The following is a 61,158-nucleotide window of genomic DNA, read 5'->3' as shown; positions in this document are numbered from 1 at the left end:
AGAAGGTGTCTTTTCATGTAAGACATAGAATGTCTTATTTTTTTTTTTTTTAAGATTTTATTTATTTATTTGACAGAGAGAGAGACAGCCAGCAAGAGAGGGAACACAAGCAGGGGAAGTGGGAGAGGAAGAATCAGGCTCCCAGTGGAGGAGCCTGATGTGGGACTCGATCCCAGAACGCCGGGATCACGCCCTGAGCCGAAGGCAGGCGCTTAAAGACTGAGCCACCCAGGCGCCCCATAGAATGTCTTATTTTTGAAATTCATTTTTCTTTCATGGACACTGCAATTATTCCACTTAATGTCCCCAAAAGGAAATAAGAAGGCTGAAAAATTCTAGCACTTTTTCATATACCCTTTGGTTGGTTTATGGCCAGGTCTCCTTCTTTGGAGACTTCCTGTCGTACTGTATTGCTCCAAATTTTTACTTTTTCTCCAGCTTCCCTCATCTTACAGACATGTCATTTTACTTCAGTGACCATCTGTAAACGAGAAGGGCTTTTAAAAATATGCATCTATAGCCATCATGCCACTGTCACACCTACAAGAATTAACAATAACTTCTTTTGTGACACTTTTTAAAAAGAGGAGATGGAGATCAGGCATGAAGTTCTGTCCTTGTGTCTTTTGGTCCTGATGTCTCTCTGGACCCTTCTTTCACCCACCCACAGCTCTCTTCATTTACTTACCCTTCTCTCCCTCCTTTCATTTTTGGCTCTTCTCAGCTCCTCCCCCAGATTTTTACATGTACTAGTGTTCTTTGGACACGTACTTAGGCATATAAACAGGTGCATGCCTGCATGCGCACGCGCGTACACGCTCCCAGATGACCCCAACTTTCAGGGCATCAGGCCTCATTCCTGCTCAGCTACTCTTGGCTCAGTTCTCACAGCTTCTGTTTTAAATCCTGAGAGCAACCTGAATCCTACCATGAGTTGAAGACTGAGGGCTCTGGGGTCCTTGCTTTCCTGAGATATCTTGATTTCTCTTCCCAACATCTCAAAATACCTCTGTATCTTTGCACTTCTTTTCCACCTTCCCACCTCATGAACCAGGTGACTCTGCCCTGTCAAATGTTATATTAAGGCTTCCTATCCCAAAAAACTGTTGTGAGCATTCAAGGAAGCAATGCCCGTGGAGCCCTCAGCTTCTAGCAAGTGTTCAGTAGATGTTGGCTCTGAGGATATGCTCCTGTCATTTTCCACTTCCCCTCATTCATCATCCAGGCAGCGTCCAGTGAACACTTACCAAGTGCCTCCATGTACCATGTAGGACGTTCAGCTAGCCACTGGCAATGCAGATAAAACTCATGGGGCCCCTGACTCAAGGGGGTCACGTCTGGGGCAGTGATGAGGGAGGACCCCAGAAGCCCTCCACTCCTCCCCCACTTCCCTCAGCGCTGTCCCTCCACTGAAGCCAGCGTGCGCTCGTGGCCTCCCTCGACTGACCCCCCGCCACAACCCCTCCCGCCTCAGGACTCACTTCTTCCCTGAACTCCCCATGCTGATGTCCTGAGCCAGCTTGGCAGTCACCCCTCACACTCTCCAGGGTGCTGGTCTGGGCTCCTTCGTTAGCAGCAAAGATCCTCAGTGAAGGGACTGTTCCTTCTCCCTCCATTACCTCGGCCCCGTCCCCAGAACAGTGCCTGACACATCACAGAAACGTGGTAATACGTGTCGGAAGAGTGAATAAATGCTCCCTCAGAAATGATGATGAAGTATTTCAGGTCATTGCATTTTGTTCTATGGTCCGTATTATTAAGCTCCCTGTGGCTTGTGCTACCCCAAATAATACTTTGGATCATATTAACATGATTCTCGTGGCTTCAGGTTTTCTCTTTTTGCTTTGGGCGATGGGTTTTGCAACTTGCTTTCAACATTCTGATTTTGAGACCTGAACAGTCTCACCTATGTTCATGATTTTTTCCCATTACTTATACAGTAAAGGAGATGATACGTATGTGACACTTTCTACCAGTTCCTGGCTTACCGTATGAGCCCTCTTGTGTTCCACTCCCCCCCAAACCCCCACATCAAATCCACTCTTTCCCCTAATTTGCCCCTAAGTCTCTTTTCTGTATTTCTGATGAATATTACATGACACAGATCCATTTAAAAACACTTTTCTCAGATCTTACCCTGTCATTGTGTGAAATACCACCACAATTTGACTTCCTTACTCTTTCCAAAATCCTCTTCTCTCCCCTCTAATTTCCTCCTTCTGTTCTCCACAATGTATTTCCCTCACTGTTGGCAGGGTCTTCTTCCCACAGATTTTATGCCATTCACCTGCTTAAAAAGCTCTTTTGTGTCCCTTTGCATCTGAAAGAAATTTAAATCCCTTACTTGTCACAGTAGGTCTTTACAACTGAGCCACCAACTACCTCCTTGGTCATTTCTCCATCTCCCCCCAGACACCCTAGGGTTTTGCTGTACTGAGTTTTTCCTTCTTCCTGGAATGTGCCATGCCTTTCTCTCCTCTCAGCCTTGGCACAGGCTGTTCTCTGGACTGCTTTACAGCCATTCTTTACTGGGAAAATTCCTCTTCACCCTTCAGGGCACAGAGTTCTCATGCGATGCCTGAAGCCTGACTCCCCTTCGGGAAAGTTTTACGCTTATTTTCTGGGCTCGCATAGCACTTAGTTCATATTTCTGTTACAATAGTTAGAGAACACACTGGGAGTTGTAGGATCTTTCTTAAATTATGAAAACAATAGGCTAGTTACAAAATACACAATACTGAAATGTGCACAGTCATAAAGAGAATACATACAATTTTGTGACCTTTGTTTTTTTCATTCAACAACGCATGATGGGCATCCTTCATGTCAGTTTCTATATATCTCTTTTATTCTCCTTAATGGGTATATAATATTTAATAATATGGATACGNGGCTAGTTACAAAATACACAATACTGAAATGTGCACAGTCATAAAGAGAATACATACAATTTTGTGACCTTTTTTTTTTCATTCAACAGCGCATGATGGGCATCCTTCATGTCAGTTTCTATATATCTCTTTTATTCTCCTTAATGGGAATATAATATTTTATAATATGGATGCACCATGGTTTATTTATTCCCTTTTCAATAGAGACCTACTTCTTTCCAATTTTTATTTATTATTTTACATTATTTACATATACATAATAAACATCTCTGCAAATAGATCATTTTGCATGTCACTGAATTTCAGTGGAATAGATTCTTAGAAGTAAAATTGCTGACTCAATGGGTATCTTCAATTTTGATAAATACTACCCAATTGCCCTCCAAAGACATTGTAAAAGTGGACTCTCCCCCCAGTGGTATATGAGACTATATTCTTGTCCTTTAATAAAGTTTCATATCAGCCTTGATATGAACTTTAATAAAGTTTCATATCAGCCTTGAGAGAAACTTACTATTGGATAGGTGTCAGGGGCCAATTTGGAAGACATTCATATTGAAATTATAGTTCATCATTTCATGTTCCTACTTTACTTATATGTGTGTACGCCTGCCACACATTTTTTTAACCCTTTCCCCCCAGTTTATCTCTAATATGCTCCAAAAGGGTAGAACTGATGCTGATTGGTTAAGTCACCAGGGTAGCAGTAAGCTTGAGAATTTTGTAATGAGAGTGGTCTGATTTGGACTTTTTATTTCTACCAGAAGAGAAAAAAAGTAACTGGCCTGTTGAAACCTGAAATCTCCTTCGGCAAACTTAAATAGTAATGTTTTCTCATATACAGAAGAATAAATTCTATTGCCTATGCATGAAGTTGAATCAATGCCTCAGTAAAGCCCTCTGGTGTCATCTCACTGAATGGTTTCAAATAGGAATACAAAGCCCAGATGAAACTGAGATGAGATCGTAGAAATTGTGACAGGGCTATTTTTGAAATGATGCTCTTAGGAAAAGCTGCTGATTGAAATCAATACCTCAAGACCCGGAATTTGAAAAGACCATTTCTGAGACCTGAGAGGGTCACTGAATAGAAGTGTCAGTTGATGGTATTCAGACCATGCAATTGCTTTCACCAAGGTGCCTCCGTGTTTACTTAAGTGACTTGTGGTAGCCGGTGGCTGAGCATACATTGAGAGAGTATCCCTCTATTCAGGCTCAGGGGAGCAGGAGACTAGAGAGGACATTGTCTGTGGTTTAAGTGACAAAGTCCTAGTGTGCTATATTGGAGGAAATGAATTGAACCGGATTTTCTTTTTCATTTATCCCCTGGAAAAAAGAATCTGCAGAGGATATAAAGAATATAACCCTTTTTAGTATTAAGAAAAATTAGTGTACCCCAAACTCTACAATATTCATTTCAGACCAAGTACTATTTAATAAGTTACCATTGATCTGAAAAAATTCATTTGCTCAGATCTCTGCTAATGTTTCCAATTTTCCACAAGGCACATAGAATCATTTTCTTTTTGTTAAGTGTGAGATTTTATGGGTGGCAATGTTCTGGGGTGTGGGGTAGCACAGAGGCTGTACATGCAACTTCAAAGTGCCTTATATAGAAGTTGCCAGATCACTTAATTGCACGAAGATTTGAGAAAATTTTGGGGGGGATAAATGTAACTTTTAATGAGGCTATTAACCTTTTAGTTTTTGTGGGGTTTTTTTTTACTGCATTTGATTTTAAAATTAAAATTATAGGGAAATTTAGTTCATTTTTTTATGCCAAAGTGAGTAAATCACATTTTAGTGTCCCTAGCACATGTGTATCTTAACTATTAATTGTTTTCATTATGTTTAGGATTGTTCATTTGAACCAAATTGAATACTTTTATTTCAAGTACTGAGAACCATTTCTCCACTTTACCATTAAACAGTGGCATTGTTCCAGATTCACATGCATGTCACAGGTATAGGTGACCATCACAGATACACGAGAAACAATCCCCACCCCCACCCCCAGAGTCTGTCACATGTTGCTGGTCTGCACATGCTCTTCAGGACCATAAACTTGGCCAAGATGGATGCAAATGAAGCTTTGGAAATTAAAGCAAAATTTTAAAATGTCAGAAGAACATCCCCATCAGTTATGATCATGTTTCAAGGGGGGGGGAGGAGAGGGGAGGGACCCTGTTGTTGCTGCCAGTGTTTTGAGAAACTCCGACAGCGGGGAAGCTGTGAACACAGCGGCAGGGTGTGCAGTAAGACAGGGTTGGGTTGTCAGAAGCATTAGGAGGAAAACAAGCTGAGTCTTATAGGTCATCCAGTTGTGTCCTGGGTACCAACACATCGGATCTTGAATAGGAGCCTGATTCTTGGACATTTACATTACATGATTACCGTAGCCCCAGAGACTCTGCCTGCAAGACCCAATAGTGTAAGTTTGCTTTCTAGGTCTTTTACGTGTATGCATGCAGGCAAAAAAAAAAAAAAAAAAAAAAAAAAAAATTGATGAGTTGGGCTGAAAGCCTAGCTGGAGAAATCCTCCGCCATCTCCACTCCTAGCTTTTTTGGAATCTGAGGACTCGTAAAAACAAGCAGTTTAATTAATGACCTTGAAGCCAAGTCTTGCTAATTACACTCTATCACACCAACAATGTGACCTTGAGCAAAGTACTTGACCTCCAAGTCTCAGTGTCCTCAACCATAAAATGGGGAAAAGAAGAGTCCTAACAATAAATAATTGATAAAAGAACTAAAAAGTAATATCTTCAAAGCATGGAAACACTGGGTACTTATGGCATAATTAGCTCAGTACTCAATCAATATTATTTATTATGATTAGTGCTATGATTATTATGATCATTACTATTTTGATATTGTTCTTTGAGCTAAATTCTGTAATTTGTATTTCTAGGATTAAACTGAAGTTAGAATTAATATTGATGGATATTTTTAGTTCAGGGGTTTTAAAGGACATTGCATCACATCAAAAGCATTCTTCATAAAAAGAAAAAAAATGTTGGAATGTATGTGATAGTTTTATTTTTATTGTAGTTCTTTAGTGGAATTCCAATATTATTCAGCATGTTTTATGTTTACAGAATTATTTAGGGTATAATCAAAAATGCCATAATACTGTCTTCATAAATGGGCACTGTTTTAAAAACTAGGCATAATTAGCAGGAAGATATTCATAGTGTAGATCTGACATTATTATGACTGCAATATAAATTCCACGAGGTGGAGAAGGCCCAGAGAAAGAAGGCTACAGATTTATCATAGTATGATGCATTTGCAATATGGATTGTACTTATCTTTTTATTTGCCACAGACAATGTAAATTAGGAACATCTGAACGAAGATTCAAATAATTTAGCATCTGCAGCCCGCTATAAACTATGCTGCTCTGATGCCTAGAGTGGAAACAGAAATTTACTGTTTTCTACCTCTAATGATACAATTTGACTTGGGGTCCCAGAGGTAGCCTGCCACCAAAGATGGACCGGGAGCCATGCTGAAGGAAAAGGGGAGGGAATGGCCATGGATCACTTACCATTGTCTCCTCCTCTTCCCTCTTTAGTGCTCTAAAGAGCATATTGTTCTTTGGTCAAGATGTCAACAACAAACAAAGAACCCTTTGAGGGAATGAAGTTTGGGGTAATGATGTCATCAATCCATTTGTCACCTTCATGTTATTTGTTCCTCTGTTGCTGAAATTAAAAACTTTAAGAAATGTAAATACAAGTGAACACTTAAGTTCATATAAATACGAGCGATTTGGGGGGGGTGTCCTTCACGTTCTAAACACTTCTGGTTGGATAACTGTCCCAGCATGTAAGAACTCCTGTGCTCAGAGCACTTTGGGAATGACCACAGTGATAGAAGGAAGAGGAACCACAGCAAGCCTGGAAACCGGTCATAGATCTTCATGTTTGCTCTCCCCTCAACATGGTTATCCTCATTTGAATATGAGAAGCTGAGGCTCCGAGAGTTTTCAGTGACTTGCTCTAGGTCACTTCCCATTCTGTAACAGAGACGAAATACCACAATTGGATTACTGATAGAGCTGTGGACATGTATCAGGGTGGCGAGCCTCTGCCCCTCGAGGGCGCTGAGAGCAGCTGTGATCCCAGAAGCCCAGGAGCTGTGAAGCTGCCAGGAAGAGAATATCAGGTTGGGGGTGTGAGGTGTGTGGCCAGACAGTGGTAAGGGTGAGAATGGAGATGGGAGAAAGAATAGGAAGAGCTTGTGTCTCATCATGGAACTTACTGTGTGCATAGCTTTCAGCCGTGGAGGCAAGAAGACCAATGGAGGACAGCACTTTTTTCATTCACTCTGAGAGTCTGGGTACATTTCTGAAGTGGTTTTCCAAGGTTTCTCATTACACAGCAATTGGGACAGTTCGAGTAAGAGCTGCAGACTCTCTACAGCCTGAGAGACTGTCTCACTCTTGTTTCATCTGTGTCTGAGCCATTTTTCTCACCGGGGGCAAGAGGGGCTTCTCCTTGCTGCACCCATGTAGCAACAAACAACAGCTGGTTAGTTTTGATCCAATTATAGCTACTAATTTGCAAGCGGCTCTAAGCGGACCTGAGATATCCCATGACTTTTTCGTAGTTGTGTGTCTTAAGTTCAGAAAGTGGAAACATGATGTCCCTCTGGCCTCCCAGGCTACTATGAGAGACTCGGCTTAATGCGGAACTGATTTCTTTCTTTGAGCTATAATAGCAAAGCAAGCACTTCAAAAAGACCAATCCATCTCCTCTCCATAAAAGGTTAATACCCTTCAATGTACAAAAAATAAAAAGGAACAAGCTTTCACTCTTTTCATGGCAAGCACCAACTGAGAAAAGCAATAAGGACCAAGAACGATTGAATATCCTCGTTTGCAATCCATCCATTACCCATTGAACCGGTACCGCAAGAGCGGGAGAATGTGCATCCTCCCTGTGGCTTGCCTGTAAGCTTGAGCTTTGCGTACACTCGGGGTGTCAGGAGTGGTGAGGAGGGACAGCATCCTCTGTGAAGCAGACCCCCCCCACCAGCCCTCTCCAGGAGGTCACTGTGTGGGACTCTTGCTCCTGGGTGCTTTCTGTGCAACTTCGCATCAGAGCCAACGCCCCCCATGGGAATTAGGATCAGGGATCTGGGAGAGGAGATGCTGTTTTCAAGATGCATGTGAACATGAACTTCGGAAGAGCCTTTGGTACCGTCATCCTCTCCTGCCCAGTCCCAGTTTGGGAGATTACACCCCTGGGTTATTAGTTTCTCTTTGCCCTCACCAACTTTCACACTGTTCAGTTAGTCCGATGCTCGGAGCATGCAGTCACTTTAAGAGGGAGGTGCCTCTGGTGAGGAGAGGGGGCAGGAAATAACTAGTAAACAAGTAACTTAGTCTCATCACTCTTTTTCCTTTGTTCAGGACTAGAGACCAACCGTTGGCTTGGAATACCAACTGGTAACTTTTCAACACAGAAGTGGCATGAAAAATATTTAACACATTGCCTTGACTATCAGTTTCAGAGTCGGTCCCCCCCTGGTTGTTAAGGACTGGTAGCAGTTAACAACTTGGACCCTGGACCAAGGCTCCCTATTCAAATTCCACATTTGTCCCAAACCAGCTCCAGGACCTTAAGGGAATTTGCTTAACTTCTCTTGGTCTCCATTTTCCCATCTGTACAATGAAGGTAATAATAGAGCCTACCTCGCAGGATCTCGAATACTGTCTGGCATGTAGTAAACACTCAGGATGTGTTAGCTGGTATTTTCTTATCATAAGGTATTAGGAAGCTTAATTGAACTTTATTTCATGATACCATTTTATCAATATTATATAGGTGGCTTATTCTTCTTGCTGGAAAACGATTGAAACAAATTCTCTTAGACTCAAAAAGTAAAATTTTCTACAAAAACCAACTTGTGCTGTTTTTTGGGTGAAAATTGTCCCCCATTGATAACTATTGCTTCTATAAAATAAACATAATTCCTGACACATTTCTGAGTTAACTCTCATAGGGTATCACCAGGGAAGAAACAATTTGCTAGTGTATTTCGATAGCCTGACAGACACAAGTCATCTTTATTTTTTTTATTTATTTTTTATTTTATTTTATTATATTATGTTAATCACCATACAGTACATCTCCAGATTCCGATGTAAAGTTTGATGCTTCATTAGTTGCGTATAACACCCAGTGCACCATGCAATACGTGCCCTCCTTACTACCCATCACCAGTCTATCCCATTCCCCCACCCCCTCCCCTCTGAAGTCTTCAGTTTGTTTCTCATAGTCCATAGTCTCTCATGTTTCATTCCCCCTTCTGATTACCCCCCTTTTCTTTATCCCTTTCTTCCCCTACCGATCATCCTAGTTCTTATGTTCCATAGATGAGAGAAATCATATGATAATTGTCTTTCTCTGCTTGACTTATTTCACTTAGCATTATCTCCTCCAGTGCCGTCCATGTTGCAGCAAATGTTGAGAATTCGTTCTTTCTGATAGCTGAGTAATATTCCATTGTATATATGGACCACAGCTTCTTAATCCAGTCATCTGTTGAAGGGCATCTCGGCTCCTTCCATGATTTGGCTATTGTGGACAATGCAGCTATGAACATTGGGGTGCATATGGCCCTTCTCTTTACTACGTCTGTATCTTTGGGGTAAACACCCAGTAGTGCAATGGCTGGGTCATAGGGTAGTTCAATTTTTAACTTTTTAAGGGACCTCCACACTGTTTTCCAGAGTGGCTGTACCAACTTGCATTCCCACCAACAATGTAGGAGGGATCCCCTTTCTCCACATCCTCTCCAACAATTGTTGTTTCTTGCCTTGTCTATCTTTGCCATTCTAACTGGCGTAAGGTGGTATCTCAGTGTGGTTTTGATTTGAATTTCCCTGATGGCTAATGATTTTGAACATTTTTTCATGTGTCTGTTAGCCATTTGTATGTCTTCATTGGAAAAGTGTCTGTTCATATCTTCTGCCCATTTTATGATTTGTTTATTTGTTTCTCGTGTATTGAGTTTGAGAAGTTCTTTGTAGATCTTGGATACCAGTCCTTTATCTGTGGTGTCCTTTGCAAATATATTCTCCCATTCCGTGGGCTGTCTCTTAGTTTTTTTGACTGTTTCCTTGGCTGTGCAGAAGCTCTTTATCCTGATAAAGTCCCATAAGTTCATTTTATCTTTTATTTCTCTTGCCTTTGGAGATGTGTCGTGAAAAAGGTTGCTCTGGCCGATGTCATAGAAGTTGTTGCCTATGTTCTCCTCTAGAATTTTGATGGATTCCTGTCTCACATTGAGGTCTTTCATCCATTTGGAGTTTATTTTTGTGTATGGTGTGAGAGAGTGGTCAAGTTTCATTCTTTTGCATGTAGCTGTCCAATTTTCCCAGCACCATTTATTGACAAGTCATCTTTAGATTTAAATCACATAATATTTTCTTCTTTATAGGTTCGTGTTTTGTGAATGTTAGCTGGTATAAGCTTATTACTCTTTCAAATGACACTCCCGGGGCGCCTGGGTGGCTCAGTTGGTTGAGCCTCTGACTCTTGATTTTGGCTCAGGTTACGATCTCAGGGTCGTAAGATCGAGCCCTGTGTCTGGTTCTGTGCTGGGTGTGGAGCCTGCTTAAGATTCTCTTCCTCTCCTTCTGCCCTGCCCGTGGCATGCTCTCTCTCTCTCTCTAAAATAAATAAATAAATCTTTAAAAAAATAAATAACATGATACTTCCAACTTAATTGGTTCTCAGGACCTTCTGCAAAATAGGTAAAATTCTAGATCATTTTTAAATGAGAGCTAGGAGATAAATTGTGAAGATATGCTCTTAATTGATAACACAATGGTGTTATCAGGTTACATAAAATATCTTTACACCATTACTCTTTTCCATTTTCAATACTCTCAACAAAATTTTAAAAGAAGCTGAGATGAGGTCTAGGAGAAATAAGTAGCAGGATTACTAGAAAATATAGAACTTAATGTTGCTCTGGGACTTTGATTTCATCTTCTTACTGTGAAGGATAGTCTGTTTTTCTCTGAGTCCAATAAAGGGAGGATGTGAAATACATACACAGGTTTTGAAAGATCTGTGGAAAGAATATTTTAGGATCTCACACAGGATATTTGGTATATAATGTGCCCAAGATTTGTAAATTCTTATACAATAATTAATAAAATAGCTAAGACTTATTGAGCACCTATCTTGGGTCAAGCCAATTTATATACATATAAAGGTATATATACATGCAACATACAGCATATATAAATACCATTACCTTGAAAGACTATGAAGCATGAGAGACTATGGACTCTGAGAAAGGGCCTCAGAGGGGAGGGGGGTGGGGGAATGGGATAGACTGGTGATGGGTAGTAAGGAGGGCACGTATTGCATGGCACTGGGTGTTATATGCAACTAATGAATCATCAAACTTTACATCAGAAACCAGGGATGTACTGTATGGTGGCTAACATAATATAATAAAAAATATTAAAAAAAAAGACTGTGAAGACAATGCTTTCTCTTTTCATCTTTACATCTCAGGTAACTCCCTTATAAATGCCCTTTGTATCAAGGATAACTAGTATGAATAAGGATGTCTCATTGCTGCAGAACCACGTTCTCCTTTCCTCTGATCATGCTGCTAGCGTCCATCTTCTAACCTTTTTGCATCTAAGTGGGGCCATACGATTAAATGCTGGTCAATAAGAAGTGGTGAAAGTGATATACAGGCTACTTCTAGGCCTGGCCCCCAAATCTCCTGCACTTACCCCAGCACTCTTTCTGCAGGCTAGGATTCAGTTTTGGACTCCAAGGCCATAGACTTTCTAGAAGCTACTAGATAGGAAGAGTCTAAGTCCCACACTGGTGAGCAGAATTACCCCCACACCTTATCCTGTGATGTGAATGAAAAACATTTCTGTTGTGTTAAGCTCACTGAAATTTTGGAGTTGTTTGTTATACCAGCTAACATTGCTTACCCTGACTAAAGCAGCTAGTATAAACTCTTCTTTACCAACATAGAAATGCTTCAAAATAATAAATGTAGCTAACATCTATTGAATATTAATTAAATGCAAGGACTGAAGCTTAGAGAGGGTAAGTTACTAGACTAAGGTCACAAGATAATGAGCGATAGAACTATGAAAGCTGGGTACAATGATTTTGAAACTCATCCATTGAATCATTTTATTTAAATATTGTCTATGAAATGTTCATTTATTATAATTATTTTCGCATTATAGGGGTAAATCATGGGGTGGAATGAGGTTCAAATAATTTTTGCCCTCATCATAACAAATATTGTGATAAGTAGCTACAAGTAACTATAATTTTCATAGCTGAAAAATCTCAGTCCTTAGGTCACTGGTACCTGTTTCAGCACTTCTAACAATGTAAATAGATATGCACCATCTTTATAAGTTTTTTCCCCCACTTGGGCCAGGATACCTCAACTGAGTGAGACATTACATAATAGAATCCACCCACTTTTCTCTTTATGATTTGGCGAGATTACTTTTTATTCCCATTAGTTCTACATCTCCCATGTGACTATTTGCACCCTAGTTGGCAAGGGAGTATAGCCTCTGAATCCCAATGGCCAAGGTCCTAGTCATGATGATGGAGGTAGTCTCTGCAACTTTGGGTGGGTCGGGCCAGGAGAAATGCCAGATGAGGGGCAAGATGGCTCTGGGTAGCTCTGCTATTTTTGCTCCATGAGAATCCATTCTTTGTACTTGTCTGTTAAGCCTCCTGAAGATCATTATTTATCTCCTAAGTAAAATGTATAAACTCGAACTCCATTGACCTTAAGGAATTTTAAGTATGATTGTATGTGGTCTTTTCAGAAAAAAAACAAAACAAAACAACACCTTTAAAGTGTTAAAAAAAAAGTTGTTCTTTTTTTAAGTTAAATTAGAAACAAAAAGATCTGAAAACTCTGGAGCCTATACATATAGAAACAGTTTTTTGGGGGCCATATGTTCCTCTTTGTAATACAAACGTGTCGAAAGAGCAAATATCTGCAAAAAACAACTACAAAGAATACCATGCGAGTTAATGCATATCGAGCCATTCAGTCACGAAAAAAATTTGGAGTAACCAGCAGTGGGTCTGTCCAGACTCACTCTTCTGCAGTGGTGATAAAATCCCAGATGCTGTGCCAGCCATGTGTGTGAAGGCTCAGGTCGGAGGCACCCTTGGGATGTGTGTGCTTGGGGAGAGGACAAGACCAGCTCAGCCCTGCCATTTGAAAGCTTTGAACACCCTGTTTGGAATGCTAATGGGTTATACTTTCTGCTTGTAGGGACGGATGATTTTTGTGCAAAGCATTAAATCATTCCCTTCCCTCCCGCCCTCACGCCCCTCCCCACCCAGGTCTTTCCAGTAGTAGTTTTATCAAATTCTATCGAACGATTCTTTCTGGACTGATTTTTACATTCACATTTGGAGAATATATGCCACAATCCACAGGGACGGAAGGCATAATAAGGAAAGCAGGCAAATTCAAAAGAGTAACATGGGAAAGTACTGAAAAGGTTCATGGGGGAAGAGACAGGGGGAGAGGGCCAAGAGAAGGAGGGAGCCGTGGAGCCAGTAAAGTCAATGTTATCTGTGCTAGACTGAAGCACAGAGTTCCCGGGCTTGTAGTGGACCTTCACCCATGACCATGGCAATGTCAATATTAGCTGTGGGTTCGACTCCAGTTATAAGATATTAATTTATATATAGAACACATATTGCAAACAGAGAAAGCTCTGTGTGTGTGTGTGTGTGTGTGTGTGTGTGTGTGTGTGTGTTTATCTGACAGACCTTCAGAGGGAATCGTGTTAACTAGCAATTTCACACATCTTCAGCTGAATGATAAATAGTGTTAAATGATGTGCCTGGAGCAGAATGAGATTCTCAACGGCCTCCCACACCCTTAAAGGAGAAAGAAGTTTATCTCATTTAATGCAGGGAGTGTAGTGTTTTTGCAGTCCTATCTTTGGAAACTGATAATACACAGATAGCATATGTCGATGATAACCAGGGTATTTTCTACCCAGGACTTTCATTTCTAACTAGGCTGTGAATAGTTTATACTCAAGGAGCTCTGAGTTTCTCGAACTCGCATTTCTTCTCATCTTGAAGTGGAGCTTTTCGGGGTACTTAGTCGCGTTCCCTGGGGTCGATGTCGAGGCTCCTTTGCTGAGGACCAGAGAGGAAACGTGCATTCTCGGACTTGCCGCGGTGCGTTCTTGTCCGTCTTGCACCAGTCAGGCTCTCCTCGTCCGGAGCCGGGGCTAATCATACCCAGGCTTCTGCTCTCAGCCCAGGCTGCCGCTGTGTCGTCCTAGGAACACTCCTTGAATTTGTTACCAGCCCTAGTTTCTCTTAATCTTTCAACGTTTGTTCTTCCATCCCAGCTGTTGAACCTTTTGTTGCCTTGGCAGTTCCATAAACAGAGCTGTGTAGTTAAGAGCAGTCACCTCTTTGAAAACCAGTGTGCTAATTGCCAGCATATGTGCTCTTGGAAAGCCACGCAAGGCCATCCACACGAGAGTGCGCCCACGGCACCTGGCAGTGTGTCCACGGACTGCGGCAATGACCAGGAGAAACAAGGCAGAGGGGAGCCTTACCGGTACCACTTCGTCACGACTTGAACTTGTCTCCCTTCCAGCTAAAGCTAGATGGAAACTGATACTCAAGTACCTAGCATCTTCGGCATGCTAAGGCTGGTCCGGCAGCAGACCCGACTGGCGTACGCAACCATTATCTGCCAGATGCCCCCGGTTTGGGAAAGCTCTGGATTCGACTGTGTCTATCAGACCCGGCACCAAGCTGCTATCACACAACTGAAACATTTTATTTTTCATGACAATTTTATATCACTTCCAGACTTGCAAACTTTTTTCCATTTTATTGAGAATTCTTGGTTTACTTGTTGGCAGATCAAACGCTGTTCTTAAGTGCACATATTTTAAAATTAACTGTCCTTTGACTCCAGTGAACGAACCTGGTGGGGAAGCTTTTTACCCCCAACACAAACTCTTTTAATTCTTCCTCAACTCTTATGAGTAAGGAAAAGCCTAATTCCCAGGACCCGAGGGTTGAGTGTCTCTCTACATGTGGTGTACAGGGTGTGTGCCTGACTGCTTTCGGAAGCAATAATTTTTCAAGTCTTGTGTTGTCAGTGAATTTGTATGTTTCCTAGACTTTGTTAGTGCACAGCTTTAAACTGCAGTTTTAAGTTGGAAGATATTTACTTTACCTCGTGGGAAAGGTGGGTGATACTTGATTACGTCGAGGAGGCACTTGGTCATATGTGACTGCTGCTCAGGGCGACATCAGTTTTCTCCCGGACTCTGGATTGGACAGACTGATTACTCTCAGGGCTCCACTGTGATTCCTTAGGCTGAAAACCTAGCTAGCTGTGTGACCTTTGAAAATTTACTTAACCTTTTTAAGCCTCAGCTTCATAGTTTGCAAAGTGGAGATGAAACTAGGACTTAATTGTGGGGTTGTCAAGATTATAAATTGAGTTATTACAGCCAAAAAAACCTAGAACATTGTCTCAGAAAATGTTAGCAATTATTAAGGGGACCATATCTGAAAGATAATCTTCAAAGCATTTTTTCTTATTAAAAATTAGTTCATCTAGTCAGACAAGAGGGGAAGAAGTCTCTCATTGCATCTTCTTCTCCGAAGTGAGATTATGATATTCTACAAACCACCGCAATTCTGCTCCATTAATTTGCACCTTAGGCCTTTCCATTATTAGTGTTAGTAATGGCATTTGACAATCTTCCTACATCTGTGGGACTGTATGGTCTGTCTGTTTTTTCAAGACACAATGTTAACTCCTTAACCCCTGTGCTCCCTATGGCTCCTTAGGAACTATCTCTCAGCTCCACAGGGTGGGCCCTTGGAGGTCATATTTATATGCCCTTACCTAACTCTTTAGCCAATGCTGTCAGGACACCCGAGCTAAAATGGACCAATCACATTCTTTCTCCCAAAAATTTGGCTTTGGGACTAAGACTTTTAGTCACTGCATGTGGCTGGTACTGTAACATGTAAACCTGGGAGCCATGGGGCCGCCATATTGGGACATTGGTGCATAGAAGTAGAGAAAGCTTGTCTGGAGAGAGAGGAAAGAATGGAGCAGACAAAAGAAGCCAAGATGTGAATAAGAGAGATTTGAAGAGAACTGACCTACAGAATTTCTGGTGGCTTGGCAGTTCCAGCTGTATTCTTGCCCCTCAGTTTTATGAAGCCTTCTCTGTCTATATAATTAATTCTTTTTTTTTACTTAAGGTAGCAATTTGAGTAGCAATCAAATACCTTAAAGGTTCTGGGTTCTGATTGGTGATGATTTCAGATCAAGTTCACAAGTCCATTGCCATCAACCCACAGGCCTCTACCAATCACCTGTGACCTCTGTCATTCTATTGCATTTATTTATTTATTTATTTATTTATTTATTTATTTATTTATTTATTATTTTTGGTGCAGTGGTACTTGATTTCCACATGTGCTTCAAACGTTTGTTTGTTTGTTTGTTTGTTTGTTTGTTTTAACACTTGGGACATCTGATCTGGTTTAGTTATACAAATTTGGAATTAGTCTAATTTTATAATTGAGCTAAGAGTGTAAGAAATGATGATTGATTATATTCATTTATTTCTAACTCAGTGTTTGAGAGGTGCCTCAAATTCTGTAAAGAATATTTGTAATAGTGCTAATTCATGTTTAAGAAAGAAACCTTGTCACATTTCTGGTATCAACTAAAGTCGAATCTCAGAGCAGAGAGGAATCCTCACTTTGGGCAGCCCAGAAACCCAGACCAGAGGATGGCTATAGCCGAATTTCCCAAAGTATATTCCTTAGGACCCTTGTTTTCAGATATTCATGAATGTAATGAATAAAAGAGGTCCATGTTCAAATATTCTGTGAAATACTGAATTTAAACACAGTTCAGGTCTTTTCTTTATTGAAGCGTTTTAAAGACTTTAGACAATGATACACACTGTGATTCTCCATTTGGTGTAGAGTTGTGGTCCTTCCTGAAGAAATTGACCACGGAATCCTTTTTCTGTAGAGAACATTTTTCAGGACAAGCGTTCCATGGGACATATTCTGGGTGTATTGTCGTAAGGGAAGTACTTGGGTAACGTTGGCATTTCCTGGGGTGGCTTGGCTTGTCCTGCTCTCTTATCGCTTACACATGGCTCTTTCATTTATGAATGCTGCCAAAATCCCTTTGGAATCACAGGTATTTTTTATCGGTACCAGCTTTTAGTGACACTGGCAATAATGAAGCAGTATTCCTAAAGGCACGTCTGGGGACACGCAGATGACCCATACTCGATTACAAAGTCCTTGCAGTGTGTCATTCATTCTCGGATCTCTATGACAGGGCCTGTTGATACCTATCATATAAGGTGAGCTGAATTATTAATTTGCCAAAGATCTAGAATTAAATATTGTTCATTCTTTCAACAATTAGGGAACTGCATTTCTTTTTCCAACAACAACTCCTTTTAAACATTAATTTTGATGTTACAAAGCTGTAGCGAAACCGGCTACCTCAAGCGGCACCGTTTTAATTCTCGGAGAGAGACTGTCAGAAAGTGCGTTATTTTTATTTATTTATTTTTACAAATGTCTTTCAAATTTAGTGAAATATCTGTTCTGCCTTTGCTAAAGGAACGAACTGGAAATCTTTGTGAGTCAGAGAAATCAAAATTTTGTTTTGGCACTACTAAGAGGGCCTTAAGTAACAGACCATCAATATGATAATTTAATAAAATTGTAAGAGAACGTGATGCAGGACAGCTCCCTGTAAGACCCTGTTGTTCTTATATCATTAGTGGAATGGAGTCTGGCAGTATGAAAACAAGCTGGGCGAAGTTAAGATGCTTTAGATAACATAAGTATTCATACTTATAATGCATATAACATATGCCCTGGATTTTAATTTATGGGCTTAAGGGATCAGTGATTAAGTAGGAGAGAGAAGAGCTTTCTAAACACCTTCTGGGGAGTGATTTCTATTCTTTGCTGTCACATCTCCAATTATTCTTTCTCTTCAAATACTTATTCTCATTCTTTGAGTTTTCCTGGTACAGGTGGCTGCCATTTGTAGAGCCATCAATTTTTCTGCCCCCTTTTAAGACGGCTATTATTTATGCCAGTTCCTGCTTATCCTTCTTTTGATTCGTTTGGAAAAGAACAGCTACAAAACATTTTAAACAGCTTCAAAAAAAAAAAGGTTAACTTTAAGGATCACATGTTATGATGCGTAGCCTCCAAATGAAATGTGTGGCTCCAGCACACCTCTCAAGGATTGTGGCTTTAACATGCTTTTAATTTGAGCCACCCTTCTAGATGCCCACAGTGCGGGGACCCGGGGACCTGGGGACCCGGTGCGGCCACGCGGGGCCACGCCAGCAAGGCTGTCCGGCCGAGGGGCCGCCAACCTGCGCTCTGGTGGGGGGGAGGTTGTTTCCGTCTTCGAGACAAAGTGGGACTCGTGTCACTTGGAAGAATGGCTTTCCTTCTGTGAATCGCCGCTGCACATTCTATTCTGCCCGATCTCTCGGTTTTAAGTTTGTTATTCAGAATTAATGTCAGGTTTCGTAGTCTGTTAAACCATAAATTACCACTCCTTGTCTTGGTACTGAAAGAGATTACTTAGCCATTCACAATTTTCCATGGGATGTTCTCCAGATGTGTGCTATCTAAGGTCTCCTGACTCCTCTCTCCAGTGGGCGACGCCGGCCTCTTGTTGAAGAAACAAAGAACTGGGAAATATATACATCAACGTTAAAGCACGCAGGTCCTCCGACGACATTAAGATGCCTTCGCACTCTCACCGAACCCATCTGTGTTGGCGAACAATGCCCCTACTGTGCTGACAGGTACCACTGCTGTACTCGCCCCCCGCCTCGACGGATAATTTTATGCTAATCCCCGAATTGTTCGAGGAGCCTTTAACAGTCAGCTGCCTTTCTCTGTCTTTTGAGGTACCAACTGATGTTACAACTTGGAAAGCCCATAGAAGCAGGCAATGGTGTCTTTAAACAAGTCGGCACATCAGGCTTTCTAATATGCTCAGGACAAGGTTCTCTGAGGTCCGCCCTGAAATAGGGCGGCGGATTCTTGATTTCAAAGTGGCCCAGAGGAGATAGCCATTAAGACGACGTTACCTCTAATCCAATTTCCCATAATCTCAAACCCTGGGCGAAGGCAAACGTTGAACCTGTAGCCGAGCCCGGTCTTTTGAATACCAACCCGAGACCCGTCATGTATTATCTTCACTGTTTTGGGCAGAGGCCGATTGTTTGCAAAATATCTTTGGGTTGCCATTAGTTGGGGTTTAATCCTGTAGAAATATTCAGAGCTCAGGCCTATTCAGGCACACCGGCCGGCTCCTCGCAGCAGCTCGGCTCGACCGGCGCCCAGGCTTGTGTACTCAGGCCCCACTGATTTTGTTCAGGTTCACGATCAGGCGAGACAGCGCTGTCAATTCAAAAAGACATTCTTTTTTCAAACTATTGATCTCCGTTGCTCTTGCAAATCCTTTCGTATTGGCTCTCAGGATTACTATAATGCTATAATCATTCAGTTAAAGATTCAGATTTGTGGTGGGCTAAGAAATGGGAACATCAAAAGGACTGAAATGCCCTTGAAGCAATCAATTTTTGTTCATCAAATACAAATGCTGAGAGGCCGCTTTCGGCTAATAATTTATAACTGAATTAATGACACATGGCTTCCTTCAGTCTTTTTTTCCTTGAGTTGTTTTCCCCCTCCTCTTCGATGATCTGATTTTATATTCCAGGAAGTGAATTTGAATCGCTTTGTGTTCTAAACAAAAGGAATGCTTTGGGGAGTGAAAAAGCTCCTTTCGCTTGCTTTCAAACTTCTAAGGCAGTACAAATCTTTCGTCCTCCTTTGGGCTCTACGAGAAGGTGAATCCCAACACGGTATCTGCTCCACTTCCTCTGGGAACAAAAAAAATGCCCTTGTGGTTATGGTGTGGGTCACTTCCTGACAGAAGCCTCCACCAGCAAAACAATTTCGGTTAAAATCACAAGTGGCCTTGCTGTGTCTCTAACACTTTTACATGAAACAGTTCCAACAAACACAAGTTTATTAATCATAAGATGATGATGTTATAGGACAGGACCTTCTTTGGTGTTAATTAACACAATTTGTAGGTCTCTGTGAACACCATGATTAAAACTACTAAACGTTTAAAAAGCCCCAAAGGCTCCAAGTTATTTTCAGTTGCATTTCTCACTCATCATCTTCTGTTTTCTAAGTGAGAATGTCTATGTTTATAACTGCGACTGTGAGGAAATCTTCCAATGGGAGCACTGAATGTCTGTACGCCTCTTATGTCCAGGAAGCTTCACAGTTAATCATAAACATAACTATGAAGAGAGTTCTAAACGTGACATGAGCAGGGTGTAAAGAGCCACAGAAGCCCAACAAAACATGTGGAGTTGGTTTGGTCTCTACCTATATGGAAACTGTGATTACTTAGGTAGAAACAGTTGAAATTTTTTTTACTCAGTCAGTTATAAGACTATGTAAGTTAATAATGTGAATAAAATGGCGGACAAGTAAAGTAGTTGAGAAAAAAATGGCTTCTAAATATTTTAAGAGCATTTGTATACATGTGAAAATGGAGTTCCTAATTGTGTGCAATACCTGTTTAGTTTTGGTAACAGTTAACGGTTACTTTTGTTAGCTCAATCTGAGTTACTATCATATTTGAAAATAATAGATTCTTTTTTTAAAAAAAGTAGTCTGCAATGAAGAACTTTACTAATTCACAATAACTCTTAACCCCGTTTCATTCCTATTTCGGTTCAAATAATTGGCAACAGATACTTATTGAATGCCTCCTATACCATCTTTGAATTTCCGGTGCCTGGCATCAAGCCTGGTACATGGTAGGCATTCAGAAAAAATTTTCCTGAAAGAATGAAAGACATGCTTTGTGTAGATTTTTGATGTCAATCAAAACATTGCAAGATTTTGAGTCAAATTAATACTTTAGATTTCCTGATTGCACAGATTAAAAAAGAAAACCATCTCTCAAAGTCTGAAAATGTTGGTCTCCCTTTTCTTGCAAGAGTAGACAAAAATTCATAGAAATACAGCTATGTCATCTTTGTCTTTTGGCAACAGGAAACATGGAATCTGAAGACTGCCCTCCAGAAGAGCATGCACTCCAAGTTATGGTTTTGGGACTCCAATAAAAGTTATTTTGCATGTTGGGGCACCTGGGTGGCTCAGTCGGTTAAGCATCCGACTCTTGGTTTCGGCTCAGGTTATGATTTCAGGGTCTTCGGATCGAGCTCCACATTGAGCCCCACGTTAGGCTCCACACTTGGCGTGGAGTCAGCTTGAGGATTTTCTCTGCCCCTCCCCCCACTCATCCACGCTCTCTCTCTTTCCCTCTCAAATAAATAAATGAAATCTTTCTTTAAAAAGTCATTTTCCATGTGGATAGTATTTTTCACGTCTCAAAGTTTGTGACTCTATATTAATTTTTATTCTTCCAACATCCTGTGAGAGAGGTAGAGTAGATATGACCTATGAGTCTTATGTATTTATTTTTTTATTTATTTTTTAAACAGAGGAGAGGGTTCTGCCTCAGAGACATCAAAAACTTTGCCTATGGTCATTTTGAGGCAAAACTGGAACTGACTCCCAACCTTGGATTTTCCCCTTTTAACTTGTGGTCCCCTAATCTGACAATCTTAGCCCTCCAGAAAATGTATTCTTACTTTTTTCATTTCATTATGCATTTGCATTCCACTCAGTATTGTGCATTCCTGGTGCTAACAGAAATTGTGGATATACTTTAGTAAGAATGGAAATTTTGGTAAGAATGGATTTTCATGGTTACACTATGATGGTTATTTTGGGGATTCCCACGTTAAAATAGACATGTTTCTGCTTAAATAATAGCTGTCAAGTTCTCCTTTTCTTTCTTTCTTTCCTTTTTTTTTTTTTTTTTTTTTACATTCCAGTTGAAAGTCATCCTGGAGAAATAACAGTATAATTTTCACAGAAGTGTAAATAATGCTTTCCTTAGAGATGTAGGCCTGTTAATTTGAGACAAGCTGTAAGTCATAGAAATGAGGCTGTGATGGAGGAATTTTATTTAGCAGCAAACAAGAGAGGTCCTTTTAGCTAGCAATGCCCTGAAAGCTTACCAGCCCCGAGCCTGCTGCTGCAAATTTCACGTCCTTTTAAAGACTGGTCTCAGTGGCCCAGTGCCAAAATCCGCTTCTCATTGTCTGAGTCAAAATCCACTTCCAGAGGTGTTTAAACACTCATAGCTACACTATTATTTTCTGCAAGTTATTTTTACAAAGCTTTTGACATCTGCTTTTCTTCCCCCCAAATTTCCCACTGCTTTTCACACTGTTGGGAGGAAGTCACATCTTAAGTTCTTTGCTTGCCTGAGTTTCTCAGTGTTGTCTGCCTTAATCTCTGTAAACTCAGATCTATCGGAGGCCATGGTAGAATGTTTGTTATCCTTCATGTCATGTGATATTTATCTAGCTGCAGCAGTAATACTGTTGGTATTTGGAAAGAAATACCAGGCCACTTGTTTTAAATACCCCTGGCACTTTTATGCAGGTGTTGAGGGTATGGGAGAGCTTCCTATCTTGGAATAACTGAGTTATCATCCTTTAAACAGAAACTGTGTTTGCTACTAGTGGCTCTTAGGAGCTTACTACATGCAGGTGTGAGTAGGGGCAGGGGAGAAGGAGACACTCTGCCTGCTGTTGTGGGGTCACTAAGTGGCAACAACATTTATAGATTAATAACCTGTTAGAAACTGGCACCGATGAGGAGAGATGTTTTTCTTCCTTTAAAACAAGAACTACACTTCCTGATTCATTATTCACACACTCCATGCAACCAGCTGGAACAGAAGAAAAACATGCACATGGGTCATACACATTTTAGCTGCAAGGCAGTCTAGACCCTACTTACTTGTTTATTTATATTTATTTATATATTTCCCTGCAGGGGCAGCAAAGCATTGAGGGTGACTTTAACATAAAACATGGTTTCACAAAGTAGGAGCTGACTCGCTCATTCTAACACAACTTCAGAGAGTGGGTTGCCCTGGAAAAGTAACATACACCCTATAAGCCACAGGGTATCAAGCCACACTTGCCAGGTGTACTTGAACTTAGTACCCAGCCCCAGATCCTGGCACACTTCAGGCTCTGTCTAGACTCAGTGCATTTAGCAGCATTGTGGTATAATTATAAAAATAAATAAAATGTGATATGTTTTAAAGAAAATCAAAAGTTGCCTAAATAGAACTGCCCAATCCGTTACATTGCACAGATGTCATGTACTTGGTCCATTTCTGGCAAACACTGAGTTGGTCACTTTATTTGTTTCACAGATATTTGAATTAGGGTGGGGAAGAGAGCGGAAACTGAAAGCACTTCCTCTTTCCTGGTTTGAAGGTTTTTCTCTCCTTCAAGAGAACAAAACAGAATTTTGTTCAGGAAGATAAAACCATTTCCTCCCAATACGGAAACATTGGATATTTATTATTGTGACTAGCTCTTTTTCAATTATAAAAGATTGGATTTTTCTGATGAATCCAGAGAAAGTTGAGTACCACTTCATAAAATCAGGGTGTTGGCTTTTTCAAGTTGTAAGGAACAATAACATGTTCTGGGACCTTCGCTGGCAGAGTTGACCCAGCGAATCCGTGGGAAAAGGCAGAAGGCTGGGAAGCTGCCTCCGAATTAAAGAGCCGGACCTCACTGAGGACTGGGACATTTTCTACAACAAGATGACAACTCCATCAGGTGGACTTCCCGTGACTTGGCCTTTCCCCATTACTTTTCTATCTGTTCTCCCTTCCTGTTTCGCCAAGAACTCCCCTCACAGTCTATCTCCTGGGGTCATAGCCAGTCGGTGAGGGGCCATCCAGCATGGTGCCTGACTGAGCATTGTTCTTTCTGTCAGGTATTTGCTGGGCTGGGGATCTGAGCCGGGCTGGCCAATGTGGCAGGGTCACAGGGGACGAAGCAAGCAATACAGCTCCCACCATGGAGGAACGGATATGTAAGTGTGGCCCTGGGTATAAATCTCTTCAGATAGATTATGTACTAATACCTACTTGTTATGGATTACATAATGTGTATCTTCTACTAAAACGTATGTTCTCGAATATAGTCTCCTAATTGTGTCGGGCCCACATAAGCTTTCAGTACGTGTTGCTGTAATGTGCAAAGAAATCTGACCTTCTGCTTCTCATGCTCACAGCTCTGTAAGAGCAAAGAATGTCTCATATGCGATTGAGGTAATAATAACAGAATAATACAATTCTAGCCCTGGAGAATTGTTATAAGACTCAAATCAGTCATTCTTGTGAAAAATGGTTTAGAAAGTATGAGCTAGTGCTATAGATATCTAAAGAATTGTTCTTAGGTGTTCAAAGCCGGATTTAGCAAAATTGTAAAAGAGGAAAAAATCAGACTTTGGAAAATTTTTGTCCATGCTTTTGAGAATTTGTGCTTAAGTTTTGGAAGACGTGTGTTCTGCAGGTACCTGACGGTGTAAATAGCATCTCATGGTATTCAACTCTATCAGCATGTTGCTTCTCTCAACAGCTCAGAATAAGTAATGTATGGGTTTCCTTTCAATGAAAATTCTTCATCCAAGCAGGAATAGAAAAGGACTAAATCTTGTGCGCACAAGAAAGAGAGAGAACTCTGTAAGGATAAAAGGCGGGGTGAGTAAAGAGGAGTGAAAAAGAAAGCTGAGTGTTTGAGGGCAGGTGCAGGGAGGACAGTGGGATGGAATCAGAGAGTTTGTGGGGAGCAGGTGGCTTCCTGTATGGAGTCCATGGAGAACGGCAGAGATGGGAAGAGGGGGTTTTGAAGTTGTTTTATTGCACAACATTGTCTCTTCCACCTCCCCACCTGTCCCGCGTAGCTTCTGAAGATCCCAAATGAAAATGATGCTTTTAAAAATGCAGTGGGCTCCAGGGTCATCCGTATTTTTTGGAAAGTCCCTTCAAAATGATTATTTGTTGAAAAAAATATTTCTTGATCACCTACAGTATTCCACGAGTTTTGTTTGATCCTTTCACATTATCTTGTAGAACTCAAACAGCAACATAGCAGAAAGGAGCATTATCTCCGTGTTATAATGAGTAGATTGAGGCCCAGAAAGAAGAACCGCCTACATCAGGTGTTCTCAGACGTCACCCCATCAGAATCACCCGGAGAACTTGTCAAAACTCAGGTGGCTGGGCCCCAGCTCCAGAAGCTGCTGATTGAGTAGGTCTGGGTTGGAGTCTGAGAATTCGCATTTCTCACGTGTTTGCGGGGTATACCGGACGACCACGCTTTAAGCATCAGGGGTGTAATGCCATTTCTTTGTGAAGCACAGCAGTCAGGATTTGAGCGAGGTCCACGCGACCACAGAACCCGCTTCGTTCCCACCGATCCTCGCAGCCTCTACAGGCTCGTGCCTCTGCGCGTGAGAACCACTGGAGGCAACTCCGGAGGCCCAGGCCCCACCTCGGGAGTTCGTAAAACTTCCCGGGTGTTTCCAATGGGCAGCTAAGGTTGACACTCCCTGTTATAAGAAAGCATTGAATAGGGCTTCCATGTTCCTTGGGTTCTAGAGCCTCCGTTTGCGCATGGCTGTGCAGACACGTACATGCGTGTAGAAAGGGCACGAGATGCATGCATCCGCTCTAGCCCAAAGCCTGAAGCAGTTGTTTCCTTATTTGGTTCTTCTCCAGTGATCCAGACAGGAAATAAGCCAGGGCTTTGGACTCCGACCCCCCTGGGGATAAACGCTCTTTAGGCTGCTTTGTAGCTGTGTAACCCAAGGCGAGTTCTTTATTAGTGCGGTTCTGTTGTTCATGTGGCATAAGATGCTAGCATAGTAGGGCCCGAACTGTGCTCCTCTGAGAGTGACTGGTTTGGCAGCTGTTATCCGCAACCAGCCTTTCCCAACGTGTGGGTGTCTATCTGCTGGGGGCAGAGAGATGATGTTTGAGTCCCAACATGGCATTAAATAAAACTGAATCATTGTAAGAGGAAATTGGTCCCTTTTCAATTTTTTCTGGCTAAGTTAGAGTAAAGGGAAAGTTTCAACCTGGTGTACCATCCCTTTGCAGCAACTCTAACCTTGCTAATGATCCTTTTTAATAAAATGGAGATTGGGCCTTCAGCTCAGAGCCTTGACGGATTACGGCATCTAGCTAGAATTTACTGACATTAAACATTTTTAGTTGTATTTATTTTTATGGACGCTTTCTGTTTATTGTACTGGTTTTCATTTTTATAACGCCACATAGAGTTTTCCTTAAATAAATATTTTCTTTGAAAATGCATAGTTTTCTTTAAAATAAGTGTGTTTAAGTTTTAAAAAGTGAGTTTCATACTATTATAAAAAAACAATAACATCTGTGGTATGTGGTTTTCTGAGTTTTGGAAAAAGCATCGTGAACCATGGAGTGTAAGGTATCTGATGGATTGGTTTCCACTGATTGTGCAGACTTCCAGAAGACAAAGTCCCCATCACAGCTGGTGGTAAATTTAGCTAGTTATACCTCTTGTTTTCCATCCCAGAACTCACACTGCCCTCTGGCTTCTCAATCCCCACTCTGGTGGTGGTGGCGGTGGGGTACCTGTGGTACCAGTCCAAGAACCTTTGGTATCCCAGGGTTGTCATCCATTGAGGGAATGGAGGGCGTGGCTTACTGTAAGTGTGGAGCCACACCCATTCCGAGGGGACTCATTTTGCAATCCAGTTTGCAACCCTCTGGTCTTGGTGGAATTTGGTATGGCAGGCTTAATAATAGCCCCCCCCAAAGATGTCTGTGTTGTAGTCCCTGGAACCTGTGACTATGTTACCTTACGTGGCAAAAGGGACATGTTTTTCCCCTGATGCTATTAAATTAAAGATGAAATGAGAAGATTGTCCTGGATTGGCTGAGCAGGCCCAATAAAGCCATGAGGGTCCTCGTAAGAGGGAGGCGGGAGGATGAAAGACCAGGCAACGTAAAGACTAAACCAGAAGTTGCAGTGGCGCCCTTTGAAGATGGGGGTGGGGGGGGCCACAAGCCAAGGAATAGAGGGTGCCTGTAGCAAAGGCAAAGGGGTGGATTTCCCCCTGAAGCCTCTAGAAGGAGCTCAGCCCTGTCAAGACATTTTAGACTTATGATCTCCAGAATTATCAGTTAATAAATGTCTGTTGTTTCGAGCCACGAAGTTTGTGGTAATTTGCCATGGTAACAATAGGAAACTAAAATGTGGCCCATGGGAGGGGCTTGGTGACAGATGGTGTCTGAGGCTCCAGGGGGAGCCCCTGCTGAAAGATTAGGCAGAACAGCCAGAGGGTCTGGACCCTGCATCAAATCTGCCTGGTGCTGCTATTCCACGATGCATGATTTGCCATGTTCGTGCTTGGTGGATCCAACACCCAGCCAGGCCCGAGAAAAGAGGAGATCCTATAAGCCTGGGGGAAGGAGGTTGGGTTTGGGGGCAATCAGAAGCTACATCCGAAGCAGACAGCTTTGGTTACCAACCTGACTTCTGTGATCCCTTTCTCCCACCTAAGCAGAAACTTAATTTTGTTCTAATTTCCTCTCCCCAATCGAGTGATGTTCTCCTGGGGAAGCTGGCTCCATCAGCAAGTTCCAGTGAGAATCGATTACTAAGCCATTTCAGCACGTGGCATTTCCTGATGGCTGTTATTGGTCCAGAAAAGAACACATGACCCAAGAAGCCCAGTAGGACTGAAGCAAAGGTCCTCTCTACACATGGAGAACAGCTTTACTCTCTCGTGTGAATCTGAAGGGATAGCTCTGTCATTGTCGCAGCCATCTTTTGACCACAAAGGGAAACCAATTTTAGGAGAAGCTGTTGCTGAGGACAGAATAGCAGATGGACAGAAAGAAGCTGAGTCCTTGAGAACATAATAGACAAAATAGCTGATAATAGCATCCTATGTGAAGTACATTATTATTTAAAGCCAGTTTGAATTGGCATTATGTACAGCAAGAATAATTCTATCAAAGCACTTTCTCATGTCTGAGTCCTCATCTCTCACACCTTCCTTGGTGGATGGTAAATGTGGTTTTCACTAAAAGAAACTTATATCTGCTGATAACACTTAGTAGCTAAAAAATAATGTCACTTTTCCTGTCTATTTTCTTCTGTCAAATTAAGTTTGTGATCTAAGTGGTAGGAAATAGGTATTTTTCTTCAAGAGACCCAATAAATGTTAATATGAATAAAGACAAAAGCCACATGGATTATGAAATAACTTTATTTTTTCCCCAACTAGAGTGTAAGCTCTTACAAGTACCTTGCCCACATCTGGTACTCAAATGTGTTTGGTTTTAATAGGCACTTTCTGAAAACATTACTTTATCCCAGGGATGGTAAATAGGTTTCATCTGGTGTGTCCTCTCCTACTGATTGTTGTGGATTTCTGAAAATCTGCACTGAGAAGGATTCCAAGGCCCGCTGGACCCAGGGTGTGAGGGTGCTGTGGCGACCAGCAATGTCTGTCACAGGCACGGAACGGGGGTTGCTGAAACTACTGCCACTGTTCAGCATCCTCATCTTAACCCAAGAACATATCTCCTGAATGAAGGGAGTTCTAAGCTCCCTGGAGGCTGGTTACGTTTCCATATGAAGGTGAGTGGCTTCTTTGCTTATGGGCGAGTCAACCCTGCAAGGAAACCTTTCTTGTTATTTGTTGGTTTGCTTTCGCGCATGCGTGCACACACGTGTGTGTGTTGTTGTTGTTATTTTTCAGACAACAGTTTCAGGAAATACAGTGGACACATGCAGGGTTAGGTTTAATCTCTGTAGAAATCATCTCTTTATCAAAGACGGTCGTAGGCAGAATTCTGAGACCGCCTCAAGGTGCTCACACTGGTGCACCTGTGCACGGAGTGATGCGGGAGCTGTGAATACGATGGGATATCACTCTGGTGATTCTGTCGCATTTTCACAAGGGTGAAGGGATTCTGCAGATGTCATTAAAGACCCAAATCAGTTGATTGAGTTAATCCAAAGGGAGATTGTCTGAGTGGGCCCAATTTATTTTAAAAACCTACTGGATCCTTCCTAAAGAGAGATATTCTCTCTCTCTCTCTCTTTTTTTCCCTCTCTCTCTCTCCTTTTAAGATTTTGTTTATTTAATTGAGACAGCATGAGGGGAGAGGAGGAGCAGAGGGAGAGGGAGAAGCATACTCCCGCCAAGCAGGGAGTCCCACATGGGACTCAATCTCAGGACCCTGGTACCATGACCTGAGCCAAAGGCAGACACTTAACAGACTGAGCCACCAGGCACCCAATAGATATTACCTTGTTGACCTTGAAGAAGTAGGTAAGCCACTGTGTTGTGAGAGGGCCCTGTGACATGGAACTGAAGCAGCCCCGAGGAGCCACAAGAGACCCCAAATGAAGTCAGCGAGGAAGTAGGGACCTTGATCCTACAATTTCAAGGAAATGAATTCTGACAACAGTCACATGAGCTTGGAAGAGGAGCCTAAGCTCCAGAAAAGAACACAGATACTTAGTGTATCCTATAAATATTTAATTGAAAGATGGCTTGGAAAACATATGGGAGATATGAGGGTTACTTGTGGTCAACATCAAACTTAGTTAATCGAAAAGACTTAATGAGGAACATGGGACTTATGTTGAAGGTGACAGATGGTCATAAGTGTCTTTTGTTTTAAACTAGTACATTTGTGATAATTTGTAATGCAGCAAAAGAAAACTAATATAATTACCATTGAATCATAAATGATAGAGGGAAGAATGGATGAAAAAGCTTGTGACAAATAAACTAGTATGGACATTAGACCATGAAAAGAAAAGGCTGGCTCACATTCCATTCATGGGTGAATGTACACAAACTATCCTGAACACCACTGGACACATTGGTTTGTCCCTTTCCCAGCTGTACGAGCAGCATGGAGTCCACAGAACAGCTTATGATGCTTTTAAGACACCTAGAAGGCACTTCTGGGCCTTCTAGCATTTACTTGTTACTTTTTCTATGAACAGGGTAACATAAATGGAAATAAGTAAACAGCATCCCCTGATATCATTATTCCTACAAATATAACTGTTTATTTCCACACAGTTCCCTTCACTTGTTGTCTACCTATAAACAAAATATTTTAGATATTTAATGCATATAGACACAATTTCGTATTCTTTAACATTACATGATATGCACTTTTCATGTTCTTTCATGATCTTCAGTTATTTTTAATGGTTGAGTATCTTACTGAATTGATGTGCTAAAATTTCTTTAATCATTTTCCTGTTTTTAGGAATTTAGATGATTCCTTTTTAAAATTTTTACTTCTGCTACTGTAAATAACATGGATTTTTCCTACCAAAGTTTACCATTTCCTACATATGGATTTTTTTGATGATTACATAATTTTTGGGGGGTTAAAGGTACAAACATTTCTTTGGACCTAATTGTTTCCCCCAAATTTTGCTGATGTACATCTTGACCAGCAGTGTGAGTTGTGCTTATCTATTCATTTCAGGGTCTTCTTGCCAGCTTTAGAAATTCCTTTTTTAAATATTGGCCATTTATTTTTTTAAGCATAAGCTTCACTGAGGTGTAATTATACCTAATAAAACACACCTGTGTACAACTCAATAGATCTTGGCGATTGCAGACATCCATGTAACCACCACCAAAATCAAGCTATAAAACATTTCCATTGCTCCTCAGAATTTTCTGGTGCCTGGTAGCAGCCAGCGTACCTCCCATCCTGTAACCATGCAACCACTGCTCTGCTTTCAGTAAATCAGTTTTGCTAATTTTACCAGAATTTCGTATAAATGGAATAATCTGGTCTGAACTTTTTTTTTGCCTGCCTTATTTGTTCAGCATAATATATTTGAGGTTTATGCTTGTTGTGTATATTGGTAGTTTGGTTTTTTTTTTTTATTACTAAGTACGATTCCATTGTATGGATATACCACAATTTGTTTATTAATTGACTTACCCATTGGTGAACATGTGGGTTGATTTTAATTTTTTGGTGTTATGAATAAAGCTGATGGAAACATTTGCATACAGTCTTTCAATGGACATACATTTTCGTTTCTCTTGGGTAAATACCTAGGAGTAGGATTTTTGGGTCATATGAAAGGCAAATATTTAACTTTTAGAAAATTGCCAGACTATTTTCCCAAGTGGTTTTATCAGTTTACACTCTCACTAGCCAGGGATGGGAGTTCCAATTGCTCCATATCTTTGCCAACACTTGGTATAATCAGTCTTTTTAATTTTAACTATTCTAGCAGGTGTGAATTGGCAGGTCATTGTGGTTGGTCATTTAATTTTGATATGATTGTTATATACAGTTTTTGGGTAAAAACCAGGCTGTAAAATTTAATTTCTAATATTATATCAATGATAAGAGTAAATGGGAGAGGTACTAGAAATTTAATTTCTATTTTTGTAATGAAAATAAGAGGAAATTAAAGATGCTGAAAAGAACCCATACTTTGCACAGGAAATGAAAATGCATTAAATAGACTTTATCATGTAAGATGATTTCCCAAAGTATGGCTACTTTGATTTGTTTGAAATGAAGAGACTGCCAACCATCATGAGATGGGGCCGTGGAGGCCGCGTTAGTTTCGTGGGCAGCTTGGGAAAGCTTGAGACAGGCAGGGTGCCTGCAGGTAGACTGGAGAAGCGGGCAAACATTCCTGAGGCAGTGCACTGAGGCCGAATGATTGCTTTTCTCATTGTGCTGATAGAGGTTGCATTATTAAATACAGAATGCCGCTTCCCAGGTTGACTCTCTCTTTTGCCTCCTAAACCCAGGGACCAAGGGGATGGAATTGAATATTTACCATTGTCGGACAATGATCTCGCGTTCAATTTCTGCTCAACTTTGGTGTGTTGGGATAACATTTGGATTAGGTCTGTGGGAGTAAAAGGACAACGCCAGTCTATTGGCTAACCTGAACAGGGGTCAAGGAAAAGACAATACTCCTGAATCAGCGGTAATCATGCCTCAAACCCTCAGTCCCCGATGTGCTTCATGGATGGTCGGGGGCTTATTTCCGAGTCTAAAATCTTTGTGCAGCTAGTCCCCTATACTATGAAAATTAAACTTATCGCTTTATGCAGAACTTGGTAACATGTGGAGAGACATGAAGGGGATGTAATTTCAATCGGGTGATCTTTAAAAGATAAGCACAAGATGATAAAAATGACGACATTCAATTTAGAAATTCTCACAAAACCAGTTGTACTCTGTTCTCTGAAACATCACTGATGTTTATGTGTGTGCTGACATATTTTATCCTAATGGGATATCAGAAAGCTCACAACCTAAGAGAGATTGCCAAAGAATAGCGATTTTTGAGCAGCTTATCATCTGTGATGGGGGACAAAGGTCAACCAGTAACAGCCAGTGTGGATGAAATTGCTGTTTGGAATTATTTGAAACCACATCACCCTCACTACCCACTAATGTATCTTTTTCATTAACATTTTTTTATATCTTTAGCAAAAAGGAATTTGAGGGGCAAATTCTATATCTTGGTCTATGTGAGAGCCATAATCAAAACACACAGATTTAACCCCAACCCATCTTCTGTTCCTATTGAGACCAGATCTTCAAAATTCAATCAAATGAATAATGACTTACACTCTAATCCTTAGTTTTCTGAGATATGTCTTTTTCCAAATCATCTAAATAAAGACAAGACCACTTTGTTTATTTGTTTATTTATTTTTGCCCCAAGTTTTGGTTTTTAAATTTCAATGCTGGGCTTGTAATACCAGAAACTAATAATATTTTTAAAAATATAGTAAGTGTGAAGTAATTGTGAGGTTACTCTTGCCCCCAAATATATAACTTGAAACTTATGCCTCCAAGCAATGAGTACTTCAGAGAAGACTCCTGAGAGAATTAGACCCAGAATTCTCTTCTGGAGCTTTGATACATTTCAAACACTACAAATGAAAAGAAATAGCTTATTGAAAATGGAGATCATATGTATGGTGTAGCTTTTCTGCAGAAATTCCTTAAAATAGAAAAAAAAAATTGGCAATAAAGTGCTATTCCTTCAAGCTGAGAAATGGTGCCACGAAGCATCAATAGGGACCTGGGTTAAATCCAACATGGTCCATCCTTCGTAAAGAATACTATTCAGCTGTTGAAAAGAAAGAGGTAGACTTACACATATTGGCTTGGCAAGATCTCTAAGACATATTTTTAAGTAAAAAAATGTATGGAACTATAATATTGTATAATCCCATTTATACAAAAAAGGCATGAAGTATAATTGTGATATGAACACACATGTATGTAAATGCAAGGCATGCATACCAAACTCTCGACAGAAGTTACTTCTGGGAGCGGAGTAGGCGACTTTGTGTAAGCATGTGCATGTGTGTATGGATGTGTTTGTGTGTTTGACAGATGGCATGAGAGGCAGTGAAACGGAAACTAACATGTTTGGTACCATATGATTCTCTTTGTTTGAATATTTTGCAAGACGAATTTAGGTAGATAACAACTACCCCCAAACAGGAAAGAAAAGGTTTAATTAGATATATCTTCAGTAAACCCAAGGTTATAATATAACACTGGTATACACCCAAATCTTTAACATTTTCTTCTTTCTTCTTTTTTTTTTAAGATTTTATTTATTTATTTGACAGAGAGATAGCACAAGCAGAGGGAGCAGCAGGCAGGGAGAGAGGGAGAAGCAGGCTCCCAACAGAGCAGGGAGCCGGATGCTGGGCTCAATCCCATGACCCTGGGATCATGACCCGAGTGGAAGGCAGTTGCTTAACCAACTGAGCCACCCAGGAGCTCCAACATTTTCATTAATAGCAAAATGGAATACTGTTCTGGAATCAGTTGTTCGGTGCCAATTCATTGAAGAGAGAAATAAATACAGACACGGTCCAATGATGAGTGGTAAACTCCATAGGTGCCTTGCTCTCTACCCTATCCCTCATGCCTAGCACGGGTCCCAACATTAAACAGGGATTCAATAAATACTAGTTGAATAAATGTTTTCGGTGTGTTGGAAGCATATTATTTTTATGACTGACAATGCAAATATGAAACAAATGCTATTATTTAGCATGTTCGAGACACAGTATGAATTTTACTACCTGAATTAATTCAGTTTCCTCAACAAAGATAATCACATCGAGAGCACTAGCAGCCAAGTGCTTTGTGAAACAGAAGACTGCCAGAAACTAACGTGGCATCCAGCTCCACACCAAATGGAAATTCTCTGGTATGACAGTCGTGCCCAACCTTCACTAGATGTCACATCTGGCTTCTTGAGCCCTTCCTTCAGCATCATCCACCAGCCGTACTTAACGTGAAACGCAAAGTAGGATCACCCACAACGTGCTCCTGGAACTCAGCCAGGCTGCCTACCCTGTGGCAAAGCCGTCTGCAACACAAGACCTTTGGGGAGGACATGTGTGGAGAATGGACGGCAATGCAGGCTGTGCACTGAGCTGAAACGGGATCGCCGCGAGCAGGGTGGGCAGAAGCAACACTGGGATTTAATAGCAAATGATAGGCTATGGAGGTGGACTGCTGGGCAATCAGACGCAATGGAGAAATTCCTTTCAGGCCAAGAGTCTTGTTGTGGGGAAGGGAAAGAGGATAAAGAATAAAAGAAAAAAAATTTTTTTGAAGCTTTAGCTTTGATTGAAGGGATATTAGTGAATGGGTGGGATATCAAATAATCTGCCCACCAATGGCTATCGCAGTATGGCCATCACCAACAGTTCTATTAGCTTTAGGCACACAGGGATTGTGTACAGTTAATAGAAAATATGTCTATAGATGTTACATTTATAAGGAAAAAGTGTTTTCACAGTCATGGGGTTTACCTAGGTTTGAGATTTGCAAACATGTCACATTTTAAAACTTTGGAAAATGATTCTATGTTCATAATTTCCAATGTAAAATGAAAACACAGACCATCTGGAAATTATCAAAATGCTATGTAAAGGCAATGATGCCATTTACTGTATAGAATCAATTTAGCACACCAATAAAAACACACACACGTATAAACCTCGAAAAAGGAGGCTATTTTTTTCCATAGAACTTTTCATTTAAATTCTGTTGCCATTGTTGTGCAGTAAATTATGTTGTCACACAGCTATGGCTAAAGTGCTTTTTATTTGATGTAATCCTACTGCGTCATTAAAATATCAGTATTTTTTATGTTTTGCAAATATTTGTGGACACCATTAAGCAGCACGAAGCATAGTGCAGTAACAAATGTCCATTTTATGGCCACTGTCAGACTATATATTGTATAATGCCCCAATATTATCAGCAATCTAGACCTAAATTATCACAACCCTAAGTCCATGAAACACAAGACACATATATAATCTCCTTTAGTCCATGTATTGAAATGCTAGAATTAAAAGGTTGGGCTATCAATTCAGGCAGAAAATGTCATTTTCCAGGGGAATTTTTCACTCAGGACAAAAAAGGAGAAAGGCAAAGGAATGAAGCTAAGGGCTGATTTTTGACAACTTTAAACTGGAAAGATTTTTTATGTTCCTGAGGAGGAAACACAGGTGAGAGGGGAAGTAATTGTGCAAGTGGGAAAGTTGTTTGTTTTTGGTCACTGTGCTTTATAATTATTATTTTAATTAACAAAGACATCAGGTTATCAGTAGGCAATGTTGGTTTATGGTGTTGGAGATTTTTCTCTCAATTCACAATTCTACTCGAAAGAAGCCAAGGAGATTGATGTTTTGAAACGATGATGACAAATTACCCACAACATATGGTTGATTGTAAATACTGAGCCAATAGTCTCTAAGTTCCTGTAGAATGTGACCAGCCCAGGGGCAGCAGGGAATCTGCACGAGATTGGATCAAAATTGGAAATATTTTGTCACATAACTAAGCAGAGTGAGTGTGGGACTTGTAAAACACCCGGTGATTCAACTTGCCTTACGACAGAGCCCCCTAACTTACTGTTAAATATTTCCTTTCCTCTGCTGGATTTATCACTTCCGTAAATTATAATAGACAAATCCGCTCCCCACCCCACCCCCCATACATCCCCTGGTCTTCTTTTTGTACAGCTTTGAAGGTGATGAAAGAATCGATCTCATTGACTACAAATGACAATATTAATCATAAGAGGTTGTCAGGACTCATCATGATGAATGTGTCTAGAGGAGTCAAGTTGGTAAAATAATTTGGCCCATTGTAGTTTCCTTTTCATTGTGGCCCCCCTTGGTGGCAGCAGTCGAGGGATGAGTGAGAGGTGCTGGATCTGGCTACCAAAGCGACAAGGAGGGGGAGAAAAAGTTAGCGCATCCAAAAGCAAGTGTTCTGACTTTCAAATGCCCTTGTATTCCAACAGCAAGGGCATTTTGATGGAAGGCAAGCCGTTACTAATTATGAAGGAGATTTCAAAATCTCTTTCTGAACTCTGCAGACCAAATGCACGTGTAATCTGCTTCCCAAACATACTCTGCATGCAGTGTTTTTATTTTTAATTGTCTGTTTATTATAAACTTCAAAGGCTCTCTTCCAATGGAAGAGTTGTATCTTCCCCTGACAGAAGTTGCCTTTTCTATAGACGATCAATGTGAATTACAGCTTCTGCCCCAGGCGATTCTTAACAGGAGTGCCAATTTAGAAGTTGGATTTTCACTCTCTCATGAGTCATGTTACTGATATTGGCAAGATTTGCTAGTGTTAGGAGATGCCTTGATCGATAATTCTGAAATAATAAAAAAAAATCACAGATTTACTTGGAGAGTATTTTTTCTCATATGAGATAAATTGTGCTGTCAAAGAAGTAAATGAGAATTATATGATTTCTATTCCTAATTAAAAATGAATTTTTTGATAGATAAAAATTCGATTTCAGGTCAGAATATGTTGAAATGAAGGAATTGTTTCTTATTCATGTAAATGAACAGAATTGGGATTTTTTAAAAGAACTTAAAAATAAGGAACAGGACCATGAATTATTTTAATTAAAAATGTTAAAATATGTCTAAATGTAGTAGGCAACTGTTAAAGTTTCAATTTGATGAGATTTCAAAACAAATTGAAATACTGAGACTTTTTAACAAATCTAAATGGGAGTTTTGGCTAGAGAGTTTTGCTTATTTTTACGTATGATAAAAAATAAATGTGTATTTTAGAATATCATTTTTAAAATATTTGCATTTCTTACTTAATTTCTCTCTTTCTATGTTCAGTCTAAGCAGTGGTAATTAAAATTCAGTTTTCCAGATTGCTTTAAGTAGTGGTTTATAAAAGAAATTTAAAATCATACAATCAGCATAGGTTTTTCTTATAACTTGTTTCTCTTTTAAAGTTTTTATTTTTTAAAAAATATAAGTATTTGAAGTTTTTGTTGTTGTTGCTCCATTCTCCTTTGAACCGGTGTTGAATTATGTGGATAATTCTCCCTATCACTTTTAGTGGAGATTTGGACTGCTGCCTGTTATGAGTCACTAGGATTAGTGACAGGGACTTGAGACAGCATGAAACAAAGCACAAACAATTGATGAATTTATTTCAGAATCATGCTTCTTACAAAATGTAGCGAAGTAATCATAAAGAAAATGTTCCCGTTTTTCTACACCGGTATTCTCTAATGCATAGAGTGGAATAGTTATTGCATTTGTGATGAAATGGAAGAACATTATACATTTGCTTGTGCAATGGTAGGTGAGTATTCATAAGTGTGAGTACAAATGTAAACACGCATTTCTGGATGGATGTATCAGAAAGTTTTAAAAAATTTTAGGCAAAGTCCAGGGTAGCGGGGGTTGAGGGAGGAGGGAGATGTTTACTTTTAATTTTGTTTCCCTTCTCAATAGTTGGAATTTTTAAACTATGTGTGTTCTGCTCTTATTTTTTAAAGTCATTGATTAAAATAAATATACTAGTTGGAATTACGTATGATTTTCTTTATAATTTCCTGAGTTAAATTTTTTTTTGGCTAGTAATTTTTTCCCAATACAGGAGATTAAAGTATGTTTTTAAAAAGCTTAAAATCTGGCCACCTTGTTACTTGGCTTTTAGGAACAAGCCAAAGAGATCTTACACAGGGTCAAAAATATCTTTTAAGTTGATTTTGTCACTTGCTTTTGTGCTCCTTCTTGCAATACAGTTTCATAGTTGGATATTTATGATGTCGAGCTTTGCTCGACTTAGTTGTTTTTCTGTTGACTTTCTTTAGAAAAAAAATTAAGATTGAGAGCTTTCAGTGACATTGACTAGATACCACTCACGAGTTCAAGAACTCACTGCCAAGCAGAAGCGCAATGTCGTGTGTAAGTCTATAGGAATTGCCTGTATTTGGTTCCCTTAAAGAAATAGGATTTTCTCCATCAACTTTGTTTCATTTGGAATGTTATGTTTGCTTGGCATATCACTCTGGTCTGACTTTGGATATAATACGATAGGTCTGCAGTGGACATTATAAAGTGTCTTTTGGTTCTAAACATCCATTTGGATGTCATTAAATAATGTCTACTATTATTTCTCGCTTTCTTCATTTCATCGTTATACATTTAGTGTCTGGAAGGAATATTGTTTAATTTTGCCACACGCTAAAATAGGATGTTTAAAATGAAAAACAATACCAAATTTCAAAGATAATACTCATCAACCCCTATCTCTAGAACTACACACGTGTGAGGTAATAATTCATTTACTTCCAAGATATACCTGCTGCTGGCAAAAGAAGACAGAATTATGTAGCGCTAGCTTGTGTCTAAAAGATGCCAAAGCAATAAGTTTGGTAACAAAATTGTTTGAAACAACTGCCAGAAAATTTTTAGCCAAAACAGCTGGCCAGTTGAATATTTCAATTTTTAAGGAGTTTTTCTGGTATTGCATTGAAGCAATAATAAAATAAGTAAATAATAAAACATGTTTCTATATTAAATCTATACTATAAAATAAATGAAAATAAGATAATTATTAGTAAGTTTATTTCTGTCTCAATCAGAATGCAGAAAATAATTGGTGAAAGAATTTCATATCATAATGAGAGTGTGGTAAAACTGTTACTTAGATTTTAAGGCAGAGATTTGTTTTTAAGTTTGTAGATATGCAGATTTCCAAGGTTAAGGTTAAATATATATTTTGCTTTCAACTTTTTGTATTGTCGTAAAAGGCCCTGTGGGAAATAATAAACAGATCCCATTTAAGTTCAGGTTCATTTTGCTACGCATTTTTGTTGGAAATACTTTCTGCTTCCTTCAGAACCATACGTTACTGTGTTCTTTATATATCTAACAGATAATATTATGACAGAGATTCAAAAGTCTTATCACCAAAAGTGAAAATTGAAGGCCATTTACCATTAAGAAGACACTATATCACCAAGATTTTTTTTTTACTATTATGTAATCCCTACTCCTAAATGAAGTCTAGTTGTTCAGTTGCTGGAAATGGTTATAGGACTATGGTCTATGAAAATTTAATTCAATATAAAGACGCAGAGATTTGTATTAAGTGCAGGAGGAAAAAGGCATTTATGATTCTGAGTTTAGAAAGTTATTTTATTTGTATATCATTTTAATCAAACTCCCTGTGAATTAATTTTTAAAGTAAAAGAATGCTTTTTATTCTTAAAAAGGAGTTAAACTCTTGGAGCAGCATTTTTAGCCTGATCTTAATTTTAAATCAATTTGGGGTTTTATACTTTCCAAAACTTTGATATCACACTATTGAGAAAGCAACTAATTGACTCAAATGTTTGAAAACACAAAAGTCAAAAACTTACAGTCAATTTACCTTCATCTTTTTTTTTAACATAAGAATTTTCGAGACCTTTTATAGTTTGCTTTGCATAATTCCTGTTAACAGTGATTCAACGCTTTTTATACAGATATCTCTCTAAGTTACACATTAAAAGCAATGATAGTTTGGTTGGAGATTTTTCAGGAAATAATGCATCAACAGAATGATTTTTTTTTTTTTGCCTCATAGCTACAACTTTCTGTCATAAAAAATTTTTAGACTAGCTCCATTTTGTAAACAGACATTTATCTAAATTACCACTACTACTGTTGCTATTATTACTACCAGTAGATATTATCAAACACTTAATTTTTCCAGTCACTTTGCTTAATGCATCATAGGTATGATCCCATTTAATCCTTCCGAGAACTGTCTGAGACAGAAACACTTACCGCATTTTACAGATGCAGAGGCGAAGGCACAGAAGAGTTAAATAACTTGGCAATTGTTTCGTAGCTAATGGCTAATAGCTGGCTGATGATAGAGCTGGAATTTGGGACCCAGGCAGTCTGACGCCAGAGCCCAGGCTTTACCTTCTATAGATATGGGATTCCAATCTATTTGGGAGTTCGAATTTCCATTTTTTGCTTTATACGATAACCACCTTTATGAGCAAAAAATTGTAAAATTCTGAAAAACGATTTTAGTTTCTTAATATTTTTCCTATCTAGAGATAGGCTTTACATTTACGGAAAAAATAAATTGCGTGTTCTCTTTAGATTCAAGAAAGAAGCTGCAGGTAGCTAACTGGGGCAAGTTGAACAAATGGAGATGAATACTTTTTTCATTTATTAGTTGCTGGCTTTGTGCGATCCACTGATATTTAGAAGAAAAGGTCACACTGCCTGCTCTCCATTCTTTGTAGTCTAGTTGGGGAATCAGTTGAGTAAATAGATAATTAGAGGCAGTACAAGCATGACTAGATCAAAGGCAAATGGCAATTCACAGAAAGGATCACCTACCTTTCCTAGTTTTAGGGCCAGTGGAAAGGCTCCCTGGAGGAGGTGATCCTTGAGCTGCATACATTTTGAAGGATGTGTAAGAGTTTTTCAGGAAGAGAAGGGGTGGGATGGGGTTCTTGGGGGCAGAGGATCAGCTCATTCAGAAGTACAGGGACACGTAACAGGGTGTGATTTGGAAACTTCCTAGCTACAGCATGAGATGTAGAGCGTAGAGGGTGAAGCTAGAGAAATAGCCCTAGCCTGTAAAATCAGCTGCCTTGGATACTGTTCTAAGGGCCTAGGATTTTATCTTGAAGGTCATAGAGAACCACTTAAGGATTTTAAGTGATGGAGAAAATATAATTAGATTTGTATTTTGAAAGATTGCTTCAGACAAGTTCTGAAGGTTTTGATGCAGTGGGACAACATGAGTTAAAAGATGATTGTACTTTATAATAACCCTGGTGAGCTATAATTAGAACGTGAATTAAAGCAATGGAAATGGGAATGGAGAAGACAGGATAGATTTAAAAGTTACTTAGGAGATGACAAAATGATGAGTTAGATCTAGCCCAAAAGTAAAAACTATTCTGATATTTGTACTGTAGGTTAGTTTTAGTTGTTTTTGAATTTTATATAAAATCATGCAGTACTTTTCGGGGGGGCTGGCTTTTACTCACCATTTATGTTATTGCATGTAGTAATAAATTGTTCTTTATTCATCACTATAATTGTATTCCCCTATGTATATATCACAATTCATTAAGCCTATTTATCATTGACTGGTTCTATTTTTGTGTTAATTTAATTAATAGGGCATGAATATTCTTGTGCATGCTTTTTGGTGCATATGCATATGCATTTCTATTAGAAATGTTGGATCATGGGCTGTAAGAATGGTCAGCATTAGTGGATGTATCAAACAGTTTCCCAAAGTGGTTGTATCAGTTTACACTACTCTCGACACTAATCAAGAGATCCAGGTGCTCCATACTTTCATCAATTTTTGAATTCTTAGATTCTTTAACATTAGCCAATCTAATGGTTGTGTTGTGGTATCTTATAGTTTTATTTTGCATTTTGCTAATGACTAATAATGCTGACCACCTTTTCATATGCTGGCTGGTCATTTGGATATCCTCTTTTGTAAAGTTCCTGTTCATTCTCTTGCCCAGTTTTTAAAAATTATGTTGTCTGTCTTTTGCTTATTGTTTTTTAGGAAATGATTTTATATTCTAGATCAAAGTCATTTTTTGGCAAATACTTTATTGGACCAATGTTGGGAATATCTCTTCCTGATCTGTGGCATCCCTTTCATGCTCTTAATGTTTTGGATAACAGAAGTTCTAAGTTTTAATAAAGTCTACTTTATTAATTGTTTCCTTAATGGTAAATGCTTTTTGTATTCCGTTTAAAAATAATTGCCTATCTTAAGTAAGAGGACTTTTGTCTTTCTTTTCTCCTATTAATGCCGTCTATGATAATCTAGAACTGCTTTTTCTCTGTATTGTAAGGTAAGGGTGAAGTTTCTTTTCTCTTTTTTTTTTTTCACATAGGTATTTCAACTGGATCCGCCAATGTTTATTAAAAATATTGCCCTTTCACCATCACACTGCTGTTCACCTTTACCATAAATCAGGTAACTATGTTATGTGTAGGTCTGTTTCTCAACCATTTGTTCCACTAGTCTATTTGTGTATCTTTGTTACAATATCACACTATTTTATTATTATACATTATAATGTCTTAATATCTAGTTGTGTGTGTCCTCTAAATTTTCTTCTTCTTCTTTTTTTTTTTTTTAAACACTTCCATTTCTAGCCACCGAAGAGCCTCCATGGACAGGACTTTTTTTTTTTTTTTTAAAGTTTTTTTTTATTTTATTCGACAGAGATAGAGACAGCCAGCGAGAGAGGGAACACAAGCAGGGGGAGCGGGAGAGGAAGAAGCAGGCTCATAGCAGAAGAGCCTGATGTGGGGCTCGATCCCATAACGCCGGGATCACGCCCTGAACCGAAGGCAGACGCTTAACCGCTGTGCCACCCAGGCGCCCCTCTTCTTCTTTTTTAAAAAAGATTTTTTTATTTATTTGAGAGAGAGAGAGCATAAGCAGGAGGAGCAGAGAGAGAGAGAGAGAATCTCACGCAGACTCCACACTGAGTGTGGAACCCAATGTGGGGCTTGACCCCAGGACCCTGAGATCATGACCTGAGCCTAAACCAAGAGTCGGACATTTAACCAACTGTGCTACCTAAATGCCCCTAAATTTTCTTCTTCTTGATCATTACTTCTGTATTAGCATCGCCTTATAAATTGTGTACTTATCTTGAAAAATTTCCCAAACCTACTCTTACTAATATAGTCTGTTACCTATTTATAATGGAAATAGTTGTTCTTTTTCTATTTGAGATTAGTAGAAGTGAAGTTGTACATTTTTCTCTTCCAATTTTGTGGATCTCTTGAATTTTAGTCCCTGATTAAGAATTCCTGATATAGACATAGCTTTTACTGTTTCTTTTATGTTTCTTATAATTTTTATTATACTTAGGTTAAAGGATTTTCCAATTTTCATTGTTATTTGGTTTTTTGACCATTGTTATTCAGAATATTGCTTAAATTCTAAACATGTTTAGAATATAAATGTTGATTTCTAGCTTGGCTTAATCTAGTCTGATAGCATACTCTGTGTGTTTCAATACTTTGAAATTTGTTGAGCTTTCTTTTGGCCTAGTATATGGTCTATTTTGATAAATATTTCTTGTGTACCACAGAAGTCAAAGAGGTCTATTTGGTTAATCATGTTCAAATCTTCTACAGCTTTAGTGACTTTTTTTCTCTTCTATAAATCACTGAGAGGCACATAAAATATCACATGATAATCATGGGTTTATTTATTTTTTCCTTTTAATGTTTTTGCTTTACATGTTTTGTTGATTTGTTACTAGGCACATATAAATTTTGCATTGTTATATCTTCTTGTTAAATGGACACTTCTGTTATTACAAAGTATCTTTCCTTATTTCTAATAATACTTGCCCTAATGTTTACTTCGTCTGATATTATTATAGCTATAGAGGCTTTATTTTAATTGATACTTGCATGGTATGCCTTTTTTAAATCCATATACTTGGAAAATTTTTGTGTCATTGTATAAAAAGTACAAGTCTTGTAAGTATAATACAGTTGACCCTTGAACAACATGGGTTTGAACTGTTCAGGTCCACTTATACACAGATTTTTTTTTTTATCAATACAGGACTGTAAATGTATCTTCCCTTCCTTATGATTTTCTTTCTTTCTTTTTTTAAGATTTTATTTATTTATTTGATGGAGAGAGACAGTGAGAGAGGGAACACAAGCAAGGGGAGTGGGAGAGAGAGAAGCGGGCTTCCCACCAAGCAGGGAGACCAACGTGGGGCTCGATCCCGGGACCCTGGGACCATGACCTGAGCCGAAGGCAGATGTTTAATGGCTGAGCCACCCAGGTGCCCCTCCTTATGATATTCTTAACATTTTCTTTTCTCTAGCTTACTTTATTGTAAGTATATAGTATATAATACATATGAAATAATGTGTGAGTTGACAGCTTATGTCATCAGTAAGGCTTCTGGTCAACAGTAGGCTATTAGTAGTTAAGTTTTTGGGAATCAAAAGTTATATGTAGATTTTTGACTGTGTAGGGAGTCAGTTCTCCTAACTCACATATCGTTTAGATAAAATATCATATATATACAGTATATACACAACCATTGCCTTCTAATTGGGTTCTTTATTCTATTTATATTTAATGTAATTCCTAGCATATTTTGGTTTAAATCATTTTTTTATATATTTTGTCTCCTCTGTCCTTCTTTTCCTTTTTTGGCATTTGTTTAATTATTAATTAATTTTATTACTCCATTTCCTCCATGTTTTGGATTACTAGTAATACATTGCCTAAGGATTACTCTAGCCTATAGCATGCATCCCTATCTTCTTAGAGCCTACCTTCAATTAGAGTCTAATTAGGCTCTGATTTTCCATACAATGCAAAAATCTTAGACGCTTTAATTTCATTTACCACATTTCTGTCCTTTGTGATACTGTTGTCATATATTTTACCTCTGCATTGTTATAAACCTCACTATACATCAGTATTACTGCTTTAAGCAATTGAAATTCATTTAGAATTAGCCACATGATTACTCCTTTCCAAGCTTCCCATTCCTTCTTGCATTACCATACTTCCATCTGAGATCATTTTTATTCTTCCTGAAGAACTTTCTTATTTCTTTTAGTTCAGACTTGCTGACTATGAATTATCTCAGGTTTTGTTTGTCTGGAATCAGCTTTGTCTTCATTTTACAAGATTATTTTCACTGATCATAGAACTTTAACTTGGCAGTCACTTTTCTTTCAGCATTGGCTTTCACTGATTCTGTTAAAAACAGCTATCAGTCTTATAGTGGCTTCTCTGAAAATGTGTTTTTTCTCTTTGGGCAATTCTAAGATTTTTCTCCATGTCTTTAGTTGCCTAGTTCTGGTTCTATTTGCATTTATCCTTCATAGTTTCATGGAGTTTCTTGAACCTGTTGGTAAATTATTATTCAGTTATCTCTACAAATATTGCCTTTGCTTCCTTCTTTCTTCTCCTTTGGGACTCAAATTACATGTGTGCTATTGATGTCATATATCCCTTTTCTTCTGTATTTTTATTTTTCCCCTTCTCTGAGTATTAATCTTGATTTTAAATTTTTATTGATCAATGTGTTATTCCCCTCTTTTTGTTGTCCTTATTTGTCTATAGAGACCATCTATTGAATTCTTATTTTTTACATTGTATTTTTCAATTCTATAAGTTTCATTTGATTCTTTTCTTACAGATTTCAGTATGTTGATTAAATGGTGCCTCTCATAGTTTTTAATAAAAATGCTAATCATAATTATTTTAATGTCTGTTTTATACAACTCCAATATTTGTACCTCTCAATGTATTTTTATTACTTGCTTTCTCAGTTTTCAGTCATTGGACTTTGTTTTATTTCATACTTGGAATGCTTTATTAAATGATGTGCACTTGGTTTTCCTGTCTCTTTTTTTCCTTTATGATCATTTGTTTTGTTTCTTAAATTCCACATATGAGTGAAATCATATGATATTTGTCTTTCTCTGACCGACTTATTTCACTTAGCATAATACACTCTAGCTCCATCCATGTCATGCAAATGGCAAGATTTCATTCTTTGTTATAGCTGAGTAATATTCCATTGTATATCATACTACTACGGAGAACAAACTGATGGCTACCAGAGGGGATGTGGATGGGGGAGTGGGTTAAATAGGTGATGGAGATTAAGGAGTGCACTTACGTGATGAGCACCGGGTGTTGTACCTAGATGTTCAATCACTGAATTGTACACCTGAAACTAATATTACACTGCATGTTAATCAACTGGAATTTAAATAAAACTAAAAAAAAATGATGTCATTTTCCTTCATAGAAGATTTAGATTTCTTCTGGTGGGATGATACATACAATAGGAGAAGTTCACTTTAATCTCCTTAAGGCTGAACTCTTTCCAGTTTGCCTTTATTTCTATGGCGTAGCTCTTCCAAGTGATCTCAGAAAGTTCAGAATCCCTCTTCTCTGGTGAGCTCTGTACTCCAATGTTTGTAACAACATATGAGTGTCAAAAAATCTCTGCCTAGCTTTTAACCTCTTATTAGATACTTTCTGCTTGGTTTCTCAGAGATTCACCTTGTACATGCACATTCACATTTCATGTAGACTATGGGTTATGCTTTCCTGTAGCTCTGTTTCTCTGGGATCTCGATCCCTCAAGTCCTGGCTGTTTTTATAGCATTGAATGCCAACTGTACACTGCTGTTTCTGTTTGGCCATTTAAACCTTCCTTGTGATTTGACAAATGCTCTGAAGAGGAAAACTGCTGTGAACACAGGTCTTTCCTCAATGTACTTCCCTTTTCCTCATAATCTTATCACTCCAAATGTTGGCTGCCTTCACTGATTTTAGTTATTTTATAGTAACTTTTTTTAAGACAATTTTTTTGAAATTTTATTTATTCATTTGAGATAGAGAGGGAGTGAGTGAGAGAGAGAGCACAACCAGGGAGAGGAGCAGAGGGGGAGGGAGAAGCAGACTCCCCGCTGAGCAGGGAGCCAGATGTAAGGCTCCATCCCAGGACCCTGGGATCATGACCTGAGCCAAAGGCAGATGCTTAACCGACTGAGCTACCCAGGCACCCTATTGTAAATTTGGGTGGTATTTTCTTAATTGTTATAATCATTACCAGTGGGAGAGTTATTGTCCTATCTTGGATGTGTTGGGTTGAGGCACCTGCCCAAATGGAGATGTCTAGTAGACAATATTGTGTATAAGGAAGGAATTTAGGACTTAAATTTATATTGGGACCACGGATTAAGAGTCAACATAATACAGGGGTTCCTGGAGATTGTGACAGTGAATGAATTTCCCAAGGAAAATGTGGAATGTGCAAGAACACCTGAGGAGAGGTAATCTTGCCAAATATTATGTTTTGGGGATGAGTAGGGCAATAGGGAGTGGCCATAGATTTTGGAGGAAATCCAGGAAATGATGTCACTGACAGTAAGGAAGGAGTCTCAAGAAAATTTGGAGTGTCAAGAAAAGTCAAGGTAAGTGGAAAAATTTTATATGGAATTCCATTCATGATTTTGGCAAAAGAGAGTTTAGAAGTCAGGTAGGTTAAAGATTAGAGCAAGTAAAAACAGTTACCAGGGACGTATTTTGAGAAGCTTGGTTGTGAGGAGACAGAGAGAGAATAAAAAGACTTGGGCATTTTTATAGGCTGAAAGAAAAGTCCCATCAGAGAACAAGGGATAACGTCTAAACTGTGAGGGCAGGGATCATGCCTGTATTGGGATATTGTGATTAGCTGAATCCTCATCATGAAACAAAATGCTGGGACATGCTTGGGGTTCAGTATTTATCTATTGAATGAAAGACTTAAATGAAGCTAATGAGGATAAAGTTGAGAGGCAGTATATGACTGGAAGGAGTTGACAAAGGAGTTTGAGAGGGAAAAATACAAGGAGATGGAGAAGACTCTTCTACTGAGCCAGGAAAGATGCACATGAGGAAGGGAGAAGGTGCACATAGTTTGTAGGTTTGTGAACAGGGTCAGGAAGTTGGAGAAATTCTTATTTTATTTTCTCTGGGCAGAAGGAAGTGAGAGTGATGGAGGGTGCTGGAATTGAAAGGACTATGCCTCACAGCTTACAGGATGTTTAAGCTTGAGACCATGACTTTATTTAATCTGATTTTTATTTGTAGTCATAATATATTTCAGATGTATAGAAATAATGTAAATTAATGTAACATACACCCTCTAGAAGCCAAAATATATACCATCTAAGTATAAATTGCTAATATTCTTTCCATATTTGTATAAGATCTAGGAGATAAAATTTTACTGAAATGTTAACCATTTAACATTCTCCTTCCATGATCTTTCTCCTTTCCCTCCCTCTTCATGTTCCTAGAGACAGTGTACATCATTGCCACATAGATTTTAAGTTTTTATCCTAATGTATCTACTCACAAACACTACCAGCATACCTCAGAGATATTCCGGGTTTGCTTCCAAACCATCACAATAAAGCAAACATCACAAGAAAGCGAGTCAAATGAATTTTTTTTGTTCCCAAGTACATATAAAAGTTGTGTTTACACTGTTCTGTAGTCTATTAAATGTGCAATAACATTATGTCTAAAAGAACAGTGGATATACCTTAATTTAAAAGTACTGTATTGCTAAAAAATACTAGCCATCATCTGAGCTTTCAGTGACTCATAATCACTGATCACAGACAACCATAACATATATAATAATGATGGAAAAGTTTGAAAGGTTGTGGGAATTACCAAAATGTCCCACAGAGACACAAAATGAGAAGATGCTGTTGAAAAAAAATGGTACTGACAGACTTGTTCAATTCAAGGTTTCTACAAGCCTTCATTTTGTAAACAAATGCAATATCTGAGAAGCACAATAAAGCAATTAAGTGCAATAAGATGAGGTATGCCTGAATATGCTGTGGTTATTGTGTTTGAATTTCTCATAAATGTTATACTCTATTATTTTACAACTTTTAAGCATGATTTTTATTTTTTAGATATATCATGCTGATGCATCTAGACTATTCATTTTAGCTGTTATATAGTATTAAAGTGCTTGAATATACCAGGAAGTACTGATCCACACTCCTGAATGACAATTGGGTTGTTTCTGCCTTTCTATCTTTGCAAACAGAGCTCTACTGAACTCTCTTGTGCATGTCTCCTTGTCTACCAGTTCAAGAGTTCTTCAAGGGTACTGGTAAAATTTCTAGGGTTTATGGTTTGTATATCTTCAGCATTGCTCAATATTGCTAAAGTGCTTGCTAAGAAATTATGAATTTATAATGGAGCAATACTCTGTGTATGTGTGTGTGTGTGTGTGTGTGTGTGTGTGTGAGGGAGAGAGATTTTTCACTCTTCAGCTTAGGGTTTGGAAGGCAGAAAGTAGATGTTTGAGGAGATCTATGGTTGAAATATTCTAGTAGTGTGGCAGAAGGACAAGAGTCAATAAAGTCGAAATATTAAAGGAAATGAAGACTGAAAGAGAAAGGTAGATTGAGAGGAAACAGAAGATCAAAGAATTGAAGACTTCAGCCCCGCCAAGAGCAAGCCTATGAGAGAACAGGGAGTTCTACGGCCAGGACGTGGTAGCCTGTGGAACGTCGGTATTTAAATTGTTGGCTCTATACCAGTTACGTTCATTATAAGGTACAAGATAAGTTTATACAGCAGAAATAAAGTGGAGGTGAAAGCAAATGTACCAGATCATCAACAGAACTGGGAAGACTGGGTGTTAAACCTATCATCTACACATACCAATGAATTTGTCCAGGATAATAGTGGGATTTCACCCCAGATAATGTCACACATTTTGAGGGGTCTTTTTCTGCCAGGTAGCAGATGGGATGTAGACACTGAAAGCTCAGTACAGTAGCGTGTGATCTTTACTGGGAGAAGTTAGGAGCAGTTTTTGGTTGTTGTTGTTGTGGGGTTTTTTTTGTGTTTTTTTGTGGTTTTTTTTTTTTGTTTGTTTGTTTTTGTTTTTGTTTTTGTTTTTGTTTTGGCAGAGAAGGCTTTTGAATAAGCAGTGCTTGGAATTGAGATGGAGGTGTTAAAGATACAATGGTTACTGCATATGTTCAGTCTGGTAAGTGGTCAGGGCTGAGCTAGAGCAGATGGCTGGGAGGAAAGGACTGCAAATAACAATTCATGTCACATTTTACTCTATAATTTGATGTTTGGGGATCAGTTGGGATCAGTTGCTCAGTTGGGATCTCTATAACAAATTTCCATGCTTGTGAGAGCATCCCACCCCGAAGTCAAGGATGCTACTAGTGCAGAGAGAAACCTGAGAAGATGAGAAGGGAACAAGTTAGTGAAGACAGCGCTCCCAAGCATGCTTTAGATTCATGTGGTAACCCATATTGAATGGGAAATAGCTTCCCAGGCTGGAGGAGTGGTAAAGGCACCACGCCATGTAGTGCCTTGGTATTTGAAAATGGAATTTACCAGGCAGTTTGGCAAGCTCAACAGTCCAAGTATGTCATTATGATTATAGAGCAACATAGGAATGACAAGGCTTGCTGTCCTGAAGAGGGTTGTTATTCCAGGAGGACACTGTGGAATCACCTGGAGGTATAGCTCGGGCACTGCTGCCAGGCTTATACTGTCCTTGTACCTTTCTTCTCTCTGTCCAGGCCGGGTGTGTTATAAGTTGTATCTCTTATGTCTCTACAGCACCACTTTGCTTGACGATAGACTGATTAATCCATGACTTCTTGCCTGAAAAATAAAACAATATAAAAACTATTGTATGCCCCCCGCTGGAGAATCTGGACGTGTCCTAGTCATCCATTTCCCAAGTGAACAGATCCATTTCTCATTTGGTGGCTTGGCTAGAATTTAAGCTTGCAGTTTAGTGGAAAGCTCTTTTGCTTAAACTCTCTGAATTAATCTTTGTCTCTGGATATCTCTCTTTTTGAGGAAAGAAATCCGAGGTTTAGCTACCATGCTAGACAAAGGACTATGTGTATATTCATTCTTACCATCATCCTAGATTATAGATATGATAGTTTCTTCTTATGCAACCGACACAATTTGTCACACTTTTTGGGCAGCTGTGCCTTACACTTCTTCACAAGAAACACCCCTATATAATGCATTGGGATCAAACTGCTCTGTTAACCCATCTGACTTGGGGGACTCCCAACTGTCTTCCTAGAAAACCAGGTCTCTTGTGTTCACAGATAGTTTTTAATTTAGCTCTTTATATAATTTTCTCTCTAGGCACTATTTTAATCCTTAAATTGTATTTAACATTTTTAGTTAATAACTTCATCATCCTTATAGGTAATATATTGAGGTAAATTATAATATATGTAAATATATCTAATTTGGTAAATAATCTTTATAAGCTCCACCTACAACAATCAGTACTCATAAAAACATTTCCACAACAAATCTATCAGGGACGTAATCATTACCAAGTGGTATGGTTAAAGAAAAAGTGCTGTGGGGAGTATCCAGCAAGTTAGAATTTCTTCCACCATTCTCTCCAAATGGATCTTCCTCTCTTATATATTTTTTGGTATGTCTCCGACTGCATTTGAAGCTAGGAAATGCTGTGAGTGTTTGGTAGCATGCACTAGCAAGAAATCTCAGGAGGGATTTGTGAATTGTCTAAATGACTAAGTCACATAGCAGTAAATGAGATGTGTGCAGAAAGGGTTTGCATTGAGTAGTAATCAGGTCGGTTCCAAATTCCCTCATATTTGGAAGGAGGCCAGATGAAGGCAATGATAGATAAAGTATTCCATGGTGAGAAGGGCTCAATCCCAGTCTGATCAGTCAAGACTGAGACCCATGGGCCAGGGAAAGGAGGGTGGACTGGGTTGCAGAGGAAATGATGGGAGAAAAGTGAACTTCAGAGTATTGAGAACATTTCGGTGGCACTTTTATCTAAGGAGGCAGTGTCCTGCTTCGGGGCCAAGAGCATGCATCTCATGATTCCTGGGCTCTTCTCATTGCTATGACCACCACTTTAGGCTTTAGCATGAAGTGGGAATTTAATCAGAAGCCACAGGTACGTCCTTACACGCTCTCCAAAGCTCTGGGATTTTGTAGTGGGGCAGCCTCATTCTACTTATCCTCAGCTCTAAGAGTTTGATGTCGGGCTGGCTAGAGGGTAAAGTTCCCAAGGACAGGAATCCAAATACAACCTGTACTGAATAGCTTTGCAAAGCACAGAGCACAGGGCTCTGCACCGTGTTGAGGACATTCACCGAGCACCCATAAACCCCCTTGAGACAGGTGCCATTCTTTTCTCCATTTGATGGGAGAGAAGGTGCGTCTCAGAGAAGGTAAGTAACTTACTTACAGCAGTAAACAGCAGGGCTGGAGTTGAAACCCAGAAGTCTGCATCCAGAGACTTACTGTCTATCTACCCTGACAGTTGTTGAATTAATTTTAATTGCTTTGTTAAGGGAGGAAACTGTTGCTGGAAGCGGGAAATGCTGTTTTTAAGATTATACTTAGAGTTGTGAGTACAAGGTACAAAACCTGAGGTTGGCTTCCATGGAAGTGCGCACTTGAGATAATTTATATGATACCTATGAGGTTGGTTAAAAATAGTGGATAAAATTTGAAATAATAAGCAGGACAAGTTGAATGATTTTATTTTCGATTCAAATGGTAAATTTTGAAAATTTACTTGAAAAGTTACCTCCTCCCACAAACTCTTTAATAAGCAAATGACAAACACTGGGATTTTTGAATTCCTTTTATTTGCTTTGTCCCATAATGCAACAATCTGAAGATGTGGTATATATACACAATGGAATATTACTCAGCCATTAAAAAAAGAATGAGATCTTGCCATTTGTAACAACATGGGTGGACCCAGATGGTATTAGGTTAAGTGAAATAAGTGAAAGACAGACAAATACAAATAAGTGGTTTCACTTATATGTGAAATCTAAGAAGCAAAACAAATGAGCAAACAATAAGCAAAAATAGACCTTCTAAAGATTTGTTAATACACATTCATATGGAGCCTTCAGACACAGGGCATATGGTACTTGCTGAAGAGTAAAAAGGTAAGATGAAAGGCAATATCGGCACCAAGTTGCCGCTAGTCTGGTAGGAGGCGAGCAGGGAACCAGGCCAGTGGTGTGGGAGAGCAAAAAGAATAAAGAATGCCTTGCAGAGTGAAGAACAGAAGTGGGCGAGTATAGGATCAGGGAGAATTTCCTGGAGAAGGTGAGCCAGCGATACCAATTTAAAGCAAGGATTAGTTGTAAAATGGAGAGCCAAACATATTTTTATTATCCTGGGACCTAATGAAGATGAGGAAAGGTATACTGAGTATAGACATCTTAGAATAAGTAATACCAAACTAGGAAGGAAAAAGAGCAGTGGTGGGTAAGCCAATGATTCTTCTATGCTTACATGTGGAATGCATTAAGAGGAAAATAAATGCTTGCTTTGTACAGTTTTAATATAAAAATTATTTTAGTCACAAGTGATAAAGAGGCTTAGGCAAAAAAAAGAAAGAAAGAAAGAAAGAAAGAAAGAAAGAAAGAAAGAAAGAAAGAAAGAAAGAAAGAAAAGAAAAAGAAAAAGAAAAAGAAAAAAGAAAAAGAAAAAGAAAAAGAAAAAGAAAAGTAGGGAGGGAAAAATAATCTATGCACTAAACTAAAGTTTGGTGTATCTAGATTTAAGGGCTCAGATGACTTGGTCTCTCTCTATCCAGGACTCTGCTTGTTTTTGTTTGTTTTTACTGCGTTCTGTTGGCCACCGTAGAGTCCGTCATTAGTTTGTGATGGAGTGCTCCGTGATTCATTGGTTGCATATAACACCCCGTGCGCTACCTGTTTTTGTACTGTTGTCTCCTCTTAGGCAGGCTCTGTTCAGAAGGTGGTAAGATGGGCCCCAGAAACTCCAGGCTAACCCCGCGAGCCTCTCGGCAACTCTGGTGGAACTTCCGAGGGTGGCTTGGCTTCACCTGTTTGAGTCACGAGCCTATCTCTGAATGCTGCCAGAGAGAGAACTGGTGATGGGCTACGCATCTGGGCGCGGGGGAGGAGACCATGGCATAGTCCACCCACCCAGACTACATGGTCTGTAGAAGGGGAGGTACCGCAAAGGAAAAGTAAGGTCGCGTTACCGAAAGACAATGTTGGGCAAGGCAAAACACAGCTGTTGACAGCAATAGTACCTTTTCTTTCTGGAATGTTCCCATATAAGATCATATTCTAATCTATTCAATATAATGACAATTTAGTGTGTGGATGGATGTCCTTAAAATAGTTTTAAAGATCCTGGAAGCCTTCATGTGTGCTCTTCCCCCTGCCTGCATTGTCCTTCTTTTCCTCAACTCCCTTCATAAGCTAGTTACTATTTATCTTTTGTGTCTCAGCAGGAACATCACTTTTTCAGGAAAGCTTTCTTTAACTTAACCAACAGTTTAGTGCCTCTTTTAATATAGGCTTCTGTACTTTGTTTTCGTGGGCTTACCATAAGATTTGTTAATTTTCCATCAACATTTACCTACTTTTTTTGTCTTCCGGATCGCCTACAAGTTCCATGAGGACGAAGAATGCAAGTATGCCCTCCACTGTTGATTTTTCAGTGGCTAGCACAGTGCCTGGCAAAGTGGGCATGAAAATAATTGCTGAATGAATAAATAACTTGAATTAAGCCTTAAAAATCTGGAGCATTTGGCTAAAATGTAAAATAAAATTTGCCGAATTTTCTCCTTTACATTTTGTTGTTGTTGTTGTTGTTGTTGTTGTTGTTGTTGTTAAAAGCCACGTCTAACAATCGAGTATACCAAGGTCTTGAAGATCGGCACTTCTGTCGAGGGTTATGGTAGTCTGCTCTTGCTTAAAGATGTTATACATCTTATAACTTATCATGCTTTTCTTATTTACTGGATTTCTAGGAAGACGAAGAGTCAAATTTACTTAATCTATTTAAATAATTTATCTTATAATTTTGTAAACTTACCTCAAATCCCCTTCAAGCACAAGTAGGACGTAAGTAAATAAGCCATAATGAGTGATAGTTTTCACTTTCCAACATCAAACTTAGAACTAGAACAGATCTTTGTTTCCCACAATTGTCTTTGTTAAACCCATGGTAAATACCTGAAAAGAGCTAGGAGTTAAAATGTTTCATAGGATCTCTTCCCATGTTGGAGCATATTTCCATCTGAGAAATTGTGAAGCTATTTAGTTCTAATTACCAGAAGCAGAACTGAATTAATTTATAGTGGATTATTCCCTAGAGAAATCACCTCTCCTTTACTTTCAGAACATTTACTACCAAGAGATTTAACTCACTGAGATTTGCACAGATCTGCTTCACACAGCAGTCTTGGGTGATGGTGACGCCTTCAGGAACCTAAGAAGCGAGGGGGGGTGCTCTCCAAGAAAATGTGGGTAAGAATAGGAGCTGGCTTGCTATCTTCTCTCTCCTCTAGGGTGCCCCCTGTTGGCCTCCTTTCCAGAGCACTCATTTAAAATAGAGGCAAAGGAGTGTCACAGACATACAGACTGATGTTTCCCCCACTGCAGAGGAATCTGATACCCCCGTACTTCTTGGGGAGTCGGAGTCCCAAGCATATATTATCAAAATTATCAAGCATGCTTCTGATAATCGCCAGGTTTCTCTGAACCTTGGTGTGGAGGAGGGGTAAGAGCAAGGAAAGTATGTTCCTCGAAGATTCTAACTAAGCACGGAGCTCTTTCATGGAAGCATCATATTGAAACAATGTGCTTCTTGCGCTCTGGATTTATGGAGAAGCCTTATACAAAAAAGTTTCCTAATTCTATTTCTGTACTATTTTCAAATTATAATATTAAATTAAGACAATGAGGGTTTTTTTTAAGATTTTTAAAATTTATTTATTCGACAGAGATAGAGACAGCCAGCGAGAGAGGGAACACAAGCAGGGGGAGTGGGAGAGGAAGAAGCAGGCTCATAGCGGAGGATCCCATAACGCCAGGATCACGCCCTGAGCCGAAGGCAGACGCTTAACCGCTGTGCCACCCAGGCGCCCTAAGACAATGAGTTTTACTGAAATACCTTCTGCCTTGATGATTCTTTAACAAACCAACGTGTTTAGTTTTGTAAGGAATCAAATAGTTCTGTGCAGAGTAGATGGATAGCAGTGTTCGGGAAGAAAGAGGTTTTCTTTTCTAGTCCTCCTTTTAACCCATGGCCTAAAAGTTTAACAAATTTAAGAAAGACTCCAACAAAACTTGACCTCAAATAATCTTTACAGTGTCTTTAAGAAACTAAGTATAAGTGAATTGGAACATATGGAATTCATTTTTAAGAATACAGACCTTGATTCTAATTAAGAGAAGGATATTTGAAAAAATACATTCTAGATTTCAACAAGTTTAAAAGAGCTGGAAGCAAATCCAAGGTGTTCGATGAACTAGAATCCCTTTTCTACTTTTGATTTTACCCAGTATGCCCTCTCTCACCCTCCCTGTCTATTGCCCACATTTTATTTTATTTTATTTTTTATTTATTTTTTTTAAATTTTATTTTATTATATTATGTTAATCACCATACAGTACATCCCCAGATTCCGATGTAAAGTTTGATGCTTCATTAGTTGCGTATAACACCCAGTGCACCATGCAATACGTGCCCTCCTTACTACCCATCACCAGTCTATCCCATTCCCCCACCCCCTCCCCTCTGAAGTCTTCATTTTGTTTCTCATAGTCCACAGTCTCTCATGTTTCGTTCCCCCTTCTGATTACCCCCCTTTTCTTTATCCCTTTCTTCCCCTACCGATCATCCTAGTTCTTATGTTCCATAGATGAGAGAAATCATATGATAATTGTCTTTCTCTGCTTGACTTATTTCACTTAGCATTATCTCCTCCAGTGCCGTCCATGTTGCAGCAAATGTTGAGAATTCGTTCTTTCTGATAGCTGAGTAATATTCCATTGTATATATGGACCACAGCTTCTTAATCCAGTCATCTGTTGAAGGGCATCTCGGCTCCTTCCATGATTTGGCTATTGTGGACAATGCAGCTATGAATATTGCCCACATTTTAAAGGAAAGAACAGGCAAAATAATGGGGTAAAACCATGTCAAAATAGTATCCAAACAATGGGATAAGACTAGTGAGACATTTGTAAAAGCTTTTTCGGCATTAGAAAGAGAAAGAACAAATTAGAGAAGCTGGTGGTAGTGGTCAGATAATGGGGTGGGATTTTGAAGTGCTTGCCTGTTTCTTGGGTTTGAGTCCACTGCTTCACTTCTCATTTCATGGAAGCCAAAAGACATTTTTTGTTTGGATAAATTCCATGGGAAGAGAAGATGATAATTGGCTTTCCCTGTTGTTTGACTTCAGAGAAAATAGTTATAGAAGAAGCCTTCTAGATGGGATCCATACCAAAAAAAAATTTAAAACAGAGGTTAGGAATAATCTGAAAAGGAAAACTCTTGTTAATGATAAGCTACTTATAGAATGCAGCAGACTATAATCTCGATACTTTGTAAAAGATCGGCATTGATTATCCCCACCTGCCACGATTGCAGCTCTTAATCAATTTACCGAATTATTTTTATAATGTCACCCTTTTCCTAGATGTTTTCTTATTTCAGAAGATGTAAAGAAGTGTGAAATTAGCCAAAAATTCTAACAACAACTTGAGAATTTTAGGATTGGAGTTTAAAGTCACTATAATGATCACCAATGACTTCAGGACCATCTCTCCACCAGAGGAGTTTGTACGCTCAGCTTGAAAATTGGACGTCAGATGAGATTAGATGGCTGTAGCGGACATACTGTAAATTGACCTCCAGTGAGTGATGCCCTTGTATAATCCCCCACCACCACCCTGAATATGGAGGGACCTTGTTATTTACTTCTGACCAGTGGCAAAGGTTATTCATGGATGTCATGCCCATAATTACGTTTAGTTGTATAACACCAACTCAGCAGACTGGAATGAGAGACGTTCTCCTGCTGGCCCTGCGGCAGTAAGGCGCCATGTTGTGTGAGGGCATATGAGAGGGTCACATGACAAGAACTGAAAGTGGTTAGGATCTGAGGGAAACCTCTTTTCAATAACTAGTAAGAAGCTGAGGACTTTAGTCACAGTGCAAAAAAATGAATTCTGCCAACAATGTGAATGCCTTCAAGGTGGATTCTTCCCAAGTTGAATCTCCAGGCAAGAACCTCTTAGCCCAACTGACACCTTGACTGAAGCCTTGTGAGTTACCGCACAGAGGACCCAGTTAAGCTGTGCTCAGGAATCCCGCGGACAGCACCTGTGGGTTGGTAGGGGTGTGTTGTTTTAAGCCGCTATGTTCATGGCAATTTGTTATGCCGCATAGAGAACTGCTGTAGTAGTTGACTTGCTCCAGCTACTCCCAGGGTAGGCTGTTCTCCGTCTCTCCCTAATGGTCTCAAAAGATCTCACCACCTCCGTGGAAATGTGAAAAAGCAGAGAGATAGCAAAATAGAAATTAATGTTTCAGCAAATCAGCTTTCCACAAATAGAAATAATACTATTAGTAGTATTTTCCTGAAAGTGGAAAAAACATCTAATAAGAAAAATTCTTTAAGAAGCTGTGAAATAACTAAGTTATATTGACTTTAAGTAATAAAGTTGGAAAGAAATGCAGCAAGTCAGTTACCTGAAAAATTAAACTAAGACTTGGAAAGGCAGAAAGCTTTAATAACCTTTTTGGAAAATCAATATATACTCTGTGTGGGGAAGTTATAAGCCCAGTTAAATATTCTAACACCAAGGCCATGGCAGTGCTCAGTGAGGCGGACTTCTTTTTCTTTTATAAACCACTTTCTTTATAGTCTATTCACAGAATAATATTTATTTCATGGGTATTCATAGTGCATAGTTGACTGCCAGCTACATGTTAAAACCCTATTGAGTTTTACTTCAGTTCCCTTGGAGTCCGCTTTCTCTATTCCTTCTTTCTTTTAATCAACCTTCAAAAGCCTTTCTGCGTTCTCCCTGCCCGCCCAACCAAAGTCAGCTGTGTAAGGTTCTCTGTTAGCCATCATCCAGGTCTGTAAGTCAATGCTTTATATGTCTCCGGACAATTTGCACTTCAAGCTTTCTGTCACTCATTCATTTATTCATCCATCTGACACGTTTTTTACTGAGTAATTTTTACATGACAATCAATATAGCAGATGCTGGAAACACATCATAGTGAGCAACGCAGACTTTATCTCTGTTCTCATTTTGTTTACCATCTAGTGATGGATAGGAACACTAATCAAATAATCTCAGGAATTCTAGCCACCGACCAGCATGGATTAGTGTATTTTGAAGTTACCCTTGTCTACATCATTGATACTGTAACATCTCTCAGCCCAGGAAGACCTACTATCCTTAATCCAAAGAGACCTATTTTTTGAAAGACACATACAATGCATGACTCCATGATTAGTAGATGCTTGAAAAGAGCTTCTTTTAATATATTTAGGAACATGGCATATACATTCTGAACATTTCAGAAATATCAATAGTGAAAACATGCTCCATTGCAAGGAGGAGGTATTGGGTGGCAGAAAAGGGGAGCTAGCTTGATTGCACAGGGCAGTGGAGAAGGATGGAGGGATGGGAGAGACTGAACTGCAACTCCTTTGGCATCAACAGGACCCCAGAACAGACACCCTGTGGAAAGGAGCTTCTTGGGGCAGGCTGGTTGCTCATTGCCAATGATGACTGAAATCAGTTTTAAAAGAGTAAAGCAACCTGACAATGACCCTGAGCTCTGGGCGCAGTGGCGATAGAAAGAAAGCGAGATAGGGAATGAAAATAGTATCTATAGCTTATCTCCTGAGTCTAAGATGTGGAAGAGAATTATTGATGAGATGAGAGACTGACATACCCCTTATTTCCCTTCATATTTTATTCTCTTTTAAAATCTTTCCATTTCCATCCTTGCCTTCTCACAAATGTCTGCATATTTATCACTATATGTTTTTGCTCACTTTTTTTTCCTATTTCTCCTTTAAATAACTCACTCATACACCTTTGGGGTAGTCAGTTAAGAATATGAAATTAGTGAGTAACTGAGTAATAACCTACTGTATCCAGGGTGCTTCGGTGTGTAGAAAGTGTAGGGGATGCTGCTGATACATCAGGACACTGTACTGACCACATTTCTAAAAGAATGTATAGGAAGTGAAAGTGAAATCCATCAGCCCACCCATAAGTCATTCTCTGTCCTATATTGTTTGTGTTTGACGTTTTGTCCAGCTTGCATTTGTATACCATTGAAAAAGAACATATCAGTATTTAATACATAGACACCAGAAGTTAGCAAAAGGTGATATGCACATTTCCCACAGGTAAGGATAATTACTGAGAAGTTCTGGCTTCAAAATCATAGAGGAAAATTCTCAGAGAAAATGTAGTCTGTTTTTTAATGTTCAAATGATATATATGACCATAAAAATGTTGAGATAGAAAGAGATTTTATACTTCAAGGTGGTCCCTTTTAAAGTTCATGGGAATTTTGAAACTGAGAAACACAATCATATTTTTTTAACCTATAACCTTGCTTCAGTCAAACAGTATTTATATGCTGGCAACAAGAAAGTCGCAGAAATCGATGTTGTGGTGGTCGGGTGAGGAGGCACTGTCTCTCCTCCCTTGGACCTCACAATCCACCAGAGCTGACAGGTTGTATGTACAGATAAGTACATTGCAAGGCAGAATGTGATCAATGCGACAATAAAGGCACAAACGGAGTGCCCTGGAGGTTCCAACAAAGGAGAACTTTTGGTTTCAGTGTCTGAACAGAGGAAGCATCTGAGTCTAGTCTTGAAGAGCAAGTTGGCAGAGCTGGTGTGTGTGGAGGAAGTTGTATGTAGAGAACCAACTAGCAATCATGGAGGATGTGAATGCGGACCCGTCTGGGGAAAGAAGAATATGCCAAAGTGACCTCAGCCTCTGTGAGATGCTGGGGCCAGTTCGCCAAAGGCCTCCTTGAACACTACAGTACAGAGTTTGTGTTCTGTTCGACATGTCGTGGAGATTCAGTAAAGATCATTGCAGGAATGGCAGGATAAGAGATGTGGAAACCACATGGATTCATGGAGCTGGGAAGAGACTGAGAACAGGGAGGCCAGTGAGGAGACAACTTCAGGAGTTGGGGAGAGAGCTGACTCGGTGGCAGGAATGATGGAGAGGGTGGCTGGAAGAGATCTGGGGAGAGAGACTCATGGGGTTTGGCACCTGTGCGGATGGAGGAGGGTGGTTAGGAAGACAGGTGTATCTGTGGGGAAAAGGGATTTTAGTTTTGGTTAATAAAATAATTGGTATTTAATTTTTTATTAGGAAAATTCTGTATTTTACTATGCTTA

The 61,158-nt window shown here is 39.3% G+C and overlaps 1 long non-coding RNA gene across 1 annotated transcript; it reads left to right on the top strand.

Annotated features, from left to right (window-relative positions):
• The first annotated feature begins 23,574 nt into the window (after window positions 1–23,574).
• On the top strand, window positions 23,575–42,395 carry LOC117804145. The gene is made up of 3 exons (XR_004628408.1): window positions 23,575–23,739; window positions 23,900–23,998; window positions 42,241–42,395. It is a non-coding gene; the product is annotated as an uncharacterized LOC117804145 (long non-coding RNA).
• Window positions 42,396–61,158: the final 18,763 nt, after the last annotated feature.

The sequence above is a fragment of the Ailuropoda melanoleuca genome, chromosome 10 (genome assembly GCF_002007445.2).
Source record: "Ailuropoda melanoleuca isolate Jingjing chromosome 10, ASM200744v2, whole genome shotgun sequence".
Lineage (NCBI taxonomy): Eukaryota > Metazoa > Chordata > Mammalia > Carnivora > Ursidae > Ailuropoda > Ailuropoda melanoleuca.
This window is presented reverse-complemented; position numbering and strand designations above follow the sequence as displayed.